We start from the raw sequence: 72,089 nt of genomic DNA on the forward strand, positions 1-72,089 counted from the left end.
CCACATCCTCTCCAGCAAAGGCTATCATTGGTGTTTTTGATTTTAGCCATTCTGACAGGTGTAAGATGGTATCTTAATGTTGTTTTGATTTGCATTTCCCTGATTGCTAAGGAGGTTGAGCATGCCCTTAAGTGTCTTTTGGCCATTCGAACTTCTTGGTAACCCAGGCCCAAAAAGATGAACATGGGATGTACTCACTCATAATTGGGTTCTAGCCATAAATAAAGGACATCGAGCCTATAATTCGTAAAAATCCTAGAGAAGCTATATAAGAAGGTGAACCCAAAAAAAAACATATAGTTATCCTCCTGGATACTGGAAGTAGACAAGATTGCCGGACAAAAAATGGGAACATAGGGGTGGGGTGGGATGGGGGGAGGGGGGATGGGGCGAGAAAAGTGTGAAGTGGAGGATGGGAAGAGCTTGGGGGAATAGGATGGTTGGGATATAGGTAAATAAAAAAGAGTAAAAAAGTAATAAAATTAAAAAAAAAGAATGATATAAGGAAAGACGCTTCTCCTGGATAATAGGCAGAAGCATGCTCAAACACCTGTATAATAGGCAGAAGCGTGCTCAACACCTCAACAGCATGACAGAGCAAAAAGGTGGGGATGGAAAAGGAGGAAAGGAAGAAAATGTCAGCTTACCTGTCACTCTTCTGCCTCTTCAAACATGTTGGCACCTTAGCAGGCCCTGTTCCAAGTTACCCAAGCACCTTGAGAGATAAGGTGAGTCAGAACACAGGGCACTGCAGGGTCATTGGCCTGATTTGAAGCAAAATAACATCTGGGAAGTAAATTTCCCCAGATCCATCCCAATCTCATACATCCCCTTCTGCTCTTATGACTTCTCCTCCAACTGAAGTGAGGTCAAGGATGGCGAAGGCCATAATTCTCATGGATCAAGAGGAAGCCTTGACCGCTAGTACTGATACAGAGCAGGCGAGAAATATTGGAAGCTAGGTTTCATAATTAGACAAATGATCACTTTTCTTTAAATAATCCAATATGACTTGGACAGGAAATTTTTTTTTTAATCTGTCAGCTATCTCCACAAAGCCTGATAAAAGGGCATGAAGGGTATGGTCAAAAGTGGTGGGGGCACAAGGAGATGATGCTGATGAGTAGGAGTCCAGCTTGACTGGCTGGATGTGGGCAGTTTATAGGAGGGGGGATATCCTAGATGCTATGAATTCAAGCTTCTGTGTGTGTGTGCACAGGTATGCATGTGTTTGTGAGTGTGCATGCATGTGCTTGTGTGGGCCATGCATGTGTTTGTGGGTGTGTGTGTATGCATGTGTGCATGAATGTATGTGTGTGTTATAACTGAAAATGAAACTCACTCTTTCATTCACTTGAATTATTTTAGTTTTCTGAGTTATTTTACCAAATGTGAGTTTAGTCCTGAGATTTGTGAGTTTTTACATTTTCACTACATTTATAGAATTCTGGGAAGAGCAACTTCCTACCCAGATACTCAGAGTATAAAAACCTTACTAATATTATAACCTATTCACTGGAACATTTTTATCACATAAATTTGTATCTAAAGTCTGTGTCTTCAGTTCTTTAGTTTTGGTCAGCATTGACCTGAGTAAGCTATGTTGCTCTGTATCCTTGAAGAGATCCTGCCCAAAACTTCAAAGCCCCGGATCAAATTCAGCATCAGTGATGAAAAACTTCCTTTATACACCAGTCATGCAACAAATATTTTTTCAGTAATTACTATATAAATCAAACAACACAAGCTATTGACAGTTTCAAATTTCATAAATTCTATATCCTATTATCAAAATGATACTGTCATTATATATGTTGCCTAAGTAGACAGCAGTAAAGACCTAAAGTCCTAGTGGTCATCTTTAGGTCCAGGTAATTTGTAACACATTCTTTATGGGAGATGTGAGAAGTACTGGAATTTTTATGAGATTTTATTAATTCATTTCCATTTCTGCGCCAAAATACCAGAAACTAGCCACTGTGTGGATGTGAAAGGTTTATTTAACCCATGATTGCATGTAGTAGCTTCCACATGACTGGGTCAATGGTCTCATAGCTGCTGGAATTTCAATGGTATAATTCTTTCTAGAATAGTTCATGTGCTAAGAAACAAAATCAGAGTGATTCAGGAAGCCAGCTTCTTTGTAGCAACCCAAGTATGTGGGAACGAACTCATATCTCTGTAGCTGCATTCATGGTTTTAAGATAGATCTGTGCCGTGATCCAAAAACCTTCCCCTGGATCTTTTTCCTAAAAGGGGCAATCATCCCTCACTAGGCCACAAAGGTTCTCACCAGCAGCAATGAACCCCTAGGGAATGCCCTACATCCAAACCATGTATTAGATGCAAAATGACTTTTTGTTCTAAACTTATCTCCATTGATTATTTTTTGAACATTAAATTTATTCCCCTCAGGTATCCATATAAGAATCATAGATTGTAAGGATTTCTGGTCTGTTTCTATTTGCTATTTAAATTTGGTGCCTTTCAAAATAAATTTGATCCTTTCTGTTGAATAGGCTTTTGTTGTTGGTTTTTTCTTTTTCTTTTAATCATTTGGACCGTGAAATACAGAAGTCGGAGCAGCACTGATTTACAGGTTAAGGTCAGACTGAAGACTGACATCACTTCTGGGAAGTTGACAAAGTATCATTCAGTGTTCCGGAGCCTTGGCCACTGTGCTTAGCCGAGGAGGACCTAGAGCTGCCGGTTCTTCTTGGGTTTCTGGAATAAGCTAACGTTTGCATCTTTCTAACCCATGTCTAGTGGCTTTATGTTTAATTTCTGCAGGCCATGATTCTGACTATACTCATCAACATCTCATCCCCCAAAGTGGTCCATGTGACTTACCACAAGGAAATGTCTAACAAGGATAGAATTAGCAAACTAAATGTAAAAATAGATCATATTGAATCTCCTACAATACAAGAGCTGAGCTGCTGAAACTGAGAGCTTGTATTCTACTAATAAAGATTTTGAAATAATTTGCTTCAGTTTGGGATCCGGTTGCAAAATAAATAAATAAATAAAACAGCCCTTGTTACTATGGCTACTTTTCCTCTCCTATCTAAATATGTATGTAAAGCCCTTGTAAGCGATTTTCTCAAATGACCCTCCTCGCTGCCTTGTCCTTTCTCAGTAGTGCCCTCACCCCTGCATTGGGCACTGTCCTGTCTGCCATTGTTGCCATGTGCCGTGCAGATTTTATCACAGCAACTGTAAGCACACCAATTGTTGTACACATGTTTATAACTTTCTGTAGGTGCCTCGGGGGCATTCAGTATCACCATCCCAATCATTTGAAGCCATCCTTTATCTAACCTTGCATTTCACATCAATGTGTGCTCAGCTGTTTCAGTTTGAGACCTCTGTTCTGGGGAGGGGCCCCCGCTGACCAAACCTTCAGTGGCTGAAAGTTCACACCTCTGTGGGAAAGCCCAAAAGCAGGCATTCACTCAACCTTCGGGCCTCAAGTGAGGCAGCCAGAATCCAGTGAAACAGCGGTCCTCCCTAATGTCCCACAGCAAGACTGAAAGAAGAGAGAAAAGTTGACAAATAATTAGTGAGACTTATTAAAGTGTCTTAGCTCAAATTCTGCCTGGCTTAAAGGATAGAAATTTATTTCTCATTGTTCTGGAGTGGACAGATGTGAAGTCAGTGAGAGCTGGCTCCCTGGTGTGCAAATGGCTGGCTTTGTGCTCTATCATTACAGGGTCTAAAGAAAAGTCACTTGCTTCCTTTTAGAAGGTGCCATTGTCATCCATTCATGAGGGCTCTACCTTGCTGAGCTAAGCCTCTCCCAAAGTCCTCACTGCCGAATACTAATGCAAGGGGTGTTCGACATATGAATTTTGTGAAGACATAAACATTCAGGATGTAATTACACTAATTATTTTATTCCCCGTCCTACCTCTGTTCTCCACTAGACTCCTATCAGGTGGCGTTAAGACTGTTCTTCACTTATGAGAACCTGGGGCTTAGTGATTCCAAGAGATTAGTAGAAGTTGAGGGAAGTAGAGAACATTAGAGCTCAGGTCAGAACCATCTGTTCTTCAAGTCTATGTTCTTTCTATTGTCTGCTTTTTTTTATTTCAATTTGTGGACAAAATTTTAATTTCAGATTAAAATAATCATCAGCATCGACTGATGGCAGAGACCACTCGGAAAGACTGACAAAATCATGCAGTCTGACATAGTTTGCTAATCTCTGCCACCAAGGGGACAATGGCTTGGAAATTCCAACTCCTAGCAGAGGGACTTTTCCCAGGATGCAGAAAAGTTTCCCTCTGGTCAGAGCTGTTTCTATTGCTCAGCTGTTTCGGTTTGAGACCTCCTTGCTGGGGAGAGGCCCTCTGACCAAACCTTCAGTGGCTGAAAGTTCACACCTCAGTGGGAAAGCCCAAAAGCAGGCATTCACTCAACCTTCGGGCCTCAAGTGAGGCAGCCAGAATCCAGTGAAACAGTGGTCCTCCCTAATGTCCCACAGCAAGAAGGCGGGGGGCATCAGTCCAAGGCATCAACAGCATCCATGTATTTGTCAATGTGATGTGTTTCTGAAACAGACAGTAAGACAAATAATGCTGAGCTGTCATGTATTTCCGACCACTGAAATTTATGTTTTCATTTCTCACATACTTGAAAATTTTAATATTAAAGTAATGAACGCACTGTGCTAACAAAGACACAAGTCTTCTACTGAAAACTTTAAATATGTTTGGAAAACTGAGGTTGCTTTCTGAACAGGATCCTTGGGAAGTTCAGTCCTGTCCAGGGAAAGAACAAGAAACAGATCTGCGATTCTACGATTCTACGTACTGGAAGCTGTGTCCTCTTTTATTGCTGAGACCTAAGGTACTTCTGAATTCTCTGCACAGACCCACGTTCCACTGGTGGGTGAACTGAACTGACTTAAAGTGGGAAATCTGCTTTCAATCTTGAACTACTGAGTGACAAAGGAGCCCCAAAGACACCAGTGTGTGTGTTGTGTGGAGAGTCCAAACCAACAGAAGTAAGGCTACAGGACCCTCGAGGACCCTTCATTTGCAATGGGGTATAAAGTAAGCAGCCTTCATTAACAGCATAATAGGAAATTAGCACAAAGGAGGCTCTGAGAAAAGGCTTCATTGACTTTATTCTTTGATGTCTTCCACAAATTTCAAGTCCTCACTCTCAAAACATGGTACTTGAATTCTTCCAAACATGGTATTTGAATGCTCGTATTCCTGGCTCTTTACCCATTCTTCTTCAGTGAATATTTGGTTTTATTTTTTTCTCATCACTTCTCAAATGGGAATTATGTAAACAATTACAGAATGATCCAGGACTGGCTTTGACTGACTTTCTCTCTGTAATGCCCAACGTTACACGTGTGTGTTCTTCAATAGCACCTACACACACCTGGCCACCAGAACAAAAGGGAAAGTAATTTTTTAAAGAGTATTTCCTCATTTTCAGCAGCTTCAAACCCCTATGCATTATTAGAGACTCCCGAAACCCCAATAATGTCCAAATTGAAGAACTCTGGGAAATGTGAAAAGCTTGACTAGTTTTAAATTATCCTGCACATGACTTGGGGTTTATGTGCCTCATAAGCCAGAATCTCATAATGTCGAAGTATTCTGTGATTTTAGATTTACATGTTCCCACCTGTTACCTCACATAGGGCAATTGAAAATAAAGACATCATCGTTCTAAGACATGTTAGTAACTGAGTTATATTTTCAAGGGCATCTTTAGTGGGTTTTGTTCTTCTGTGTGTGATTACATTAACGTAGGGAAAGTATCACAGCTTGAAGAAGGATGGTTGCCCACAAGCAACTTAACCTTGACCCCGGTCCCAACAGTTTAATGTGAAAATGTCAATACAACAATGTTCCTTGCACTTTAAACAAAAGAAAGTCGTATTATCATTAAGGCTAGCATTTGAGACTGTGAGATCCTACAGGGGTTTTAGTTTCAGGTGTACAAACGATTAACTCTCCAGTAAAAAGATACCTCTGAGAGCCCCCAGAAAATGTGTGGGGGTTCCACTGCAGCTACACCAGGGAGAGGACAAAGGCTAATGCCTTGTAAAGAGGGGTGCTCACCCTCCACTTCCACAAAAGTAGAGACGTTAAAAGGAAAAACAAAGGGGTGCCATCGAAGCTTGCAGAGCTCAGTGGGAATTCCCATGATCTACAGGATATGTGGCCCTCACAGCCATAAATTCTGTTTACTGTAACAACCACACAAACAGAGCAAAGGAGCCCCACAGAGGAGGGCTCCAAAGCAAGACTAAAGCTAAGGGTATTGATAATTTGCCTCAGAAATGAGCACACAACCATAGCATGATTAATGGTAGCATTAGGAGAGGGGCTCACTCCACCTCCAAAATTTCCAACAGAAAATTGACATGGTTTTAAGTGTTCTACAGCGGTCATTTAAAAAAAAATCCATCAGCCACATAGTTTGTCTCTTGTGACTGAAGAAGCAGAATCCTGTATGATTTTCAATTAAATAAAGAGATTTATTTAAAATATGTGTTTGCATTTTATGTGCAGTAAAAGGGAAGCCCTCACATCACCTAATTATGTAGCATGAGTTATTTTTCTCTTACATGAAACTCAGTATGGTTCATACTAAATAAACTGAAGGAAATCGAGCCTGGGCTCCCTTCTTCCAACTGAGAAGATTGGAAAGCAGCCTTTCCCACCCTGAGGTCTCAGATGAATGAATAGCAATGGCTTCTTCTAAGCAGCTGGGACGGGGAGGGGGGGAGCTACATAGAAAATATACCTCTGTTTTTAAATAAAATGAAGACTTGATTTTAAGTAGAGGTTGGGGTCAGGCCAGGTCAGACATTTGATTCCCAGGGTCAGGCCTCTCCAGTTTGTGACCTATCAGGAGAAACAACACATTCCAAGCCCTCATGGATAAACGCTGCAAAAACAAAACATTTGAATACAATCTGGACTAATTAGGCTTCCAAGCTAGAATAAAAGGATGCATTTTTTCTTATTTTCCAAAAAGACATAGGCCTTTCTTATTTTATGCCAATTAAAATGTTGACTGTTTTAAAAAAAAATATGGTATATGTGTAAAGAGGCATGAAGCAAATTATCCACTTTCCAAATTTAAGGAAAATCATTTTTCTCAAACTAATAGGATTATCCATCACAAAGAATGTTTGAAACTGCTATTTTATATGCCAGCATATCCAAGCATGAAAAAAAGAGAGCGAAGTGAACAGCCTCAAGAAAAACAGCACAATGGGAAAGCTCATGGGGAGGGGGTGTGGCCCATTATTTACAAGTGAAAACTCCCTTTGTTACTTGTGGTCCCCAGACTCCAGGGAAATCTGACAGAGGAACCTCTGGCCAGACCAAACCTGAAGGAAGGGATGGCCTAAGCCTACACGTTGGAGATCTTGGTCTCAAGCAGGGAACAAAACCTTTTGTGCACTTTCCGAAAAGGAATTATGAATAATCGATTATATACTGAAATCTCTGGCATATGATGCACAAGCCCCCATTTAGAAACTTGAGAATTCTGTGCTGTGGAATTTCTGCTGTGCCTGGGAGGCACACTCAAATCATGTGACTTCAGAAATATTTTGTTTTTTTACTGCGAAATTCTTATTAATCTCAACGCTTTCATTTTTAGAAGAAGAAACTAATCACATCATTGGCCAGAAAAAGAACTTTGAAAAGTTACACAGTTTTTGAAATAATCAAAAAGTCTTGAAGCAGTCACGTTTGTCCTAACTTGATGCAGTCACATAGATGCTACCAAAATATTTCAGAAAATTCTAAAAAGAAACTAAAAGGCTTCTTTTAGAGGTACAACTATATGTTTTCCTACTCAAAATCTGGGCATGATTCCAGAAAGAAGAAAGTAAAATAGTATGTAAGATGGCTCAGCAGGGAAGGGTGCTTGCTGCTGAGTCCTGCACTCTGACTTCAGTTCCTGGAACCCATACGATGGAAGAAGAGAGAGAACCAAGAGCTGTCCTTTGAGTTCTGCATGTGTACCATGGTTCATGAATGCATGGTCGCATGAGAGTGCACACACACAACACACACACATACACAAAGCACACAAGGAAATAAAAAAAGACTAAAATAATATTAAAAAGAGTTGAGTAGTCTGAGCGTGAACAGCATAAAGCAACATGCTGCGAAGGCTTGCTTTTTAATTTTTGAAGAGGCCAATGAACTAAAAACAGGGCCAAGGGAGGTCCACCAAATCTGTGGAACTTTTCCTTAGAGGACACACAAGGAGACTGGTTAAGACAGGAATCTAAGGAGAGACTTCCAAGGTTGATTTCTGTTTCTTTTTCCTTTTAGCTGCAGGGCATAGAGCTCTACAAAAAAAAAAAATTAGAAAGCTGTGGCATCCTTGTTCAGACCCTCCCATTGACGCTGTGGGCATCTTCTTTAGTGACTATGCGACGCTGGACTCAGCAAACCCATCATTGTCAGCACGGCGCTCATCAGTTGCCTGACGCCTTGTCCTTGGGCAGTCACTTATGCATTAGACTCTAGCTACATCAGAAGGGACCGCTTCATTAACAGTTTGGTGACATATTTTAAAGTCGGATGGAATACAGCCACAGGGATGATTACAGATAACATTATGTGAATTTATTAGATGCGTGTCAAGTGCATCAGCATCCCATCAAAATCCTGAAGCTTCAGTGAATGAGTTGACGTTCACAATCAGCTGTGTCAGCCCAGTCATTCTTGACTGATTGCATTGAAGTCAGCTTATGTACATTAATATCCCTGACCTAATTAAACTTTAAAGATTATGTTTGAATGCCCTTATACAGAAACCGGCGGCATGGCGATACTATCTCCAAATAATTACACTGACCCTCACATAAATAATTTGATATTCTGTGCAAACCTTAGGATCATTTACAGCCTTCCATTCTGAAGAGCCAACAGCAAGCTGAGATGCCAGAGAGTTTCTCAATTTTATCTACACGAGAAACATGGACCAGAGGCAGAGACCACAGAAGTGTGTTGTTTCCAGAAATGAACATCTTGCAGTATTCCATACCTCCCTTGTCAATGTTCAAAAATATTTCAAAATCTGCACCCAGTCTAAAAATTCAGATGTTAGTCAACCTATTTAGATTGCCAATTTACATTATTCTAAAATATACTTCAGTCTCTGGAAGAAGAGAAACAGATTAAAATGCTAGCGGCTACAAACCCTTGGGGCCGGAGGAGTTCATTTTGTTACGTAGGTGGCTATCTTTTAAATTCTTGAAATATCTATTTTTGAGAACGTAAGAAGGTCTAGGAGTGATTTGGGAAATGAATTGTATAATGGGTCAAGCTTTCATGTGACAATGAAAGTTCTCTCTTAGTAGAGAAAGGTTCAAAATGAAGAGTGGTTTCATGGTTGCCCAGTGTTTGTGAGTCCTCGAATCAGTCTGGAGCAAACATGCTAGTCAAGGCATCTTCTGGAAGGGCATAAAAATACAGGATTGAAACGTTAGTGTTTGTTTTAATAAAATAAAAAGTTTTGCTTATTTCATTATCAACGTTGATGTTTACTTATTTGGTTTTTGAGGCAGAGTCTTCCTACATAGATGCCCCTTGTTATCACGGAACGCACTATGTTGATCGAACTGGTAGAAATATCAAACTCACAGAAATCCACATTTGCCAACCAAGAGCTGGAATTAAAGGTGTGTGCCACTGTACCCAGCTGATATAGGCTTAATTTTTATTTCAGTTTGTGTGCATGTGAATGTGTGTGTGTGTATGTGTGTGTGTGTGTGTGAGGATGTTTACATGTGCACATATGGAAGTCAAAGGACAGATTGAGGGAATCACTCTCTCTTAATTCTCTAGGGTCCAGACAGCAGCTTCGGGTCATGTTATTGGTAAGCACCTTTTACCAGCTGAGCCATCACCCTGGAAAAAAAAAATTCCTCATTTCATGAGAATTTACTTTATGTCAAGATATAAGGTTTCATGCATCACGCATAGCCCTTCCTTCAGTTCCTTTGAAGCTTTCCATTCTTCATCTTGGAAACAGAGACAAAGAACTGACAGGCTAAATTTTACGGCAGTTTCAATCCATGACCAAAGAAGACCAATTAGTTGTCTATAGTTGTCTATAACAAATGAAATGCGGTGCTGGGAAAAGCTAGAAACCAACGACTCTGTGACTTTTTTTTGTTCTTGTTGTTTTGTTTTGTTTTTTTATGAATTATTTTTTCATTTACTTTATTTCATAAAAATAGAAAACAAACTATCTTTTTTTCATTTGACATATCAATCCCAGTTCCCACTCCCATTCTCTCCACTTTTCTCCCCACCCCACCCCCATCCAGTCCTCAGAGAGGGTAAGGCACATTGCTTTAGGGAAGGTCCAAGGCCCTCCTTACTATATCTAGGCTGAGCAAGGTATCCATACAAAGAGAATGGGTTCCAAAAAGCCAGTACAAGCAGTAGTGATAAATCCTGGTGCCACCGCCAATGCCCGTAGTCTGCCCGAGTCATACTACTGTTACCTACATTCAGAGGGTCTAGTTTAGTTGTATGCTGCTTCCTTCCCTGTTGGTGAGCTTCAATTAGCTCAGGTAAATGTTTCAGTGGGTATCCCCAACATGGTTTTGACCTCTTAGCTCATATACTCATTCCTCCCATTCTTCAACTGAACTTTGAGAGCTCAGCCCAGTGCTCCGCTGTGGATCTCTTGTCTCTGTTTCCATCAGTTGCTGGATGAAAGTTCTATGATGACATTTAAGATAGTCATCAATCTGACTACAGGGCAAGGCCAGTTTGGGCACCCTCCCCACTACTGATTAGGGTCTTAGCTTGGGTCATCCTTGTGAATTCCTGGGAATTTCTCAACTGCCAGGTTTGTTGCTAGCCCCATAATGGTTTCCTCAATGAAAATATCTCTTTCCTTCCCCCATCTTGACTATTCCATTACCATATCTAATAATCTATGTAGCACCACAAGGGGTGGCTTACCTGGACTATTCTAGCCTGCATCCATCTCGGAGAGGAGAGTCATGGTGACTGTCCCACTGAGGAGAGGCATGGCATCTTACTAACCTCTCTTCCCAGCATTCTGTTCTGTCTACTCCACATATCTAATTTCTGCCCTATCAAAAAGGCAAGGCAGTTTCTTTATTAACCAATGAAATCAACACAAAACAGAAGACCCACCTACATCAGAATGTGCTCCCTGGCAACTCAATGTCAATTAAAAATGAAAACATGGAATCAGGTAAAACTAGAAAATTTCAACAGAGAAAAACTAAGTCACATGCTTCTAAATAATGACAAATAGAGAGGAAGCCAAATTGTTTTTTCTTCATTTTTCTCATTTAAATGTATTTAGCCTGCTTACTACAGAAAGCACACAGGTCAAAATGTGTAGAATGCAGTTTATGTAACCCTTTAGATGTAAAGAGTAGTAAAAGAGAAAAGAAAAACTGAGCGGCAAACTGCATTGCCTGAAGTTTTTAAGCAAAAAAAAATAGTTATTTTAAAAAATGAAGGAATAATGGAGCATCTTTCAGTGAGCATTCATTTAAAGAAGCTAGAAAGCCAACAGGGAGTGGAAGGAAAGAGCTAAAACCAACAGCCAGGGATATGGGATTTAACAGCTCTCTGTCTCTATGGAAAACATTGACATTGATGGGAGACACATAAGAGGGCAAAACAGATAAGCCCTAAGTCACTGTAAAGTGGCAAGTTTTCCTGAATTTACCTATAGATGAAAACAAGCTCAATTAAAATTCTGCTTTCATCTTTATGGTTGCTGTGACTAATTACCCTGAAGTGAGCAGCCAAAACAGACTATTTTCTGTGAGTTCCCTGGTTTTCTCATGAGTGCACTCTTTCTGGGGACTGCAGCAGAAATGTGTCTCTAGCCTCTTCTGTCTTCTGACCATCAGAAATCTTTTGCTTGTGGTCACCTCTCTCCTCTAGTAATTTCTCCCGTCATTATGTGTGGATACTCTTCCTCTGTTTCTCTCTTATAAGGCTCTTCATGGTTTGATTTAGGGAAACTCAGGATGATCTCCTTCCTCTTAAGCTGCTGAACTTAGTCACATCTGAGAAAAAGAAGACAACACTTGCCAATTCTAAGTATTTGGAGGTGGACACAACTCTGATGTCACCACTTGCTTGATACCGCCAAGTTTGGCAGGATTTTGTCTTGCAAATGCCTAGGTTGACTGTAAAATGGCTTGGAGGAGTCATGACAGTCTTGAGGAAGGTAAACAAGTAAAGAGAGCTACAACCACCTGCCATCAGGATCTACTGTAAGATACCGTCAATAAGGCCATGCATGGCAGTGCTGAGGGACCTGTGATGCAGAGTCGAGCACCAGCCCACATCTTGCACATTATGAAAAGCTATCACAATAATTTAGCAGGAAGAGGACAGTCTTTGAACTAAATTGTGCTGGGGCAGTTGGCTCTCCAGGCACAAGCAGGAAGACATTCCTCAACTCCCACCTGGCACTGTAGGGAAATCCATCAACTGAGACTCAACAACATGGTTTTCTCAGGATAAACAAAAAACCAGAAGCTAAGTACAATGGGGTGAGAAAACCTGAGCAAAGTGGGGATTTTTACAGAACCCGCAGGAGATGAGTAGGTAGTAAACATTTCATCAACTGACTGCCTTTCCCTGCATGAAGACACTGAACAGCTTGTACACATAGGTATGTGGTCTTAGGCTGGTTCCGTGGCTCCAGGGAGTAGTATCTATCCCCAAATGAGTCTTTGAGACATTAGCAACAGACACAGCAGCCAGAGATGGATGGATGCTCACACCTGAAACACAATATGTGGTCAGGACATTACACTATTTATTGCAAGATAGACCACAAAAGGAAGAACAATAGAAATAAAACAGGAAAATTGGTGAGTTATGCTTAATTAAAATCAAGAACTTCTATAACATAAGGGGAAAAAGTCATTAAGGAGAAAATGGAAAGCTGCAGCAATTTCTGTATTTAAAAATTTACTCACCTCCATGAGGTTGTGTAGCAGTTTTCTCCAAACTTCTGTGTTGTACAAAATCTTCTGTGTTGTAGGGAAGCTTGTTCAGACAAAGGATATCAAAGAAAAGTGAAGCAATAGGGTATTTTAAGACAGCATGTTCACAGGGAGGCGAAGCAACAGATTGCTATATGGGAAGGTGAGAAGCCTTCCACCCTGCAAGGAAGATCCTTAAGACATGAAGCCAACAACTAGCTTCAGAGAGTCCTCAAAACTCTCAAGATTCACTAGCCCGCCCCCACATCTGAAGAATGTCTGATCGGTAAGACTGCTGAGAGTCATTCTCAGACAAGCCCAGCCCCCTGGAAAAAGTAGAGACCAAACTAGCAGCCTAAAAGAAAGAGACCAGCCAAACAGCCAAGAAGAAAAACCAGCCAAGCTACCAGATCAGTAGGCCACCTGGGAAGGACACTCTCCAACTTGTTGAACTGCCTGCAGGCTGTGCAATGAGTTCCAAGTCTCCAGCCTTAGTAAAGTGTCAGCTGATATAGAGTAGGTTTTGATGATATAACTGCTCTTGAGTCATTTCTGTTCCTGTAACTTCTCGCCCACATTCCTCTAATCAACCCCAATAAAACTCATTGATTCACCAAGTTGAAATTTGACTTTATATTAGTCAAGAGTTTTTTAGAGTAAAGGAATGAATTACAGAATGAATATTTCTTTCTCTCTACATATGTGTGTGCTTGTGTATGTGTTTTTATACACATATATGCACATGCATTATGCATATATATGATATATGCACGTATATACATACACACACAGGCACACACCTACACACACACACACACACACACACACACACACACACACACACATATATATATATATATATATATATAGAGAGAGAGAGAGAGAGAGAGAGAGAGAGATAGAAAGAGAGAGAGAGAGTAAGAGAAGGAAAGATCTAAGAATCCAGTAGCTGGTCAGTACACAAGGCTAGATATCTCAGCTGCTTTTCAGTGTATTGCAGAATCCCAAAAATGTAGGCTCTAATGCCAGTGAACAAATGGACTTACTAGCTAGTCAAGAGCAAACAGGCAAAGAGTAAGGCTTCCTTCTTCTATGTATTCATATGGGCTTCTAGCAGATGGTGTGGCTTAGAGTAGAGGTGTATCTCCCAACCTCAAAGATCTGGATTAAAGGTGTTTCTTCTCATCTCAACAACCCAGATTTGAAGTAGTTCTTCCCACTCAATCATTCAATTAAGAAAAAAATTTCCTTACAGGTCTACCCAGCCATTTGGGGATGTTTAAATTAATTCCAGATGTAGCAACCTAGACAACAATGAATAGCTATCACAAGTCCACCCCTTGTCAACTGACACACAATCATATCTTCTCAATAAAAACAATAACCATGTCATAATTACACCTAACATAATATAACTATGCCTCATACAACCACAAACACATTATAAATTTAGAGTAAGTGGCAATGCCCCTTGAGAAACATTCTTTTAGTATCCTAAACTTAAATATGAAAACTATTCTCCTAACTGGTGTTACATCACATGATAAAGAAATTGAGAGAAAAATACAAATATCTGTAAAATCACATTCTTAACAAAATGTGACAGAAACATGCATGTCAATTATAATCCTTATTTCTGCAACTGGTCATGTGGCCTTAGCTGGTTTTATAACTACCTTCCTCTACTACCTTTTCTGTGTTTCCTTCACCCTCAGCAAGCACCTCACCAGCTCTTGACTCTTTTCCTGGAGGAGTGACCAAATCTTCATCACCTTTTGATGAGCATTTACATGGGGCACAGGTATCTTTACATCCTCCATCCATTTGGCGAGATCTAGCCACATAGTTCTTCTCATTGTGAAGCTTTCCTTTCACTGATGTCTTTCAGGGTTGTATGAGAAAGGGGCTATAAGGCTATAGCTGCCATCTTCTGGGTGTTGCCTACATAACATGCAGAACCATCAGTAAATCAGGGCCTAGTTTTCATGTGATCATAGCCACACCCCATGAAGCTATAGATACATTCTTGGCATTGCAATGGGAGCAGAAACATAGGCATTTGGACAACTTCTTCATGTAACTCAATTGTCTTTTTAGGACTTGATGGAGCCTGATCACATATATACCACTTCTCTTTGCTGCTGTCCTGCTTCATAACTTCATGGGTCAGATGACACCTACATCATGATAGGCAGGCAGCTCAGGTAATATGGTAACTCGGCTCATTGTAAATGTTCAGTTTCCAGTAAGGCAAATAGCAGGCCAAGAGCTGTCTTTCAAAGGGAGAATAGATGATGGTAGAGCCTTGCTCTAAAATCCCAAAGGTATCTTCTATGATTCATCTATAGAGGCCTGGCTAAGGCTCCAAAGGCATCCCTGTATGCCACTGACAACTTAAGTACCATTGCATCTGCTGGATCATATGGTTCAAGTGGTAGAGCAGCCCAGACTTACTTACTGAAGAGCCCTCTGGTTTTCCAGGTCTCACACTAGGTTACCAGTTTTCTGAGATACTTGGTATATGGGCCAAAGAAACACACCTAAGTGAGGAATGCGCTTTCTCCAGAATCTAAATAGGCAGACTAAACATTGTGTTTCTTTCTCAGTGGTGGAGGGAAGTCATATGCAATAACTTATCCTTCACCCTAAAAGGAATATCTCTGTGTTCTCCACACCACTGGTGTATGTGTATACACACACACGCACATACATATCCTTGAGCTAAAACCATAAAGATATACTGCTGCCCTTACCTACTAAAAGTAGATTGCTTATGGTGGTCTTTATGGGCCAATACCAAGAAAAGGGCAATTTGCTAGTTCAATATTTACATACAGTGTACCAGAGATGTGTTAATCTGATCAAGAATGAACTCTGCACCTGTTTGGTCCAGTAGCAGCAATAAGATCACACTTGATGGGGTTTTTAATATAGGCAATTATTATTCTCTACAATCCATCTGTCCTCTGCACTGGTCAGACAGAAGTTAAAGGGGATGTGGTGGAAACCACAACACCTATATCTTTCAAGTCCTTGATGGTGGCACTAATTTCCACAGTTCTTCCAGGGCTGTGATACTGTTTCTGTTTCTCTATTTTCCTTGGCAGAGGCAACTCTACAAGCTTCCATTTGTCCTTTTCAACCATAATAGCCCTCACTCTGTAGGTCAAGGAATCAATGTGAGAATCATGTCAGCTTCTTAGTTTATCTATTCCAATTATACATCCTGGGACTGGGGAAATAACTACAGAATGAGTTCTGGGACTCACTGGACCTACTTTGAGTTGGATTCAGCCAAATTTCCATTAATCACCTGACTTCCATAAGCCCCTACTTGAACTGGAAGGCTACAGTGTATGTTGGCGTGTTCCAGAATCAGTGTCAGTTCAAAACGAGTATCTAGTGACTCCAGAAAAGTCAGATTGTTACCTTTCTCCAAGTGTACAGTTAACCCTTGTTAAAGACTGTAGGTTCCTCTGGAGAATGACTGGAAAAGCTAACAATAAAACTTTCAGGTATTTTCTCAAGATCCTTCCTCAAAGGCCATCCCTTAATTCGAGGGATTCTGGGCTGAAATCTGGATCATCTGGAAATTGACTCATGGGCCAAGGTTTCCTTTTGCCGCAATCCAATAGAGTCTTTCTTTAACTTGTTTGAGAAATTTTCCTCTTACACAGATCAAACTGAAATGCAGTAGGCTTCTTATCTGTTTCATGACTGGAACCAACGATTGATTAGCCAGTATCAATGGTCCATAGGATTCATGCCACCATCAAATTCATTTTGCCTGTGCTGACTATATTGGTCAGGCCATTATGAGCATCGTTTTGTTCATAATTATTACAATAACTAAGATCTCTTTTCCTTTGGCAATTGCGTGCTGCCTCCTGGCCTCTGCTACCTGAGAGCCCCATCAAAGCTTTGCACTTCATTCATCCAATCAAGCAATAGCATCTCCAACTCCAAGGTCTGGCATAAGGATAAGGGCCCCAACAAAGCTCTTCAAATGTGCTAGTACCCCCTCACCATTTTGTGTCATATAATTAGTGAAAGGTATGTCTTCCGGGCCTTTGCATTGTGGGGGATTAGGTTTCCACAGAATATCAACTCTAGTATTGCGATTGCCCTGAGCCTTAAACTCATTGACATTAAACCAACTTAGTTTTCAGACATCACCAACTTCTTATCAGTTAGGCCATTTTTTTGACAAATGCTTCAGCTAACCTTGCAAACTTTTAACCCCCTTTTTGACTGTACAAGCTTTTATATTAAACCTAGAATCTCCACTCAATGTGCCCACATCAATAAACTCAGCCCGATCTAGTTTTGTGTTCCTTCCACCATTATCACCACCCTTACAGTCCATTACCACGGATATTCTCAAGACTTCCATTTCAATGAATTAGCAAACTCATTAAGCTCCTTAGTAATGTAGCACACCTCCTCATGGACTCCACTTTCTACCACCCTTCTTGAGTTAGCTATTGATGGACCCTAAGGGACATCAGTATTGCCTTGCCTGGCACCTTCTTCAGAGAAAATCACTGCTCGTTTAGCAGACTATGAAGGATAATTTTCTTAGTCAAAGAAAAGTTAAAAAGATAATATTTCAGGTGGTGGGAATATGAGTACATCTTCTCCTGGGGTGGAGAAGCTATTTCCTCAGGTGAGAGAAACCCCTGAGAACCTAAGGATTCGAAGTTCCCAGCTTCAATAGGGTCCTCCCACACATCCCCATCCTTTAAAAACTAAGACCCTTACTTTAATGGCCGACAATCTCTGAGGCCAGGAGTTGAATATTTTTGTAATTCTTTCACCCTTATAATGAGGATTTCAGTTTGACTTTTCCAAAATTTGAGCGCTGTGTCTATATATGTACATTTGGAGCCTGCTGATTTAATCCCTAAGTTCATTGCTGTCCTTCTGAGATGTATTCTGGGATATTAGAAGCTGATTAGTTTTATCTTGGAGCTCAATCATTTCCTTTGTCAATTTATCTATAAAGATGATATGAGTAACAAACCAACATCATAATTTTCCTCATTTATTCACAAATTATCAAAGGTTTTATATATTGAATCACCAAATCTGTTGTTTTCACAGTTGGCGAATCAAGATAACCAAATACATTTGTCTCATTAAATTTCTACAGTACTCTTTGACCTCCAGAGGATGCTTCAGTTACTAGAGATACTTAAAATATTCATCCTTATACTTCTACTGCTCTGGAAACAATCCGGGCACTATAATTTGTATTAGTCAGAGTTCTCTATAGTAACAGAATTTATAAAATTACTCATATATATATGAGAATATATATCTATATATAATAAGATTTTCTAGAATGACTTATCCCCTGTGGTCCAGCTAATCCAACAATGGCTGTCCACAAGGCTGGAAGTCTCAGCTACTCTTGAGTATATTCCCAAATCCCAAAAAGTAGACTCAAGTGCCAGTAAAAGAATGGACTTGCCAGTGAAGTGAGAGCAAGCAGGCAAAGAGTGAAGCTTCCTTCTTCCATGTCTTTATGTAATCTTCTAACAGAAGGTGTGACGCAAATTAGAAGTGTATCTTCCCACTTCAAGTGATTTAATTAAGCAAAAGTCCCTCACAGGTGTGCCCAGCCATTTTTGGGTTTTAGTTAATTACAGATTTAGTCAAGTTGACAACCAAAAATAGCCATCACAGGTGCTATGGTCTTTTGGGGGCTCCTTATCTGTGGTCAGTAGTTGTGTGTGTGTTATACATCTCTCCAGAAAAAGTCTCTCACATAATACATAGTTTCTACACATATGCAAGTAAGTGGGCACACACACATAATGATAATTATAACAATAACAGTATCAATAATAAATTAAAAAATTGAAATGACGCTGGCATGTTGTTAGAAGAGTTGTTCAACTGAATTGCTCAAAACTTTGGCAAAAATTTAAAGCAAGCCTACATGTTTTAATTATCCGCTCATTAGGTAACACCTTCATCAAGAGTGCACATTATATATATTTATATACATATATAAGCACAAATATATACATATATATACACAGATATGTGTATACATGTTTATATACAGGATCATATATGTGTATATGATTAAATTTTGTTAAGTGTTACAAATAAAGAGTGTCAACAAGTCTAATAATCACATGTACAGAAAACTAACTCTAGAAAACTTTAACACAAATATAATAAACCAGTAGAAAAGACACAAGGTTGATAACAGTGGATAGTAAGATCAAAATAACTTAGATATTTATAATTCAAATTGGCTAATATAATTACACTAAAAGAGGCTGATGAAGCCTAGAAATGCATGACTGTGCACAGAGGCCTGGGATGGTCTCATTAGAAGAATACTTGCACACTTGAGGCTCTGGGTTTGGGTCCCAGGACCATGAAAAAATTAAAAATATACAGAGCATCAAAATAAAAGACAGGGAACCATTACTGTTCTCCAAAGCATGGAGAGGAGCCACTGAAGAGAACATGTAGGCCTGGAGAGACAGCTCAGCCATTAAAGGCTAGGCTCACAACCAAAAATATGAGACTATGTGACATAATTTAATATAAAATTGTATATATGGGTCTATATACTTCGGGTTATCTTTAAAATGCTTATAATATATCAATGAATGGCATCTCTGGGTAATGAAATTTTCAATATTTTTAGCATATTCTACATTCATTTAATCAAATATGTTCACATATCATAAATCTTACAATAAGGATGAATATGCTATATTTTTGTTATATTTTCCACAGCAAAAAAAAAAAAAAAAACGCAATTTAAAAAAATTGTCAGCCCTGACGTCAAGAACTCACACCAGAGAGATAGCTGTGCCTCTAAAGCATTTGGAGAAAGTTTTCTTTTGCAGAAAGCAGTTGAGAGCCCACCTACACATCCTTATTTGAAAACAGATCATAGTATATGAACTATCCTTCAAATGCTCTGGAAGACAGTGTCCACTTGGCAACTAACCAAATGTATTTTCCTGAAGCCAGTAAAACATGTTTAGGAAAAATAGCATCCTTTAAAATCTGGTTAGCAAGGGGAATTGGAGTCAATAAAGAAATATGAAATATAATACAAAATATAAAGATTAGTGGCCATAATGTAAAGCCAAGGACAACCCCACCAGTGACCAGAGCATCAGTAAAGATGTGCAGAGAGGATGCAAGCATCCTTGTGTCTTCTTGGGGAACCAGAAGAGCATAGCATCCTGTGAGGGCATCAGAAGGCTTCATGCTGGCAGGCAGTTCTGCATCCCAGTGGAGTTTCTTTTATGAGATCCGACAACCTATATAGTTCAGTTAACAATTTTCCTTTGTGTTCTATTATTACTAATGCTGAAGAGGACGCCTCAGGCACGCTTCCTTTCAGGCCACTCTGACTACAGCCTTCCAGAAGGCTCAGTCTATGGAGGGCACTGGAAGCAGGGAAGGAAAAGGCAACAGAAAGGACATGCCCCTTTTACGCACCACTGTACTCCCTGTTCTGGCTCTACCATGCTCGCAGGTGCTGCGCGCTTCCTGAATCTCAGAGTAGTACCTGCCTTGTTGTTTGGCACCAGATTTTCTGTACTTCCTGTTCCTTTCAGTCTCCAGTACAATCCCCTCTTCTCCTGTTTCCTCAGAGACCATAACAAACTTTTGTTGTTGCTGGTCTCTGGGTGTCTCCCTCTCTCTTCCTGGTTCCCTCAGCCAGCCCAGGGCTCTGGAAACAGACTTACGGAAGACTTTCCATGTGCACTGTCTATGGGAAAATACATTTCCTATTGGAAGCCTCATTAATGTAAGAACATAAAAGTCAGATTTCTGTGAGTCTCTTATAAGGAAATTTATCTAACGTGCTGCCTACAGGGCTGAGCAAAGAACACTTAACGAACCTTATTTTAGACCAAGGCTTCATTCTGAAAGTTTACAAACATAGCAATTTGAGACCGCCAAGCTCGTTGCTATTAGGAAACTGCATTACACATGATATCAATGGCATTGTATCCTCTACTTCCTCAAATCACAATATGGCCTTCTGATTTTCATTGTTTCTAATTTTAATTAGGAAAACAGATATTTGATGAGTAGCCCATTCCCTGTGATTATTTCTCACTTCAGATTAACAAGCTTACTTTGATTTTAACATGACTCTTCAGCTCAACTGATAAACGGAAACGAAAATATTGACCTGGTTGTCTCAAATAAGTCTGTCCTCTTCAGTAATTATAATCCCCATGGTAAGTAATAAATTGTTTTTCTGCGTTTATAAGCAAATCTGATGAGTGTGGATATTTCCACCCAAGAAATCAATAGCATTTATTTTCTTCTCTATGCCTGTATGGTACTGGGGCCGGGCACGTATCAGCATTAGAAAAGGCCATTCCTTATACTTGTGGATCCTCCACTCTTAGCAGGGATTAGCAGTAAATGTACATCTGGAAGGAAAGTGTATCTGATAGTGATGGGAATGGCCGTAAGATGGTGGTTCCGTAGCTAGTCTAAACTGCTTGTAAGAGTCTAGAAATCCTATCCCAGAGATCAACAACATTTGGAGAAAGAACAACGCAAGCAGGAAGAGATAAATGCAAAAGTCATATGTTGTAAGGTGGTGGAAGGACTGTAAGTTCGAAGAAAGATTGCTGCAAAGTTTAATACTTCAACCAAATCATGTTTCTCCATGTTCTCACTCTGAGTGGCTTTCCTTAGATATGTGGTGTGGAATTTCTGCGGAATTTCTATCCCATGCTTCCATTTGTTGGACAACTGACATTGATTTTCCCTAATTTTGTAGTCTGTATATTACCCTGTGGTTGGTCTTGGTTGTCAGCTTGATCAGATCTGGAATCACCTGAGACAGTATTCTGGATGAGTCTGTGCAGGCATTTCTTAGAACACTGAGTGAGCAGCACCTCTTGGCTGTGCTGAGATGTGAAAAGACATGAGGGAAAAGGGCTGCCAGTCTACTGTGTTCCTGTAGAAAGAACCCCAACATTGCTGCTGCTGCTGCTGCTGCTGCTACTGCTTCTGTCCTGCACTAACTCTGGAGCCCAGCTTCCTTGGCTTCCCAACACAACTGAAGACCCACAACTCTGAGCAATTCCCCCAGGCCTTCAGAGCCATATTGGGACTGCCGAGGCCTCCAGCCTTTTAGACTGGGCAGCTCCAGCGCTCTCTGTCTCTCTATTGTGAATGCAGACTTTGTTGGCCTACCTGAACCATAACATGCTAGCCACGCTAATAAATCTTCTTTTAATATATAATCATTCTTCTATAGAAAACATTGACACGATGGAGCTAAGCACATTTCACAGTGCTGTGTGTATATTACCACTCTACGTTTCCAGAAAGCTTTCAATCATATTAAATAGAAATTCTGTACAGTCCAACATTAATTCTCCACTACCTCCACCTTTACCCTGAAGGCTACTACCCTGCTCTCTCTGAGAGTGGCAGATTTCCAGTGTATCTTGTGAGTTATTTATTTATCCTTTCTTTTTGAACTCTACATTTTCCTCTGCTCCCCTTCCTTCTTCTCCCCTCCCCTTCAGCCCTCTCCCATGGTCCCCATGCTCCCAATTTACTAAGGAGATCTTGTCTTTTTCTACTTCCCATTTAGATTAGATCCATGCATGTCACTTATAGGGTCCTCATTGTTGTCTAGGTTCTCTGGGATTGTGAATTGTAGGCTGGTTTTCTTTGCTTTATGTCTAAATGCCACTAATGAGTGAGTACATATGATATTTATCTTTCTGGGTCTGGGTTACCTCACTCAATATGATATTTATCCTTTTGTGTCTGTCTTCCTTCATCTGGATAATTCCTTCAAAGTTCAAACAAGCAGTTTGTATTAGAATATCAATTGTTGATACCAGGGAGATGGCTCAGCGGGGAACAGTGTTGTTACACTGGCATAGGTACCTGAGTTTGTGTGCCTTGTACTCACGTGAAAAAGCCAGGCATAGACACCTGAGACTGGAACCCCAGTGCTGCCTGGGAATTAGAGACAGGAGGATCACTGACACTTGATAGTCAATCTAGCTAGAAAAACAGTGGACTCTGCATTCAGGGTCTCAAGGGAATAGAAATAGAGAGGATAGAGCAAGAAACCCATCCTTCTCTGGCCTCTTTGACATATTCATGGGCAAGTGCACCCTCCTCCCACAAACATGCAATGCACACACATGCATATACCACACATATTCACACATGAACACCAACACACGTGCATATGCACACACACATATACACATGCACTATACATATACATAATATCTACACATCCACTCCTGCACACAGGTATATATCACATATATACACACATGCACTCCTACACATATGCACACATGTGCATATGACATATATATAGACATGCATCACATATACACATGAACACACATGCATATACCATGCACACACACACACATATACATTTGCCCTCCTACACACATGCACACACATAGGTATACCAGCCATATATACAAGGCACCCCACACACATTCAAATACACATAGATTTCCACCCTTTTCTAAGGCCAAACAATAAACCTCTGTGTACACAGCACTTGGTAGGTGCCATTCATCTGTTGACAGACATTGAGCTGTTCTCCCACTGTCTGTTGCTGGTAATACTCCTGCAGGTAAAATGGGACACTGTTTGAGTCTTTTCTTTCAGTTCTTCTAGGCATTTACCCAGGAGGGAAATGGATGAATCACATATTAGCTCTATTTTTAACATTTTGAGAAACTGCCAAGCTGCTTCCCTCAACAGCTGCATGCTCCCACATTCCAGCAGCGACGCAGAGAGTACCAGTTCTCCACATCTTTGTCAGCAGCCCTGAGTTTCTAACTTTGGGTGCTAGCCTCTGAGTGGGTGTGGAGTGCTATGTCACTGTGAAGTTCATTTGCGTTTTCACGAGGATGAATGAAGCTGGAGTCTTTCCTGTGACTCGCAGCTCACGCCTAAGGCTTCTTGGTGAAGATGTTTGCTTCAATCTTTTGTACACGCTTGAATTAGGGTTATTGTTGTTGTTGTTGGTGGTGGTGGTGGTGTTGGTGTTGGTGTTGTTGGTGGTGGTGTGTGTATGTGTTCTGGATATCTTTTGCTGTTGATATGATCTCTACATTTCTTGCCATTTTTGTAGGTTATCTTTTACTTTCTTGATAGCACTCTTTGCTACATCAAATTCTTTTGACCAACTCTATTACACCTGTTTTTCTTTGATTGTCTCTGTTTCCATTGTCCCTCCAGGCCATCACCTTATAAAAACATTGCCACGTGTTCTCTGAAGAGTTTTATTGTTCCCACTTCTCGGTTTAGCTTGTTTACTACTTGAGTATTTTCCTATGGTGGCTCCTTTTGTTTTCATGGTAGGGGGGATTAAAAGTGAAAAACGTGGCTGTTATATCTCGGATAGTCCTAAACTGTAATTTTAAAATATATACTACCTTAAGGAATTATAATTTGGCAATATGCAATGTATTTTGGTCGTATCCATCCACTGCTTCTCCCTCTAATTCCTCTAAGATAGCCTCCCACCTCCCTAGACCCTCAGTTCTACACCTTCTTTTCTCTTCCTGAACTCACCAGTATTGTTTGTGTTACTCAGATACTCCTGAGTATGGGGACATTCACTGGAGCATGATGGATATCAGGGCGATGCCCTTAGTGAAAACTGACCATTCCTCCCCCGGAAGCTATTAAGTGTCTTCAGCTCCTTGTTTATGGCAGGAAATTATGAGGCCACCCTCTTTCCTTGCTAGAATATTGACTGGCTTGGTCTTGCGCAGGTCTTGTGAAGACAACCACAGCTGCTGGTGAGCCCCTTTATGTCGTGAACTTGTCATGTCCCGAAGACCCCATTTCATACCAGTCCTCCCAACTTCACCCTCTTATACCCTTTCCAGCTCCTCTCCCACGATGATCTCTGAGTGCTGGGACGTGGGGATGTAGACTTCTCAATTGTGGCAGAGCACTCTCCCGATACTCATTTTCTAAACTTTAACTAGACGTGACTTTTGGCATTGACCCTGCACAAAACATGTTCCTCTGACCAAGTCTGAGAGCTGCATCAGTCTGTGAACTGGAAGCTATGGATTTAGAAGGCAGTTTGATGCCACATTAATTAACTGTAACAGTAGTAGGGTCTACCCCTGAGGCTTATGAACTCCTGAGCCATGGGCTATTGGCCGGGTTTATCATACCAGAAGTGAGTTTCCTTCTGAAGACTAGGTTTCCTTTCAAATCAGAAAGTGGTCTGCTACCCTCATCATGTTTAGGCCATGATTGCACCCACAAGCATATTTTGCTGTTCTTTTTCCTACTGTAGTTAGTTGCATTTACAGCTGCATAAGGCTAATGGTCGCTTTTCCTCCTAGCAATCTGCACAGCACCTTCCAGTAATATTAAGGTTAGTCAGCAAGGAGAAAGCTTCCTGGTCAGTGCCAACTCAATTGTTCCATGTTCCGAAGTCAGCGTGCGAGGTATCAGCAATAGGTTCTTTTTTTTCTCTCTGTAGTTTTGGAGCTTGTCCTGGAACTAGCCCTTGTAGACCAGTCTGGTCTCGAACTCACAAAGATCTGCCTGCCTCTGCCTCCCGAGTGCTGGGATTAAAGGCATGCGCCGCCACCACCACCACCGGACAAGCAATAGGTTCTTATCATCAAGGTCTGTAGGGCACCCAAGAACAGCAGCAGTAAGTTGGATGGCTTTAAGGGTCTCTGGAATACCTCTGCACAACAGCTGAGGGAAGTTTTTCTTCAGCTAACTATGGGTTCTGGGAGGACCATAATCCCTTGTGGGGGATAATTCTAATTAAATTCTTTCATATATGTTTGTGTGTTACATATGTCCGTGTGTGTTTCACATACATATTTGATATGTGTATATATGAAACTGATGAAGTTCTTTGCTTCCATAGGATTTCTGCTACCTCTGGAATTAGTGACTGCTTATGCAACAGACTAAGTTTTATTTATAACAATACAGCTTGACAAGCCCATTTGTGTGAGACAATGGAAATATGATACAGGACTTGATATTTTGACTTGAATCAACAAGAAAAAAACCTGCAGAACTCACCTGAATTCTCAGCTTTCTTGAATACTGAATGCAAGTATGGTTTTCAAACTCTGACCAGTGCTTTGCCGCCGGAGTGAAGCAGGAACTTTTCACCTGCTCCACTGTAACGGCCGATTTGTATCCCAGTTTCTCCTCTAGACTGCTTTAGACATTGATGTTTAAACTGACAGTGACCAAAAAAAAATGGCAATTTCCTGATATCATTGTAAAAGATTTATGTCAGAACTATAATTTCAACCCAGACCCAAAAAGATGAACATGGGATGTACTCACTCATAATCAGTTTCTAGCCATAATTAAAGGACATCGAGCCTATAATTCAAGACATATATATATATATATATATATATATATATATATATATATATATATATATATATATATATGAAGGTGAACCCAAAGAAAAACATATAGTTATCCTCCTGGATATTGGAAGTAGACAAGATTGCCGAGCAAAAATTGGGAACTTGGGGGTGGGCTGAGATGGGGGCAAGGGGAGATGGGGAGAGAAAAGCATGAAGGGGAGGATGGGGAGAGCTTGGGGAAATAGGATGCTTGGGATATAGGAAGGGTGGATATGGGAGCAGGGAAGCATATATCTTAATTAAGGGAACCATCTTAGGGTTGTCAAGAGACTTGGCTCTAAAGGGGTTCCCAGGTATCCAGGGAGATGCCCCCAGCTAGTTCCTTGGGCAGCTGAGGAGAAGGAGCCGGAAAAGGCCAGATCCTATAGCCATACTGATGAATTTCTTGCATATCACCATAGAACCTCCACCTGGCGATGGATGGAGATAGAGACAGAGCCCCACATTGGAGCACCGGACTGTGCTCCCAAGGTCTTGATGAGCAGCAGAAGGAGGGAGAACATGAGAAAGAAAGTCAGGACCATGAGGGGTACGTTCACCCACTGAGACGGTGGGACAGAACTAATGGGAGATCACCAAGTCCAGTTGGAATGGGACTGATGGAACATGCAACCAAACCAGACTCTCTGAATGTGGCTGAGGGTGGAGGATGACTGAGAAACCAAGGACAATGGCTATGGGCTTGGACTCTATGGCATGGACGGGCTCTGTGTGAGCCTTGTCAGTTTAGTTGCTCACCTTCCTGGACCTGAGGAGAGTCGGGACAACCTGGGACTTAACATAGTGAAGGGAACCCTGATGGCTCTTTGACCTGGAGAGGGAGGGAGGGAGTAGGGGTATGGGTGGAAGGGAGGGGAGGGAAGAGGGAGGAGGAGGGGAGGAGATGGAAATTTCTAATAAAAAATGAGGAAAAAATTAATCTTCAATGCAGATCCATAAAATACTCTTATTTCTTAAGTCCATACTCGAAACAGACAAAGGAAAAAAGTGTGGCGGCATGCGCAAGGACGGCATGCCCCACCTGGAATTGTCAAAGGTATTGTGTTATTATGCTCTATGGGATGCAACAGGCCAACACTGTGGAGAGCACAGAGTCATGGGATGGATGTTTTCCACTGCCGTCAGCTGTGCTACTGCAAGCTACTCACTAAGACTACTCTATGACTTCTTAAATTCTTAGAAAATGTGCTTTCCTCAGCCGGCACACACTACGTCCTACATTGTGGCAGATACTTTCTATGGCACTGAGAGTCTCCATACATTTTTAAATTGGGCCCTGTTTGCCATTATGAAAGCAAAACGCAAAAAGATAATTCCATGTATCAGTTAAAACAAATGTGTGTAGATTAGGTTTTTTCTATGAAGAGCAAACCTTTGCCTGATTTATGGGACAGTAGTGGGATCAGGACTAGAGGGCATAAAAGCACATTTGCATTATTAAAATTTTGCTTGTTGAGATCATTTGCTTCTTTTTTCTATTATTATTGTTGTTGTTGTTATTATTAATCACTATCATTATCATTTATCTGTACACATTGCTTTCATCTTGATTTTCTCCACCATTTCCCAAGAGAGATATCATTTCTCTCCATCTGCAAGTATGACATAAAAGGCACAACTGTAGTGATATTTCATTTAACTTTTAATAAATAAAGGTTGCCTGAAGATCAGAGAGTAAAACAGCCCCACTGGTCAGTGTAATACGCCAGGCAGTAGTGACACACATCTTTAATTCCAGTAGCCAATAGTTTGCCATAGAAACTGGGCGGTAGTGGTGCACACCTTTAATCCCAGCACTAGAGGGGAATATAAAACGGGAGGAGACAGTTCTCAGACACAGTCTCATGCTGAGATTCCTGGAGGCAGGATTGCCATTTCGGACTGAGGTAGAGATAACAGCCAGTGGTTGGATGTTTTTCTTTTCTGACCTTCAGGTTGAACCCAATTTCTGTCTCTGGGTTTTTATTGATCATGCTACACACAATATTTGCAGCATTCAGTATCTCCTCAGCACTAATGATGGTTTCTTTAGTTCTTTGTTTTTGTTGTTGGTTTCTTATAGGATCTCCCTATGTAGCCCATGCTGTTCTGGAACTAATTATGCAGGCTTGGCTAACCTCAATTTTTTTCGTCATTCTGCCTTAACCTTCAGAGTTCTGACATTATATTCAATGCCACCATGCCTTTACACAACCTATTACAAACAGGGTTTGAATGGTTGAATACTTAGGACTGCTTATAATTGCTTGCTTTCCATATTATTAAGTAACTAATTTTCAAATAATCAAAATAAACTGAGTAACTGTAGAATTTATACACAAAATATCTGTAGTTCTGTAAATTTCAAAGAAAACTTAGAAGCAATGAGTCCACTCAAAGATAAAATTCTTACTTCCCAATCTAATGACCTTCAAAAATGAATTATTATTTATAAACCAAAGTTTTGCTTACCTTCTAAAAAGTAAGTACTGTTAATTTTAATATTTAACATCCTAATATGTGTTTTAAATATTAAACAATGAAAATTTAAATTTAGTAAAGTATAGGATATAGAAAATTACTAAAAATAATTACAACAGAAATGATCTCCTAGCATAATTATGACTTGATTTTCTGTTTTATTATGCCAAAAATGTACTCATAGAGCATAACTTTGAAATGTCTTTGTAGCTCATTATTCCCTGATGAACATCCTGTATTAGTTCATTTCCTTGTTGCAAAAAACAAACAAACAAACAACAAACAAAAAACCTAAATGTGCTCATTAGATTTTTTTGCCAACTTGAAACAAATATAGTTATCTAGGAAGAGGAAACCTCGGCTGAGAAAATGCCTCTACCAGATGGGCCAGTGAACATATTTTTTAAAATTACTGATTATTTTGAGAAAAACCAGCCCACTGTAGGTGGTGATGCCCTTGATTGCCAATAGCATCACTCCCCGATGGTCTGCGTCATTTGCTGCCGCCAGGTTCATTCCTTGAACTCTTCCTATGGGTTCCTCGTATAGAGGACTCTAAGCTTTAGAATGAAATAAGCCTTTTCCTCCTCAATTGTTCCTTCTCACAGTGTTTTCTCACACTAAGAAGGAGCTCCCCAAAACAGCTCAAATTAACAAACACCTTTCAGTAGAATTTTAGGAAAGTATGTAATTCAGCTATTTTTTCTCTAGGGGAAATTCTGGCTTTCATTAAATGAAGAAAGAAAGGTATGGTACAATATCTTTCAAATGGTTAGATTGAGGTCTTACAAAAAAAAGAGAGACACAAAACATAGGAAGAAGAAATAGAGAGAGACAGCACAACTGTTATTTCTAGTACTAACCCCAGGATAGCAGACATCATGGGGATTCAGCCTGATGGCCTCAAATCTCTAGGGAAATCAGACCAGATACCAGGCTGCCAGCTGTGCTGATGACTCAGTCACAACATGCAGATATTCAGATTAGACTGAAGATCCCTGCAACAAAGCTGATGCCTCATGGAAATCAGTCACACCATTTATTGGTTTTCCTGGTCAACATACAAGTTGTATTAATAGAATACTGTAGTCAGTTCCTGGCCCTGCCACAGAAGAAGTACTGAATAAGGTACTGAGCTATGTGGCTAACATAGACAAGAATGATGGACTAATATAAATTATAAGAGTTAATAAGAAGCCTGAGCTAATGGGCCAACCAGTTTATAGTTAATGTAGACCTCTGCATGATTTCTTTGGGACTTAACAACTATAGTAACCAGGCAGGATAGAAACACAAACAACAAAGGACAGAAAACTGACACAACAAAATGGCAACCACAAAGGGACAATTGCATCCAATAAGCCCGAGAAAGCTTGGGAAGTAATTCTAGACTTAAAATAATAGAGTTAAGTGTGGGGGACAATTCTATATCCTGTCAATTATATTTTAAATAAATGCTGATTGGCCAGTAGCCAGGCAGGAAGTATAGGCGGGAAAACCAGACAGGAAGTAGAGGTGGGGCAATGAGAACAGGAGTATTCTGGGAAGAAGGAAGCTCTTCCCCAGTCTTGCTCAGACCACAGAAGCAACAGAATGTAACCTACCTCGCTGAAAAAGGTACCAAGCCATGTGGCTAACATAGATAAGAATAATGGGCTATATAAGTTAGAAGAAGCTATGAAGCATGAACAAGCAGGCCCTCATATTACAATTAAGAACGGCTTATTGATAGCAACATTTTCTCAGGTGAGCTCTGTTTAATAGAGGCAAATGTGTCTCATTTAAGAGAGTCTTCCTGACTCAGCTTTAGCTGTAAAACTTTGCAGCTCTTTTAAGAAGCCCTGCCACAAAACACTTATATGGTGTTGATGAAAAGCTGACTGCATGCTTTTTAGTTTTCAGCCATAGCAGGAAAAAAGCCATACCATTTTAAAATGCTGGCTTTCTGGACCATCCTCCCAGCTCAAACTCTGACTCTTTCAGGCAGGAGGTCAGTGGTTTGTGAGCAGACTGCTACAGCTTGCTTGCTGGTAGAGACCTTGAAATGTCATAGACTTGTGCAATATACATGGCTACAGCCAGTACCTTTACCATGAGGTTGGAATCTCAGAATGCTAAGGAATGGGCTGGATCTAGCCATCAAAGCCACAGCTTTAATCCTCTCCATAATGCTTAGCAAATTAAAGACGCACATGGTCAGAAAAAGAGAGATATACAGTAAATAGAGATTCAAAGGTGAATAAAACCTCTAAATGGTTTACTGTGTTTAAAAATATATGTAGGCTTGGGAGCAAAAAGAAAAAAGGGTAGTTGGGTGTGATGGTGCATACCTTTGGTCCCAGCACTTGGGAGGCAGAGGTAGATGGACCTCTGTGAGTTCAAGGAATGGTGGCACATGCCTTTAATCCCAACACTTGGGAGACAAAGGCAGGCAGACCTCTGTGAATTCAAGGTGTGGTGGACCACACCTTTAATTCCAGCACTTGGGAGACAGCGGCAGATGGATCTCTGTGAGTTCAAGGACAGCCTAGTCTACAGAGAAAGTTCCAGGACAGCCAAAAATACCCAGAGAACCTGTCTCAAAAAGACAAATCTTAAAGGTAAAAATGAAAGAAATAGAGGTTGAAGTAAAGCCACATAAAGATGAAAAATAGACAGAAAGTCTGGATACTGTATGTTGTTATGCTCTCTCTGAATTGTTTGAATGCTGAGGAAAGAGCAATAGCTGCTAAAAGATATTTGCTTATAAATGCTGCTTAACTAATCCAAGATAGGTATTTTGAAAATTCTCAGACTTCAAAATTAAATTCAAAGTGTATGTTACTTTGGAGAAGACGTTTTTCTTTTGTTTCCACAGGAAATGAGAGGCTGTGGATTTATTCTGAGTTTAAAAAAATCAGGTTTGATCAAGGAAGACCACCTTAGAAATCTCTGATAGGAACAGATGACCCAGATGTCTGAGTTCTAATCCAGAAAAGATTAGACTGCTGCCTGAGATGATCAAGACTCACAGGATATTCCAGTCACGACTTGATCATAATTTTAAATTTTCTCTAGGTACCCATAAGATTACCAGTGCCCCCAAACAGCAGGTAATAGCCTGGAGAAACTACACCCACATTCTTAAAAAAATGGACTACGGATTCTTTTTTTTTTTTGTTCAGAATGTTGGTTACAAGTTGTTATGGATAATGATCAGAAGAAAAGCTAAACAAAGGATATTAGATTCAGAGTTCTTTTTATTTAAAAAAAAGGGAAGTGGTGTGGAACAATTGTCTGTATTTTGTCAATTATATTAGAAATAAATGCTGATTGGTCAGTAGCTAGGCAGGAAGTATGAGGTGGGACAACCAGACAGGAAGTAGAGGCAGATCAATGAGAACAGGATAATTCTGGGAAAAGGAAAGCTTGGTCCACAGTACTGGCCCCACCACAGAAGAAGCAAGATGTGACTGCTCTGCTGAAAAAGGTACTGAGACACGTGGCTAACATAGACAAGAATGATGGGCTAATATAAGTTATAAGAGTTAATAAGAAGCCTGAGCTTATGGGCCAATTAGTTTATAGTTTAAAAAAAGAATACTGTAGTCTAGGAGGTAGGTAATACCATTGTATTGAATATATACACATATGTATTCAATTATATATATATACATATATACATACATATATATATTCCAACAGTCCATAAACAACCACTGATACACCTTTAGTGTATATAGCTAATATATATTAGCAAACCTTTATATAGATACATGGTAATACACAGATTAATAGAAATGGATTAATTTAAGATATAAGAGTTTGACAGAAATACACTTAAGTTATTTGGCCAAACAGTATTCCAAATAATATAGTTTCTGTGTGATTATTTCAACTCAGGGCAGTTGAGAAATGAACTAGCAGCCTCTCCCAACAAGAGAGAGAGAGAGAGAGAGAGAGAGAGAGAGAGAGTATCATCATCCCATGGTATAGTTGGAGAAATTAGCTCATGAAGCCCTTTATACCTACTTGTCTGTTATACAAACTACATAGTATTTAATACAGCCTATACATGACTCTTATATACCCCGAGTCATCTCCAAGTTACTTAAAATACCAAATTTAATATGACAAGAATGATGGGCTAATATAAGTTATAAGAGTTAATAAGAAGCCTGAGCTTATGGGCCAATCAGTTTATAGTTTAAAAAAAGAATACTGTAGTCTAGGAGGTAGGTAATACCATTGTATTGAATATATACACATATGTATTCAATTATATATATATATACATATATATACATATATATATATATATTCCAACAGTCAAATTAATATGCATATGGATCACTGTCATTCTGTGTTGCTTAGAAAAAATGTTTGCACTTATTAAGCTACATAGTACATTTCAAATATTTTATCTATGTCAATTTGAATTTATGACTGGAGAACCCATGAGCACAGGGGAGGTCACCTACGATTGAGCACAACTGAAGGCAAATGAGTGAATACAATAAAGGAAGTAGACATTTTTACAACACTTATAAATCCTTATGTTAATGGAATTTTGAAGTGAAGGAAATCCTTAATACTTTTACTCAGAAAAAAACTGCACGTAGAAAAAAATGGAGCTGAAAACATGCTATTATTGCTAATAAGATAGAAATACAGTAATGTGCTAGCTTCACCTTCATAGTGAAAATAAGTAACAAAGAAGGGAACATAGTGTGACATTTTTTCTTCTGGCTTAATTTCATCTAATGACTTGCTTAGATGGGGAGCTTTTGAAAGCCCTCTTCCTCGTGTCTTATTCAGCATACATTCTTAAGACAGCTGGAGAGGTCTGTAACAAACTACATTAATAAATGAGGATGAGCAATGATGGGCATTCTTAAAGGTAGCAGGGAAGGGAATTGGAGAAAATGCAGACGTCTGTGTATGGCCGGGAATGAATTAGCAATGCAGGTGGTGCTTCTAGGATCACAGATGAAGGCTCCATGGGAAGTGTGACTTTGAGCACACAGCAAAATCTGATGGAATCGAAGGCCACATCGTTGAAACCACAAGCACGGCCATCCAGTTGCTATACCTGAAGGAAAACGGGAGGGAAGGCTCTACTTTGGAGAGTTTATTTATTGTGACTTTTTCTTCCCCCTTGGGAGAATTTTAGTCAGTGAGAGGTCTGTTTTTACTTGTGAATATCAAGCAATCTGGAAGATGCCAGAACTTCTTTATTGAAGAGGACATGCTTTAAAAGAAAAGAATCTTGAATGGAAAACAAATTGAAATTTTTATGAAAATCGGAGTGTGGGAAGGAATATGACTCAAATTTTCCAATGTAGCCAATATCCAGTAAGAAAATTATAATCACTTACTAAGTGATTTATTTTTTTAAAAAATTATAAAGTTTTAAGAAACAAACTTTGGTTAAACCATGCTACTCTCTGGGTATTAACCATTCTGCTGTTGAGTGTGCATATTCATATGTGAGAATGAGAATGCACACAGATGTGGCTCCTCAGAAGCCATCCATTTTTTTGAGACAAGGTCTCTCACTGGGTCATGAGATTCACGATTAAAGCTACCTGGCTAGTCACTGAGCCCCAGTGATCTGTCCGTCTCCACCTAAATAAGATTATAAGATATGTCACCACTCAATCATTTTTATATAAATTCTAGAGATTAAATTTGAGATTAAATTAAATTAAAATTGTATGCATGCTTATACAGTCAAGCACCTTACTAACTGAAGTATCCCCCGGCCCCTGAAGTTAGACTCCCCATCAAGAGAGAACCTTGCTGCTAGATCAGCTCAGGCTTACCTGTTAGGTATTTCTTAAGATCAACCTCTTCACTGATGCAAATAATTCCAGTCAGACCAAATTAAACCAAATCAAAAGACACCCATGTTAAATGCAATGCTCCCAGGTAGCCCTGGGAAAGCATGGAGAGCGAAAGAAAGCAAGGAGAGACCACGCAAAACCCAGAGACCATGTGTTCATTTTCTGGGGGGAAGTTTAAGTAGCCTGTGGGAGTGGTCTTGACCCTCCATGGGGAGGAGTCACCATTTGGAGGTCTTTCTCAGAGGTGGAGTTTGGACTAAGGCAACTCCCAGGGGAGGGGCTTGAAATGGAGTTTTTTGCCCAGTATTCCAAAGATGGGTGCTAGGGGGCTGGGATGAGGCCCCCAACTATAATAAATAATACCTACAGTATACCTTTAATTGTTTTTCAGTGAAGGTAGAAAGAGGATAGTATGCAGAGGATATCTGTGCTGCAATATTCAAGAAACAAGCATCTAATCTCATCATGTAATGTACAGGCTCCTACCTGAATTAATCACTAATTATAGCCACCACGATTCAAAAGGATGTATTTGCAGTGAAAAACACTGGCTAATAATCATTTGTTTGTGCTTATTAAGAGAAAATAATGCTGGGACCAAATGAAGCAATAATTCAAGAGGAAACAAATAAGAAAAGTGTTATTAGCGTCTAAGGAATACATAAAAGAACGTGACTCTGTGGAGAATAAAAAGGGTACTGAGATGTTGGAATGGACCTGAGAATCCTATAGACAATTTCGGCTTTCAGAAAGGACTCCTCCACCACTCAGAGGTAGTTAGCTCTTGAGCAGTTGTAGCATGCTCCACACAATGGCCAAGAGACTCTCTTCAGCACAACTTGACTTAAGCAAAAATGGTATGTGATGCTCCCTTATCACCCAGCGTCCTACAATTTCATTTCTTTTTCAGTCCTGTCAGTCACATTGGGGTGTTATGACATTCCTATTGAACTCTAATCTCTCCAAATAATGCACAAGTCATAAACTCTAGCAACAAGAGGGAAGAATTTTGCTATTTATCACAAAGAAAGTAGGTCTGGTTGTTACGCAGCCATGACTAGACGAGTATTCTTCCTCAAAAGAGCAGCAGCTGTCTTGCTGAGATGTTTCCAGCACAATGGCCATTCCTCTTTGACTGTTCCATATGGAGACTGACTGACAGCAGCTCTGAAATGCACAGTCTAAAATACACACTTATTTACAATTTTGATTGAAAACTAAGGTGAGTGGTCACCAAATAAGTATGGCAGAACTATACAAAAATTTTTAAATAAGTTATAATGCAGTCTAAGTGTGGGTTTTGGGGAAGTCGCTGTGAGAAAGACTCAAAGTCCACAAAGTTCTTTCACACACTGGTTTGATCAAGATGTATTTGAAAAGAATGGGTATGTGAGCAGGAAAGAACCAGAAAAGTGAAAGTATAGACAACAGCCGGAGGTTTAGAAGGACATCATTTCATGAAGGAGAGTCTTAGAAACTTCTCACAAAAGTCAAGATGATAAAAGTAGGGGAGTTTTATTACAGGTATGTAGATACATTGAGGCCAGATGAAAACAGACATAGCATAGAAAAGGACATGGGCAGCGTTGAAAGCCATTGCAGGGGTGTAACAGAGAATAGGGTATGATTAAGCAGTTTTAGCTAAAAGACCATGATTCTCATTGCCATGAATAAGTGTACACACATGTAGAGAATGTTAGCAGAATTACTGTGTCTCTAAAATCAAATTTATCATCTCTCTCAAGAACTTTTTCTCCTACTGTATTAGTGAATGACTGTTCCACCAACTCATTCAGCTGCATAAACTAGAACTTATAAGCAATCCTCAATAGCATATAGGAACTATGAAAGCTAATGTTCAATCTGCTACATGACTCTATCACTATCATCCCTTAAATATGTTCTAAATCTCTCCCAAGTCTCTCTGTAGCCACTATTGCTTCTGCAGATAATACTTCTATGGTTTAAAGTCTTTGAGGAAAATGTCACTAAATTCTGGGCAGTAGAGTTAAACAATATATTCAAAATATAGGATATGGGGAGAAGAATATATGAGAATCCGTAATTCATTAGAATAGCCAAGACTCACTCCTGTGCTTCAAAGTCCTCATAGTTTTCCAGTTTCCTTGATAGAACTGCAAGCGGGAATATCATCAGAACAAAAGCTAGAAAGTAGGAGGTATAGGTAAAGTTAAAATACATCAATATGTCTTCCTAGTTTAAAAAGCATGTTCCATTGACAGTCCAAATGGTAAATGTATCTTAAACATAAATAGGGAAAATAAATATGTGGTCAATGGTCTCCTTGATTAACAGGCAAATCTTAGTTCCAAAATCAGCAACAAAATTAGCATTCTCTTTCTTTGTGTTTTGCCCTTTTTAAGACTAGGCTTCTTAAACATTTTCTGCTCACATTGTTTGTCATAGCTGAAACCTGGAAACAAACTAAATGCCCCTCAGCCAAAGAATGGATAAGGAAAATGTGATGTATTTACACAATGGAGTACTACACAGCAGAAAAAAAAATCTTGAAAAGTGCAGGCAAATGGATGGAGCTAGAAAAAATCATATTGAGTGAGGTAAAACCAGATCCAGAAAGACAATTATCATATGTACTCACTCATAAGTAGCTTTTAAACATAAAGCAAATAAAACCAGTCTACAAATCACAATCCCAGAGAACCTAGACAACAATGAGGACCCTAAGAGAGACATACATGATTTAAACTACATGGGAAGTAGAAAAAGAAAAGATCTCCTGAGTAAATTAGGAGCATGGGGACCATGAGACAGGGATGAAGGGGAGGAAAAAGGAATAGAGAAAAATGTAGAGCTCAATAAAAACAATGAAAAAAAAAAACTTTCTTCTCCTGGCATTTTTTAGTTCAGAAAATTTTACATTATATAGGTATATAAATCAGAAATATAAATCAATCATTTACTGATAATACATCATAATATTATCTATTTGAAAACAATTGGAAACTCTTTTACACTTATCATTTTACTATTTATTAATAGTGAGAAGAAATTATATACTAATGAAGTGGATATGATTTTTTTTATTTTTAAATAAAGAATTAAGCCGGGCAGTGGTGGCACACGCCTTTAATCCTAGCACTCAGGAGGCAGAGGCAGGCTGATTGCTGTGAGTTCAAGGCCAGCTTGGTCTCTAAGAGCTAGTTCCAGTTTAGGCTCCAAAGCTACAGAGAAACCCTGTCTTGGAAAAAAAAAGAATTAAATCTTAGCCAAATAGTTGGTACCTTAGATAGTGTATCTTCAATGTATTTCAGAGTTTGTAGATAGTCTAATTTTATATTCATCAATGCTGAGAATGCTACTTTACATATATATGTAATACAAAATGGCAGAAGAATGTTTAGGGACATTTCAGAAATGGTTGGACTTTCTATCCTAATCCCAAGACAAAATTTATTTAATGATTTCCTGTGAAACCCACATCAACAATTCCTATGACAACCTTGAAGAAATCAAACATTCCAACACAATTCAAAGATAAAGTAATCTAACACGCACTGGAAAGTGAGAGTAGGAAAACATACACAACCTCTGCTTGTCGTAATTTGAATGTTTCTATAAGAGCAGAAAACACTGTTTCTGGTTAAAACTTATTCTGAATTGGGGTGTTTCTGGCTGGATCCATTAGCACCGAGTGATGCAACACTCCCACATGGCAAGGTGAGCGTGTTGAGTGTCCAGAATCAAGTTCAGTGAAGTTCGCTGAGACAATAGGCACGGTGGCTGGAAATACTTGGAATTCATTATGAGTTGGATTTTGGAGTAACTTTTGTTTATTGTGCATTCAGAAAACTCTCCCATTTCACTGAATCTCCCTAGTCTGTGGAGTTTCTAATCCCACTCAACGCTTGGGGAAAAATTCTAAGCACTCATATTGGTTCGGAGCCCAGCATGGTAGGTATTCACTGACTTGAAGAGGTGAAATAGTACAACCTGTAGTATTATGTGATTGTTTAAAACCGGGAAAAAGAAAGTACCTTGGAACTACGCTGTTACTTGTGAAGTGTGTGTGGCATCTATTTGACATGCTTTCGGAACATAAACATTGCTGTTCACTTCACTTTTTCTTCTGTAATGAAAACAACTCCCGTTTTCCCATTTGGGATGCTGGGGCAAGTAACAAGTCACAGGCTCTCCACACTAAGAAGAGAGACCCCGGTGAGAAAGGGGAACAGTCTAGGATCTGTGGGTCACATAGATCTTCATCTGGCTCCGCAAGTATTATATCATTAAGAAATGAGTACTTGGCTGCATAGACCAAAAGGAGAACAATGTTTTGTTTTTCTCTCTAGATCTCTAGACAGGGATTCGAAATAATTTTCTCCAGTCTAGATCTCCATGCAACCCCTGTACCCTTTGCCACAGGCAACCAAGTCAGCCACAACCCATTTTAAGAAGTTTACTAAAGTTCTCTCCATGGGTATATCTGTGTGTCTCCCTCTGAGTTGTTTGTAGAACATTGAAGAAATCCTGTATAAAAGAAATCTTTATGGCTAGTATTTTCAATTCTGTATTTTTTGTTTGTTTGTTTGTTTTCTTTTTTCTCTTCCCCTCTCCTCCTCCCTTTTCTCTATTTTGGATAGCAGCTCGCTCTGCAAGCAAGGCTATTCCACAACACAAACTCAGTCATTCACCCACTACGGCTGTCGCTCTGGCTTTGAAATTGCAATTCTTTCGCCTCAGCCTCCAGAGTGATGCCATTTCAGATATATAGCATCATGCTCAGGTTAAGGTTTTTAGTTTTCAATATTCATCACTAAAAAATGATCTGAACAAAAACAGATATGCCAAAAGGAAGGAAGGAAGGAAGGAAGGAAGGAAGGAAGGAAGGAAGGAAGGAAGGAAGGAAGGAAATAGAGAGAGAGAGAGAGAGAGAGAGAGAGAGAGAGAGAGAGAGAGAGAGAAAGGAAGGACAATTCAGGATTATAGAAAAGTCAAGCATAGTTAAAACTGAATTATGGTCCTAAAACATGAAATAAAATAGTCATTAAAACTCGGGATGTGAAATTTCAGTGTGTCTGCCATCAGCGGCATCAGGGAAGGCAGGCCAATGCTGAAACTCTTGTTTGAAAAGCCTGACAGAGATGTGGTGTCTTGAGGACAAAATGAGAGCTCCAAGGGGAGTCTTGCAGGACAGGCTGCCTGTCTGCTGAGGCTACTGGCTATCATTCAGACAGGGACTTGGTAAAGGGCAGACTCCAGTGTCCAGTCCTTGTTTGGGGAATCACTCTGTCCTATGCCCCCAACTTCCTTCTCCCCTCCTTCATTCACCTAACTTACTGGGGCCCATTTCATTCCTAATGACACCTAATAAAATGTTTTGAAAAACAGTACTACGGTCTGTGTTCTTGGCCGCTCCTCTGGGCATGCCTGCACAGGCTCATTTCTAGACTATTCCAAGTTTTCTGAAAGAAAAGTTTAATATCAGCAAACAGGCTCTCCTTGGTATTTTATTGTTTTCAGATTTGGCTACAAAGAAAAGGTTCTGATCCAAACTCTCAAGTGGAGCCTTTGGAAGTCAGGTTCTGAGCTCGCAAGCATCATCGCTAATTGCTTTACCGTATTCGAATATCTGACCCAAGTTCACATGACTGTGATTGCCAAGCATTTTTTTAATGTTGTCAACACAACATTGGGACATGAACAGTGTTATTTCTTCCGCTGTTTTATACTTTCAAGGTCTGTCTCTTCAACACTGTCATCAATGTCAGGGATTGCAGGAGATGTAACTGTACCACACTCCTACAATGTTAAGGACATAGTAAGCCTTCTGTGGATACATTCCTCCATCCAATTACTCCTCTAATATTTTAGTTCTGCCTACCAGCCCCATTTACCGGCTGCTGCTTTTAATTATATAATTATATCCATACTTACATTGGAGAGCCTTTGAAAATGGTGACGTATCCTGTCCGTGAACAAAGTTGTCACTTCACTGATAGATTTTAAAGTGGGCCCATGAAGCATGTAGAAGCTCCTAATCCAGACCTGCTTCTCCCAGAGTGCTAACACCATCACTCAAAAATCCCCAGGCACTGATGACTAATAAGGAAGGCATTTCCTAGCAACTAGTGATGGACAGAGGAGAGCTAGCTCTTGACGCAAAGCCAGCAGCCCTCAACCCAGCTGGCGACTGCGTAAACCGGACATGCCAGGCCTCCCTCTGAGGTTACTGTGTATTTATTTATAAACTGTTCGTATAGGAACAAGGGTGGAAAATCAAGAAATGTTTAGGTACTGTTGAGTTGAAAGTACCTGTGGGCGTATTATGACATTTAAGCCATTATTTTACTATAGTGATTACATGTCAAAGATTGTTCTGTTATTATATGGTACCTAAGTATATGCATATATATATGTATATATATATTTAATATTTAGAGTGCTGTATATTGAATAAAGCTTGTTTGGTGAGCACGCACAAGGTATAAAAGAAATAAAAATGACAACAGACGTGATGATAGCTTTGCATAAGGAGCATTTATTTGGTGGTGAGTTCTATGAGAAGCACTTTTCATGTACTAGTTAATTTAATCCAAATAGGAGATTTGCCAGGTAGGCACTATGACTACATAGGAAGAAACTGGGGCAGAGAGAAGGGAAAGTAACTTTCCTCGAGACCATAGCCAAAGGTAACAGAGCTTGGACATAAGGCACGCAGCACATCTCTAAGAACAAAATGCTAACTGCTGAACTGCTACATTACAAACTCAACAGCAGCAAAAGAAAATGAAATCACTTAAACCATTGCTGCAAACCTTCCAGAAATGTGATTCAAGTCTAGTTTTCCCCTTTGTAACGTAGCCAGCCTATAACAGTAACACAGAATGGACTAACACAACAGCCAACATGTGACAGAAAACACTTTTATAATTCATAAAGCAATTTATGGGTGAGCCTGTACCCAAGGTCCATTAAAACTCTGAAATTTGCTTTTTTCCATTACAATAATAGTGTTGATAAGAAGACTTAAATTTTTAGAATATGAATAAAGAGAAGTGAGACGTGACAAAACAGCAAGGAAGTTTTGTTTCCCGTGCTCTCTTACTGTCTAAAAAATTATCTACTAACTGCCAATTTCCTCAAGCTTACAAATCTCCATTATTGAAATGAAAGTGACCTTGGAGAGTCAAGGTGGCCCCTCATTAGTCAGTCACACTGAAGTACAAATTATTACAAACAATAATACTAAAACTTGCATGAAGCCACAGTGACTCCTGAATCAGCAAAACAGTGTGGACCCAAAGAAAGCTGAAGGCTGTGTTTGTAAAGACCAGATTAAAGGGCTATAAAAAATGAAGACACCATGTAACTGGTACAAAGCCAGGCAAGTGGATTGACGGAACAGAATGAAGGACCCAGAATGAACCCGTATTATAATTCTCAGTGGATAATTTAACAAGGTTACCAGAATCCTTAGTGGAAAGAAGAAAGTACTGTTGGAAGACTGGATAGATACAGATAGAAATGAAACTGGACACCTATCTCACACCTGGCAAAATCAACTCTAAATGGATCAAAGATTTAGCCCATGAAACTCAAATAGTACAACAACTAGAAGAAATATAGAGGAACCCCTCCCTGGTGTTGATCGCCAATGTGGATTTCTGATGTACACGCTGAACACAATACCACAAGCGCAGTAAACAAAAGCAAATTAACTGGTTTGGAGATGGCTTGGCTGGTAAAGCACTTACTTTGCAAACTCAAAGATCCGTGTTTGATCTCCATAATCTGTAAAAAAGGACCAGGCATGGTGATGTACACTTGCAGTCTCAGCACTAGGGAAGCAGAGACAGGCCAGTTCCCGCAGGCTCTCTGGGCAGCCAGCGTTGCTGGCGAATTCCAGGCCAGTGAGAGACCCTTTTCAAAGTAGATACTGCCTGAAGAATAATACCCAGTGTTGCCTTCTGTCTTCTGTATGTGTGCACGGTACCACACCTACTCTCTCTCTCTTTCTCTCTCTCCCCACCCATCTCTGAACACACAAAAGCAAAAGTGAGGGATGATACCTAATAGTAAATGTGTTAATACATAGATTATGGTATGTGACAGTGATGTACTAGCCTTCATGATCCATTAGATCCATAGTCACTGAGTATATAAAGACTAAGAATCCAGGAATAAGAGCCCTGTAGCCTGGACATTAATGTCAAGGGACTGGTTTTCTTTATGATTAAACCAAACTGAGGGTTCCAAATGTATGTGACTCAGATTTTGTTTCCCATAAGTTTAAAAACAGCATCCAGTGCCACAGCCGTAGACTGCTCCAAACCAGTAAGAAGACCAGGATGATTTATGACATAGTAAAGAAACATAGTACTGCACTGAAAAATAGCAACACCTTCCTTAGGTGCTGGACGCAGCTGCCAAGCACTCTGGACCTTGAAAACACTGAGCTGAAAACAGCTGATGGCCTGCAGAAGCTGGCAGGTGGCAAAGGGCAGCAACCGTGGAGGGTCCTGGAGAGAACATGGTTCTAGACTTTGGCTGAGCTCCTGCGAGGCTAGGTCAAGTGCCAGCGGACCTTGCCAGGCTATCACTGGCTCCCAGCGTTTAGTGCTGCGGACAGTGATAATCTGAAAACACGATATTTGCATATGCAAATCTGATATCATCCTCCCAACCTCCATTTGTTATCTCCCGCTTCTTTTCTACTTCTTCCTTGAGGACTTTCAGTGGCATGGTCTCAAGACAGCAAACATGGCCCAGGTTTACTGCACACATAGCTCAACAGGTCACGCTCCATGCTAGCAGCCTCCTATAAGCTGAACTATTCAGAACTGGACAGTTAGCTTGGTATGAGAGAAAGCTCAATCAAATAATAATCAGTGTTGGTAAGGAAAGGATCTTGGACCCTTCTACAACACTATGGGGAATGGATTGATCAGTGTGTGTGTGTGTGTGTGTGTGTGTGTGTGTGTGTGTATATACATATATATAGTAGTATAAAATCACACAATCTTACTTCTAGATGTTTATAAATACCTGTGCTTCCACAATTACTTCAGAATTAGCTAAGATACTGAAATGCCTATATGTTCAAGTGTTGAATAAAGGAAGATATGCTATATCATATATATATACATGGGCATGTGTGTGTGTGTTCATATAGAATTCTATATTCACAAAAAAGAAATTTCTGCCATTGGGAAGAATATGAACAAAGACAGAGAATACTACCCTAAACTGGATAAACGACACCTAGAAATACTCTGTGTTCTAATTTAAGCCTGGTATCTAAAAATAGTCAAACTTAAAGAAGCACAATAGAATGATCGCTGGCAGGTACTGGGGAAGGAGCATGGGATGATTTTTCTCAATGAGTTCATTTAAGATAAACCAACTCTGCATACCTAGTGCACAATGAGGATGCTTTATTGTAAGTAGTACAGTATATGTCCTATCAATTTCCTGAGGACAGACTGTAAGTTAGTCACACACAGTGACTGTGCAAATATTGAATATATCAGTTACCTCAAATTTAGTGATTATTTCGCAGCGTATATATGCATTAGATGTTGATTGCAATTTTACATGTAAATGGTATTGAAAGAAAGTTGATTTTAAAAATAAACAAACCAGCTCGATCTGGTGGTACAAGCCTCTAATCCCGGCAGCATGAGGTAGAGACAGGCAGGTCTCTGTGAATTCAAGGGCAGCTTGGTCCGCATAGTGAGTTCCAGGCAAGCCAAGCTACAGAGCGAGACAATGTCCAGAATTCAAACAAACCAACCTGAGGCTAGAAAGCTGGGTCAGTAGTTAAGCTAACTTGCTGTTCTTGCAGAAGACTCAAGCTTGGCTCCTAACATGCACATGGCAATCTACAACTCTCTGTAACTCTAGTTCTACAGAACTAACTCCTCCTCCTCCTCCGTGGACTATACTGCACGTGTGTGGCACACGCACGCACACACACACATACACACACACACTAAAATAAACAAATATTTTTTAACTTATTTTAAAAAAAGAAAAAACAAAGCAAGGGAGCATGTTGTTGGCATGGGTGTCCGGATGCTGACAGAACATTCTGCTCTAGCTGATCAGAATGGCTCTGGCTGGAGGCAGCTCCTTGGAAACCCTATTGCAACATCATTCTTTTCTTTTATGAAAAAAATTGCTGCCCATGAGTAACTTATCGAATAAACTCCAAGTCCACTATAACTTTGTGGGTATTTGTACCCATGGTTATTTCTGAAGCAACTATTATTACTATTCTATTGCTCGCCATTTGAAATCACTGTACTATCAATTGGAAAAACTGTCATCAAATCTGATGTGGATTACTTCTGTACTGCAAAAATAACTAAATTAATCAAGAATTAATATTTAGTGATTATTTCACAATATAGGCATATTTCAAAACTTTGCCATTTTATATGTTAATGATATCTCAAAAAGGATTTGTCTAAAGGAAAAAAAAAGAGAAAGGGGAGACACACAGAGAGAAAGACAGACACACAGAGAGACAGAGAGACAGAGACGCACCCAGAGAGGGACCAAATATTTACATTAGAAGTAAATCAACTTTGCTATGGGCTCCATCCTCAAGCTATATATAAAAATCTATTGTCTAGTGCATCAGAACATAACTGTGTTTGGAAACAAGGCCAAAAGTTGTAGCTAAGGTGATATGAGGTCATATGGGTAGACTCCAATCCACTGTGATGAGAAACCAGAGAGAGAGACAGAGAGAGAGAGAGAGAGAGAGAGAGAGAGAGAGAGAGAGAAAGAGAGAGAGAGACTTAGCATGTGCCCAGGAAGGAGCACATGGGCATGCTGGGACAAACCAAGTTCAAGTCCAAAAACCAGCAATGCCAATACCTTGGTCTCAATCAGAGCTGCGAGGAAAATAGATGCCTACTGTGCTCCCAGACCAGGGGACCATCCTAGTCACGGCTGTCCTGAAAACGGACATAACCATTGGATCCAAATGACAAATTGGCCCTTTGTGTACTTTGGCAAGGTTGCCTTAATGATTTAGTTAAATGATTTTTTTTCTCTCTCTCGGTCTAAATGATCTCTTCTGTAAAATTGACGAGGTTTGGTCTCTGAGCTGCTTAAACCAAAACAACTTCATTTTTGTTAATATCCTATGTGACATTTTTACATTAAGATTCCACTTGAAAAAGGTAACTTCAGTTGCTGGAGATGATTTTTTAAAACCATTGAACTAAGAATCCTTAAAACTGTAGCCAAATTCTACGATTCTACTTGCCAACCATCTGTTCAGGCTCTCTCGTCAGTGGATAACTGTCCGTCATCTTTGAAGCAGGCAATGCAGACTGTGTGCATACAGGACACCCTAGTTTAAAGTTGCCTTGCCTACTTGAGTCTTGTACCCGCTTATCACTTAATTTTCAGTCTGTATGGGCAAATGAATGGATGCTGGGTTTCATAGAAGTCCTCCTTATCCTCATGACTACTTCAAGATGAATCCATATGTGACTCTCCTGGGTGTACTTTTCACACTCAAAATATAAAATAGATAAGGCAAACTGAACAGAAAGCTGTATGTTTGTGAATATGTGTTTAGGTTTTGTGTGTTCTGATAGTCATCCTCCCCCACCCCATAATCTCTCTGAAGTCTTAGGCTGTGAAAAAAGATTAAACAATGTTGCTTTGAATCTTTGAATCTTCTGAGTCAGTAAGTTGGCGTGTGGGTTTTGTAACTGTTAACTGTTTTTAATGCATTTGCCAAGTGGTTCTCATGGACTAGGTTGTGGGGATGAGCTCTGATGACTGTGCAAAGCCAGCAGGGAAATAGGAGTGGATTAGCTCTGCAGAGAAGATGAACGAATGAGCAGGAAAGTACCTATGGGTGGTAGGAACAATGGGCTGTGGAGAGGATATAATGGGGAGGAAAATTAAACTGACTTTTGGGTAACTGATTTTGGCATGGCAATACAACATTCGCAACTACAAAGTCCACACTCAAGAGCTGTTTGATCTTCTTATCAAAATAAAAAATAAATTAAGTCAAAGAGACGGTTCAGCAAGACTTTCCACACAGCCTGGTTTCTATCCCTGCGACCCACATGGTGGAAGGAGGGAGCAGCTGGCTCCTGCACGTTGTCTTCCAACCTCCATATATGTCCCAGGAGAGTTGCTGTCCAAAAGCAGGGACCCTTTTAACCACCGTGCATTCAGGCTCTTTCATTCCAAATAAGTTTGCGTTTTCAGGAGGTGAGGGCTGCGATGGGCAGGGTCTTTCACCCGGAACACGTTTGCCGTGTCCCAGCGCAGATCAGGATTTTTCTCTTTAGCCTTTACATTTCACATCTTGGTTGCAAATTTTATATACCCTGCTTGTGCTCTCTTCCTTGGCCAAACTCTCATTTTAATATTGTTGTGCTTCATGTTGTGTATTTTCTCACCTGGATGGGAATAAGCAGAAGCCGGGCCACAGCCTGGATGTTCCCCTGCCTGGAAATTTCCTCTGCCAAAGAAACTGGACCGTCACTCAAGTTCTCAGGACAAGAGCAGAGTATGTCCTGATCTTTGCCAAGACATACAGCAAATGGACCCTAATCTAGTTCCGGATAGAGTCCTTATTGCCCTGTGAACTCTCGTAAGCTGAGCCTCCACTGTCCACATTTCTTTTGGCTTTCTTATCTCCCACACCTCCAGCGGAATGGCCACTGAGAGCTGCTTTTGGCATTCAAGAGCTTTTCAAGCCCAGAGTGCCAAACTTTCACATTGCTTTCATAAACCAGTTTGAAAGGTCTACACCAACATGGTCAAGTCAGGTTTACCACAGAAATGTCCCCACTCCTCATGACAACTATTGGTCCTTAGTTGCTTTCACTGCGGTCATGATAAAATGCCCCAAGAAAAGAAACTGAAAGGAGGAAGGAAATGGCACTGCCCGCTTTTAAGATGCTCCTTCCTGATGGAAATAATCTCTTTCAGGCATCCCCCAAGGTTTGCCTACTAAGTGATTCCAGATTCTATCAAGCTGATAATCAGTATTAACAGCCGCCTATGCCCATATAAAACTTCCCCAAGAACAATTAATACCTCGTTTCAAGTGGAAGTTCACAGACAAAAGCTACTTTGCAAAATCTTCCTTGGTATACACACCCCCTCACAGAAAAGAATGACTCTGAGCAATTTAAAGAAGCAGGGTGAGCTGTCCAAAACAGCTAAGACCCAGAAATTTCTAAAAATCACTCAAGAGATATTTCTGAAGCACGATTAGTAAAATCTCAGAGACTTGGGGTTCAAGCTAAAGGCCAGAAAAGCAATACAGCCAGCCCCTGGCTCTTACCTTAACCTCAGTCCAAAAACGGTGATCCTGCTTCCAGGAATCTCTGAATGAGACTGTGTCTGAGAGCTGTCTCCTACCATTTTATAATCTATAATCTATGGCAAACTAGTATGGCTAGTGGGATTAAAGGTATGTCTCATTGCTGCCTTGTCTGTAAGGCTGGCCAGTGTGGCTGTTTTACTTCCTGATCCCCAGGCAAGCTTTATTTATTAAAATACAAATGAAATGCCACTACATCTTTCCTTTATATTTCTATTTGTCCCCTGATCTTTCAAAATGCTAGAGAACGGGCAATCTCAATATGAATCAAAACTTCTTTCAGTAGGAGGCAGCAGTTAGTGATAGAGTTTGTGTCAATAAACAAAACAAAACAAAAACGTATCCCCTTTCCAACAAACAGTCATACAGACCGTTGCGTGTGAAACCCTGAGTCCTATGACACTTCCTGGGTAGCACTGCAAACATTCCTCTGGTGACCAGAGTTTATCCCCATCATTATATGGGATACAAAGTACACGAGAAAAACAAGACATGAAGATTTTTTTCTCCTCTTCACTAAAAATTCAAGTCTCATCATTATCAGTAGCAAACATTTCCATTTTCTCTCAGTTGTGTTCGTTTAGATTTTCTCATCTATAAGCATAGTCTTCGACTGCTTTGGCTAGGAAGCTAAGCCAATAAATAAAGCTACTTCTGTGGGGTTTTGTGGTTTAGAATAAACTTTGGGGTTATCCTAAAAGTTGCACCATGTATCCCATCGATGTTCTTCACAACCAACTTTTGTGACTATGAATGTTGGAAGTGGTTCTCACAGATACCACCATGTCCGTGATCTGGTCTCGAAGCCAGTTTCTGAGTTAATAGAAAATGATAAGTCTCTGGAGAGAGAGATTAGTTCCCAACAAGTAGTCACAGTGAAAGGGAATTCTAATACTTCTTTCCCATAGTACAAGAGTAATCTTTATGAGAGATACTCTTCTGTAATCGGTTTTAAACTCCAAGTCAGGGTTCTGATGGTTAGCAGACTAACATCTGCGTCATCTATACACCGTGACATCTGTACTTATGTAAACCATTACTTATGTCCCAATCCTTATATGAATGGGCCGAAATGTGATATTGCTGCCAGACTCTGAGAGAGCTGTGACTGCCTCACACTAGAACCAGCGGAAGTATGAATGGGCTGCCAATCCTTGATTTCTCGTCATTGGCTTCTTTCTCTTGGGCCAAGCTCTAAGGCTCTGTGTGTTCAGTTGCCTTTAACCTAGTGTTCTTTTGAATCTTTACTATTGCCAGATAGAAGAGCAGGCCATACTGCTCTGTCAGACCATGTTTGGAAGTAAGAGACCATCAACGCCGAGATTATGCCTTTAACACTGCACTTTAGGATAACCTTTTAATTATTCAATTCCCTCTTCAGAACAGTGAGCTCGACTTCGAAGTCTTCTCAATGAACACATTAAGTAGTTCAATCCGAATGTGGGTCAGTGATTGCTTTGTATCCATAGCCTCCGGGTTTTGGAAAATTATTTTTATTTGTGTGTGTGTGTGTGTGTGTGTGTGTGTGTGTGTGTGTGTGTGTGTGTGTGTGTGTATTTATGTGTGTGCATGTCCCAGGAGGCCAGAAGAGAGTCTCAGATCTTCACAACTTCTGGAATTGGAATTTCAGGTGCTTGTGAGCATCTGATGTGGGTTTTGGACACTGAGCCCAGGTCTTCTGGAAGACCAGCAAGCTCTCTTAACTGCCAGTCTTCCCCTGTACTCCATATTTTAATCTATAATTCAGACTGACTCCTCTAATTTTTAGCTATTTTCAAGTATTACAAATAAATTAAACAAAAGTAGAAGAAGATATTTGGAGATGAATTACAGGCTCTATGTAGATTTCATTTTACTTGTATCCAACTACCCATGATCCCATTTAATGTCAAACATATTCAATACAATTATCAATGTCATAGTTTTTTTATATATTAGGAGAGTCATCAGTAGCTCAGAATATTGAACATTAAATTGAGCATAAGTTATCTGAGTAAATGAAATCTTTAAACATTTTTGATATTGAATTGTAAAGACAGTAGATAGTTCAATATTTGCAGTCTCATAGTCAACACTTATTTAACCGTTCCCTGAGTGTTTTTCCATGATTTTGGCTAGGCCTTGGGAGTGTCAAGAAAATTGTATTTTGAGCTATGCTAGTAACATATGCCTGGAACACCAGTATTTTGGAGATAGAGGCAAGAAGATCAGGAATTTGAGGCCAGTCTCAGCTCTAAAGGGAACTCATGCTGAGATACACTCTCAGACCCTGTCTCAAAAAGAAAATAGTATTTTAAATAGCAGGTATCTGTGAAGCAAATGTGTCAACAACTTATTATTGTTGTTTAAAGTTAAGTTTTAGAAATAGTGAAATATATTTCATTAAATGTATTCATTAATCTGTGCTTGTCCTTACAGACTATTGTCAGCATTCTAAATCAGCTTGATTTGATCATAGTTACAAATCAAGAATTCACATAGTAGGCTTGGAGCCAGAGAATACTGTTCTGAAGCTAACCTTTCAAAAATAGCACATAGATTCTGAGCTGCAAAGTTCTTTTGTACATTTGTTCATTTATACACCTACCAAGTATTTAATATTTCCATTGTGTGTACATTATGCTAATTTCTGGAAGTCTGCACAGTAAAACAATGCATAGATATCTCAATAAATTATAATCATAATTTAGTGGGTTAAAAACACTCTTCTTTTATTTAAAAAATTTTTAATTTTACATACTAGCCTCGGTAGTTCCCCTTCTCCTGCTCCCTCACCTCCCCCAATCCCATCCCCATCCACTCAGAGGAGGAGGTAAGACCTCTCTTGAGGAGTCAGCTAAGTCTGGCATACCAAGTTGAAGCAGGACCAAGACCCTCTTCACTATATCAAGGCTGAGCAAGGTATCCCATTATAGGGAATGGGCTCCAAAAAGCCAGTTCATTCTCTCAGGATAAGTCCTGGTCCAACTTCCAGGGTCCTCCCCCCAACATATTAAGCCACATAACTGTCACCCACATTCAGGGAACTTAGTTCAGTCCCATGCAGGATCCCTAGCTGTCAGTTCAGAGTCAATGAACTACCACTAGCTTGGGACAGCTGTCTCTGTGGTTTTCCCAGTCATGATCTTGACCCCTTTTGCTCATATGATCCCTTCTTCTTCTTCTCTTCAACTATGCTCCAGGAGCTCAGCCCAGTGCTTGGCTGTAGGTCACTGCATCTTCTTCCATCAGTTACTGGAAGTAGGTAATCTATGACAATTAGTTTAGCCACTAATCTGATTATAGGGGAAGTCCAGTTCACCACCCTTCTCCACTATTGCCAGGAGTCTTAGCTGGGGTCATCCTTGTGGATTCCTGGGAATTTCCCTAACACCTGGTTTCTCCATAAGCCTATAATGGTTCCCTCTATCAAGATATCTCTTTCATTGCTCTCCCTCTCTGCCACTCTCCCAACTGGACTATCTTGAGCCCTCATGTTGCCATCCCCCATTCCCACCCCACCCCCGTCTACTCCCCTTCTCATTTTACTCAGGAGACCTTAACTATTTCCTTTCCTGAGGCCCTCCATGTGTGTCCCTCTTAGGGTTCTTCATTCATCTAGCTTCTCTGGGATTGAGGATTGTAGCCTGGTTATCCTTTGCTTTACATCTAATAGCCACTTATGAATGAGTACATATCATGTTTGTCTTTCTGGGTCCGGGTTACCTCACCCAGGATGACTTTTTTCTAGTTCCATTCATTTGCCTGCAGATTTCAAGATGCCATTTTTTCTTACCACTGAATAATGCCCCATTGTGTAAATGTACCAGATTTTCTTTATCCATTCTTCATTGTGGGGCATCTAGGTTGCTTCCAGATTCTGACTATTACAAATAATGTTGCTGTGAACATAACTGAGAAACTGTCTTTGTGGTATGATTGTGCATCCTTTGGGTATATGTACAGGAGTGGTATTGTTGGGTTTTGAGGTAGTTCATTTCCCAGTTTTCTGAGAAACCCTCATACTGATTTCCAAAATGGCTGTACAATTTTGCACTCCCACCAGCAGGGGAAGAGTGTTCCCTTACTCCACATCTTCAGCATAAGCTGTCATCAGTGTTTTTGATTTTAGTCATTCTGACAGGTGTAAGATGCTACCTCATTTTTGTTTTGATTTGCATTTTCCTGATGACTAAGGACATTGATCAATTCCTTAAATGTCTTTCAGCCATTTGAGATTCTTCTACTGAGAATTCTCTGTTTAGGATTTGTACCCCATTTTTAAGTTGGATTATTTTGTGTTTTGATGTATAGTTTCCTGAGGTCTTTATGTATTTTGAAGATCTGCCCTCTGTCAGATGTGGGTCTGGTGAAGATCTTTTCCCATTGTGTAGGCTGCCGTTTTGTCTTATTGACAGTGTCCTTTGCTTTATAGAAACATTGCCTTACAGAAGTTTTAGGAGGTACCATTTATTAATTGCTGCTGCCAATGTCTGTGCTACTGGTGTTATATTTAGGAAGTGGTCTCCTGTGCCCACAAATCCAAGGCTACTTCCCACTTTCTCTTCTATCAGGTCCAGTGTAAACTGAATTTATGTTGAGGTCTTTGATCCATTTGGACTTGAATTTGTGCATGGTGATAGATATGAATTTATTTGTATTCTTCTACATGTTGACATCCAGTTATGCCAGCACTATTTGTTGAAGATGGTTTTTTCCCTGTTGTACAATTTTGGCTTCTTTGTCAAAAATCAGATGTTCATACATGGAGACACTTTCTTAAGATATTACACTAGTCAGTCAGTCTTTGTATGAACTTGGATGAGCTCTTCGGATAGGCTGTGAGAAGAACATGAAGACAGGCTTGTGTCTGAAGTGGAACCTCCAATCCACACAAGACGATGCGGAGACAAAAAAAAAATCTAAACAGTCATCAACAAACTGAGAGAGGAAAACCTCCATGGCAAAAAATAAAGAGCAAATGATTCAACCAGTTCACAAGGAGAGGTGTGGGGAATGCATAAAGGAGGTTAGGGAAAGGGGGTACAGGGTGTAACATGCCAATCCAAGGTATTTGGCTATTCTGACTCGCAGCCAATCAGACACAAACTCCATCCTTGCCTCCAGAAGTGTAGCCTTGCACACCAAAAGTGCTTATGCTTTATTAATGACTATAGTTTTGCTCTGGATCATAATCCCCTGCCACACTCTTCTGTCCCATTTCCTCTTAGCCATAGACTACTTGCTCACTTTCTCCACAGCTAACTCCAACTTTGCTACTGCTTACACAGAACACCCCTCTTATTCCTGCTCCCCACTTTAGTTGTTCACGTGTTTGTTCGTTCGCCTTAGGGTGGTTTGATTGAGAATGATCCCCATAAATCCTGGCATGTCCGTGCTTGGTTCCCATGAGGGGTGCTGGTTGAGGAGGTTCAGTGGGTATGGCCTTACTGGAGGAAGTACGACACTGAGGGCTGACTTTGAGAGTTTGAGGATTCTAGACATATGTTCTCCTTGCTTCCTGTTAGTAGTTCCAGATGTAAGTACTTCACTCTCAACTTCCAGTTCTAGTAGTGGTGCCTGACTATTGTCATCCTTGTCCCTCATGACACGACAGAGACTTACCTCTCTGGACTCCAACGTCCTAAATAAATTCTTCCTTCTACAAATTGCTTTGGTCATAGTGTTTTATCATAGCAATAGAAAAGTAACAACCCTCTGTAGTTAACGCCTAGTCTCTCTAGTCTCTCTAGGCATTGCCTCCTTAAAAGTCTCCCTGAAATATACTCCAATATGGTCCAGTAATTAAAATACTGTTGCATTTTTCAAATATTGCAGACTTTTAAAATACAAAATGGAAGGAGGTTTTTACCACCGTTTTGCCGAATTTTAATACAATTTCACCCCCCATGATCAGTGGAACACCTGGATGTGTGAAAATTATGCAACTATGGCTGGGTTTAGATGATCATGACACGGAGGGGCAGCCTGAGACAGAGCGTAAAGGACTCACTAAGCGTTCGGGGACAATTCTCCAGCTCTGTTTAAACAAATGCAAGTCTGTGCCACAGAAACCTTAGAGTTTGGAGAATTGTTCCAAACAATTATGTGGTTCCTCCTTCCAGGAACAACAAAAGTTATCAATAAAAAAAAATTAAACAAAATAATCAGGTCCAAGTAGAGATCTAGACAACTTAGTATCCAACTTTGAGTGCCTCAGAGCCCAAGAGGCCTGAGTGAACAGGGACTTGAATGCTCTGTGAACTCCCTTCACCATGCTATTCTTCATTGCCTGTGCCAGGAAACTGGGAAAGTGATTAACTTACAAGTGATTGATCCAGAAGCGCAGCAGTGGGCCGGCTCTCCAAAATCACCAGGTGAAATAGCAGCCTTCCAGACACACACAGCTGGACGTGTTTCACGTCTGGATCATCCAAGTCTACTGCACGCCATTCCAGCGGCTAAGGGTGGACTGGAGATAATCCAGTAGGAAGAAGAGCCGAACTGTGCCGACTGTTGACTGTGGAACGTGCTTCCTTGGCCGCCCAGTCCACCTCCTTCTCAGACCTTTGTGGTTTGTTTGCCTTTTCAGCTGTATTAGTGGTTAATATGCTGATGGGAAAATAATCTGTCCAACATGAGCAAATCTTTCAGACTTGTAAGTCTACTGAGGGCTAATCTGCCGGTGCCCAAATATTAGCTGCTTGAATCTCTATCATGCCATCACTGCATAGACTAGGATTTGCAACCGTGGGAGCTATCTGCGAGGTCTTCCTTCTCTTTTTAAGCCCTTTCTACCTACTCAGAAAGGCTAAATTTAGAAGTGTTCTATGGTCTACTTCACTTATTTAAATAACTACAGCTACGGGGTGACCCATAAGATAAAGACTTATAAAAGTATGCTTCTTTACAGCAAACTAACTTAAAGATATGTCAGAAATGCAAGCATCATAAGTGTTCCAAGTGAGATGGCATCAAGGCTATAATTGAAAGAAATCTGTTCTCTCTGCAACTGGCCAGGACTGGGGTTATGAAAAGGAATCTAGTTGCTTCAGTTCCTCCCTTACAATATCAATCCATCTTACTAAATATTTTATTGCTTTTTATAGTTTAACTATCTAATCATTTTTGTCCTCATACTTGCTCGCCCAGGATGTAGAAAGCTTCCCTATGAGAGCTTGGTTCTAATTTTGAAGCTGCAGCTCAAGTGGCTGCTCTGCTGCTGTGGACAGAACAGTTATAGAAACCAAGCAGGGGTCGTTCAGTTTGTACGGTGACCTTGCTGCATGCTGGGAGCCAACTACAAAGCCTTTCAGGATTGTTTCTTTCATTTGCATAGGGTTAAAATGATCTGAAATCTAACAGTTCTCCATCTCCAGAGATCCGGAGTTCATTTTCATGTTGGAAGCTTTCTATGTATGTATTTTCTAATTTTGTATACATATAAATATATATAACATAAACTTTGTATATGTAAAATAAACTGTGTGTATGTATATAAAGTTAGAAAATTATATCTAATTGGTACACAAATAAATAAAAAGCAAACATAAAAAACATAAAATTTGCAGACTTTAGCAATAATACCATAAGTCTAAAAATGTACGTTACTTATGAGTATGAGATCTGAGTCAATGGCTGCTCCCTCATGCCTCAGTTTGGGTTTTGCTTTCCATTGATCCGTTTGTCTTTTTCTGGATCCTTCTGTTCTTTTTTTTTTTTTTTTTTAAACTCAACTGCCTATCTGAAATGCTAATTCTACCCTTTCAAAATGTATTTGCTAGTTCATTGAGAATTTCATACTCAATCACAACTCCCCACCCTTAATTTTATCAAGATATACCCCTACCTCTGGAAATCTACTTATCATGTTTTTAACATATCTTTAAGTATCACGAGATGCGATCTAGTAAAGGCTTTTTTCTGTTAAAGACCCAAGATACTGCTGGCCATCACAAGTATGATGTGATATAAATACTTCTGTTCTTATATTGACCCATGCTAAATCGTGATGATTTATATTCTTAGAGACTATAAAATCCTTAAGGAGAAGAACTCTGCTGTTCAGCGTCTCTCACTTTATACTCTTATTGTTTCATACACCCACCGAAGTATATTTAATGACGCCAGAAATTTTTAAACATTCTAATAATGCATTGCACAACACACCTTTAAGACAAAGAAGCTTAGAACTTCTATAGGGTAGAAAATATAGAATAATTAAATGAACGTTTGATTTCTGTTTGTCCATCAATCAAACCCCCAGATCATCCATAGGTTTTAATAGCTGTGGTTCTCACCTTAAATACTATGTACAAAATTAAATATCATCACCATTTCAATGCTTTATTATCATTCTACTTACATCTCTTTTGGGAAAGAATAAAAGCTTTGTAGTCTGATTTCATGTATTACACACCCCATATAGTTATATATTTTACTTTCTTATCATTGCAGAGCTGGGGACTGTGTACGTTGAGCAAGCATTAGTCTATTGAACTGCATTTCCTGTTCCCTCTGCCATTGGTTTCTCTTTGTATTTTACACAGAGTCTTATTATGTAGCTCCGCTGTCCTTGAACTTATCTTCCTGAGTCTCCTGCTCCACTACACACATACTTTTGATTAGCTTTTGTGTCTTCTCTTCCATAATAAAATGTCTTTAGTGAACTAAGGAGAATAGCAAATGCGTTTGAATAACTATTTAGAATTTCACTAGCCAAATTGTTTATATTTTGTCCCATTTAAATGCATATTATTCTTGTTATAAACATTCATGAAAATGATTTGGTGACTAAGAAGGAAATGAATATGAAATAAATACATTAGGATAAAACAGATGATTCTTTATAAATTAAATTTTCTAATGAAAATAATTTTGTTGACCGTCTGTTTTCCCTAAATCTGACTCAAGGAGAGTAATTTTTAGAAATCCTATATTACAGTAAGGTCATACACACTGGAAGGAGAGTTTTTTCCTGAAAATCAGAAATGCATTCCGGGCAAAAGTAAATGAAAAATGACTGTGTGGATCCTTAGTGCTTCCCAAGGGAATTCATATTTCATAGGCTCAGTGCTTTAAGTTAAACTTAAGAATCAAGGACAAAGGAGGAGAACTTAAGGGTTAATGTGCCCAAAAGAAAGTGTGTGTGTGTGTGTGTGTGTGTGTGTGTGTGTGTGTGTGTGTGTGTAAGGGGTGTCGTTCTTAGTGCCCTAAACTCATCCAATTAGTTTCTTGTTGCCCATGCGTAATGATGGATTTGTTGGACTACTCCATCCTGACAAAGGAAAATCAAAATTTTGAAAGCCCCTAGAGTAAATCCCACACATCTTTTAAATCCACCAATGTTAACTGGACACATCGCAAACACTCAATTAAGCTATAGGATTACTTAATTATCTCTGCCTGTTGAGACAATGCTGGGGAGAGAAAAGGTTATGTTTTTCTGCCGCAAAAGATTTTCCTCAGAATTTAGAGCTCCATTTTTATTCTTTTACCGAAAGAAAAAAAAAAAAATCAAAGGCTAGAGATGAAGGAGCCAGCCGCAAGAATTCTTAAGGTTTCTTTGAACTGTTTTTATCAGTTCAGCAGTAAATTGGAGTAGCCCCCCCACTGTGATCTATCCATAACCTCAGCATTGACTCATCTTGGGACCCTCACAGCTCTGCTAACTTGCAGTGTCAGAGAACCCAGATCAAGGACGTTTAAAAGCCTCTCCATCAAATGTGAAGAGGGTAACTACCTTAGAGACTCTGGCTTTGATTTTGACAGTGAAGAAATTATTTTTGGCTTCAGTTTCAAGGAAAACTAAAAAGTTAAAAGTGACAGAGAGGGTGATAGGATATAAACATTTAAAAACATTTAGAAGTTACAAAATTGCCGCTTGGCAGGGCTGTCTTCCCTTTTACAATAGTGGGAGACATTCTGTAGGATGCCAAGTGGGCTCTGAAACAATGTATTCTTACTATTAACGTGTCATCCTGGAATGTCGGCTCTGATGCGCCCCACATTGATTCTTCTTGTTGACCCAGGCTTCCATGCCTGCAAAGCAATCTAACATGCACAGCAAGGCAAGCATGGGGAACAAGATTTTCAGATATTCTATCCAAGATGGAAAAAAAAATCTCCCAAGACATGAGTGAAAAACAGCAGCAGCCTGGCGCTTCTCTACTGCAACTCCCTCAAACAGCAGAAGGGAGGCCATCCGGGAGCAACAGGAGCCAAGAGGGCGCAAAGGACTTGAGAGACTGAGGCAAATGCCAGGAAAAATAGAAGCTCAGGATACTGCTTTGTGTTTTATAGGGTCATAAAAAGCTTTATACTGGAAAGTTCAAAGCCTTTAACAGACATTTCATTAGTCCTCCCTTGGTCCCCTGAGGTAGGCAGGTGGCAAGTATAATTATTGTCATTTTTATGAATGGGGAAAAAATGAGACATGTCAGATTAAGCAACACATTCAAAAGTCTATGTAATCACATGCACCAAAGATGCTGCTCGGCCCCTTCCCTGTGGCTTCCTTAGATGCTTTATGACCTCTTGTTGATCTTCTACCACGCTTTTCTTCAAAACAACAGCCTCCAAGGATCTTGTTCATGCTTAGGATATGATGTTTCTGAGACATCACTAAAGATCAGACAGGAGCTAAGAAACAAAACAAAACAAGGTCCTGGCTTGGGGTCCACACACCCAAATCATTCCTTTAACGCTACCTACATAAACCTGTATCAAATTCGTTCTATTTTTCGAAAATTACTCAGTTGGCTTTCTTAGTGGCATACTTCCTCTAAAGGTCTTCTTGAGTTCACATCGTGCGGGCACCCATAATCTATAGGTTGAAGCCGGTTCCCCACAACACTGCTAAATGTCTCCAGAAAGATGAGTCACATGACTCTGTGCAGTGCCAGAAAAGGTCTGACGTCCCCTTCCCCTGACAGCTGGCAGGCCACCACCAAGCAGGGATGCTGGAACTGCTTGCTGGCACAGCACCTCTCTGTCCTGAAAAGACATCTCTGCTTGGCATCTCTTCCAGTTGAAACATTAAAAAAATATATAAAAACAAAAAGCCAAATGGTAATAGCAAGCAAATGGGAAAAATGCTGAAAATTACTAGAGAAGGGGAAAGTTTTCAACTTCTAAGAAGATATTAGAAAGTGGAAACATCACAAAATCTGGTTTTTGCCCATGGTGTTGTCCAAAAAGCAACTGAATTTCTTATAGAAATAATAATCAGCTAATCTCTGCATGAGTCAATGATGACATAAGACTATGGACCAAAAGTAAGCATTGCTAAGGGTTCTTGACTATTTTTTACTTTATGTTAGGCTTTCCACTACATGGCCTTGTGTAATTCCATGCTCACTGGGTATATTCATTTGTGAGTCTTATAGGATATGATTTGTTTTTGTGAGACTAAAATGAAACATACCACTTTTCTATGCCTCTTCCTTGCATAAGCATAAATGAATAGTCAATTTGAATATAAGAAGACTGTTGAGAATTAAAAAAAAAACTGTAGTGAGGGGCTATGGGCTGCTTTCCTGCAGCCCTGCTCCTGATCGCCGGCTAGCTTGTGCCCCGAAATAACAACACACAAATTGTATTCTTTTAAACACTGCCTGGCCTATTACTCACATCTTGACTAACCCATATGTAATAATCTGTGTTGCACCACAAAGTGGTGTCTTACCGGGGAAGGATTCTAGTGTACGTCCATCTTGGGCTGGAGCTTCGTCGCATCTCTCTCCCTGAGGAGAGGCATGGCAGCCTGACTAACTTAGGAGAGGCGTGGCATCTGACTGAGCCATCTACCTCACTTCCTTCTTCCTGTTCTGTCTACTCCACCCACCTAAGGGCCGGTCTATCAGATGGGCCAGGCAGTTTCTTTATTAATTATCCAATGAAATCATCAGATAGATAGAAGACACACCTACATCAAAAAACCTTTTGAGAAGTTTGTGATCTACCACATGAAGTATATTAGGGGAACAATATCATGTAGCCAAATGCCTACCTCTCCATACGTGCTAAAATTTCAGAGCTGAAACCCAAATGCTTGGTTCCATCATGAGTATAACTCAGCAGAGTTTTATTACCCAGGAATATGGAGTTCATTTCCTTATCTGGCAATGCAAATGCACAGAATGAAAGACATTACACAGAGGCTTGCTTTCAGTTTCATCCCATATGCTATTAGTTGCTCTCATATCAACATATTACCATAGTTTTGTGCGTAAAAGACAGATTCTTCCTTTGTCTTTTTATATGGCAAAATAAATGCAGATTTCTAAACACTCGGACTTGAATGCTGGTTTTTGTCTGTTAGAATGGCTGTAGAATATATGATATTGATTTATTAATAATTTCCACATGGTAAAAAAATCCTTCACATTTTTTAACTGTTACAACTAATTGTTGGATTGAAATACATTTTGACCATTGATGCCTAATTTCTCTGAATAAGAACATGCTCACATTTTATGGCTTGAGAATTCACGGTGCTTTGGAGTTCCCGTTTTCTTCAAGAAAATGTATTTCCCCTGTGGGAGAGAAATTCAGTACTTATACACAAAGCAGCAATGAAATAAATGGAAAATTCTACTGTAAAAATATGTATTAAAATCAAGTTTCCTGGTCTGATAGTGAATAGCACCCGCTTCTCTGCTTCATAATCTCCCCTAGTACTTTCTTTTTTCTAACCAACTGCCTGTCAATGTTCTTACGCATTATGAAACAGCATATTATCAGTGTTAACACACAATTCATAGCATAACGTGTGTTAGATTTGTACCACCCCTTCTATTATTTATGATAAATGAGGTTTACTTCATGAATGACTTAACCGAGAAACATCACAGAGGGATGACAGAGACGTTTCATTTTTAAGTCAAGCAAATATTGTGAAGGCAGCATTTTTATTTTCTTTTTGTGCTTTCCTTTCTTTCTGACCTTGCAAACCACACAGCCTTGGAAGTCATTACTGACTCCCCACGGGATCTTTCTTTATAAGAAAGGCTACTTTTTGTAATTTTATCCACCATGGAACTCGTCGTCAACGCCAGCATGCTCAGTTGTTTAGCGTGCTTCTCCTGAGTCCTACCCTGCTTTCACCACAGGTTTGCTTTGCCCTTTAATTCCTATGCTAACTTTGAGCCAAAACCAAAAATGACCCAAACAGAATGGGAAATATGTTATTTTTATATGTTATTGGCAAAATAATTCCTATAAAACTTTTTTGGGGAAATCATGAAGTATTTAAATGTCTGTGGAAAATAAGCCAAAGGTTGAAGGAAGAGACAGCTATTCAATGTCTTTGTCTACATCAGGGCTTCTCAACCTGTGGGTTTTATCCTCTTAGGGGGTTAAAGGACCCTTTTACAGGTCTAAGACCGTCAGAAAACACAGATATTTATATTACAATTCATAACAGTAGCAAAATTACAGTTAAGAAGTAGCAACAAAAATAATTTTATGGTTGAGATCACCACAGCCCGAGGAACTACCTTAAAGGGTCACAGCATTATGAAGGTTGACAACCGCTGACCTAAATGTATCTCCACTTCTTGCTTCAGAAGTGACATTCAGAAATGTCAGTATCACATGTGCATTCCTAGGTTTCAAAGTCCATGCTGGTATGGCTTGGATCCATTGTTTCTCATGGGCTGATGGGGGAGCTCGAGTAGATAAAGGTACTTGCTGTTAATCCCAAAGATCTGAGTTCTATCTTGGAAGAAAGAGAGAATCAACTCTCAAAAGTTGTGCCTTAACTTCCATAAATGTTCCATGGTATAGGAGGGCCACATCCCCATAATCAATAAGGAAATATAATATTTCCTTATTATAAAGTGATCTCAAACACCAGCGGAAGGTGAACATGCCACCATATGCTGAACCGCAACAGAATTCGACTTTTCCAGATCAAGCTAGCTTGCACCAGCATATCTGCTGAGTCAGAATCTTTGTCTCTATTCGGTAACTTTTAGCAATAGATGACTTCTAAGGAAATATAAGGGTCGCTACTCAATATGAAAAATTTTTAGGATAAAATTTCAGTTCCGCTTCTGTACATTTCCAGCCCATATTTTAGGCTTCATGACAGGCATGAAATACCAGCAAATGCATGTCATAAGCAGCTCTTCTAGGCCACCAAATGTTTACATTGGTGGGCCCTGCTTTCATTTGTACCTTGTGTGGGGGTGATAAATATTAATTATGTAATGCCATGGGGTCCCAGCACTGAAAGGAGAAAGTAAACACCGAGACTCACCCTTAGCCAAGATGCTATTTGCAATTCATTCCTCTTGGCAAAGGGAAATTGTTGTTTTCCAAAAGAGTGGGACTGGGCATATCAGTTACACTCCAGTGCAGGCCCTACGCCTGGGAGTAGTCAGTCAACACAAAACAAACTCAGTGGTTTGCTGTGGCTTTGTTGGGTTCGGTGCCTGTTTGCTTTGATTTCCATTTTTGTGTTTTGTTTTGTTTTAAGAGAGAAAGATCACTCAGAGTTGGGTGGGTAGGGAGGTAAGGAAGGTTGTGGGAGAAGTTGGAATACAGGAAAACACAATCAAAATATATTGTATGGAAAAATGAAATAAAAAATATTAAAATCATATTTAATAATGTCATTTCTGTCAGGCTCAAAGGAAATTCCATTGACCCCAAATTCTGCCAATTAGACTAAAGCCAGCATTCCTCAAGAAGTTGTGAAGCGAGTTAGTTCTCCTCTACCAAAGGAGCCTATTCCCCCTTATCATTGAGAGAAGGGATAAATGGCTCCCTGTGGTGCCTATTAGCACACCACAACCCATGTTGGCCTCCAGGTTCCTTCAGCAGCACAAGCGCGTTCCTAGGTTTCAGAGTCCATGCTGGTGTGGCTCTTCTCAATCTGCCTTTACCCTAAACATCTCCAGCTCAAGGGCTTCCCTCTGTCCAGCTAATAATCTCTTCTCCAAACCTTTGTCTCATAGCTAAGCTCCCTCTCTTTTGTCTTCCTCTCTTAGTCCTCTCTCTTGCCCTCTCTTGGTTTCCTTTGCTTGGATTCCCTTTGTCTTCATTTCTTGCTCTGCCTCTCTCTCTTCTCTCATGGCCAAGCTCAGTCTGCTGGCCATGTTCTGTCTACTAGTACTACTACTACCTCTCTCTCTCTCTCTCTCTCTCTCTCTCTCTCTCTCTCTCTCTCTCTCTCTTTCTCTCTCTCTCTGTCTCTGTCTCTCTGTTTCTGTCTCTCTGTCTCTCTCTCTGTCTCTCTGTCTCTCTGTCTCTCTCTCGGTCTCTGTCTCTCTCTCTGTCTCTGTCTCTCTTTCTGTCTCTCTCTCTGTCTCTCTGTCTCTCTCTCTCCTGCTGCTGCTGCTCTGGACTCTTTCAGATGCTTCTGGCAGTTTTTGCCCTCATACTTTCCCCTCAACCATTCCTGGAGTGGTCACGCCATCAGTTTAGACAATCTCAACATTTTTTTAAGAGAGGAGGAAATTTCAGAATAACACCCACTGATTTCTATGATGAAACTCTTTGAAAAATAAGTTCCCCACTACTTTAAAACTTTTAAAGGGTATAGTCTTTTTTTTTTATCAAGTGACAGTTTTATATGCTCTGCTTGCAGGGGAGAAGAACTTCATTTTTGATTTGATATTAAGAAGTGCATATGTCAGCTGAGTGGGATTTTTTTTTACCTTTTGACTGTATTACTGAAGGGTGCTGAGAGGGGCTTTCAAGTGGGTCCTGTGTGCTTGATGTAGAACAGATTTTGATATAAAAGCAGGATTGGGTATCTGGATATCTTTGATCTAAGATTATCCCAAGGAATAATAATTGTGCTCATAAACAAGTGGCAGCTGAAGATGAGCAAACCGATAGAAAAAATAGTTCCTGCCGTCAAGTATCCAAGTCAGTTCCTAAAGAGAAATACATTATTTAAGTGTGAAAATATTCCACTTTTTCTCTTGTGCCAGTGTTTTTCTCACATCTGTCAGCACTAAAATCTTTAGCATACTAGAAAATTCTATTCTGTCAGTCCAAAATCCCACAGGAAAGAATGCAGAGGACCTAATGAGCACTAAACCTATAACAGTAGATGTGTGGATTTTGATAGGATTTCAAACATTGTGTTGATTGACCACATCAACTCAGAGCTGTGAGTTTGGCCAATTGCAATTGAGTTCAAACAACATGCATGAGATCATTGTATGCAAATCTCAGGGGAGAGGGGGGTTAGGGCTTAACCCTAGAGGTAAAGCCCTTCTTGGCTGGGTCTCTGGTTAGTTTTCTGTAATTATAGACAGGCTCTGGGATTCTGTCCAGCAGCCCTCCAAAAAGAGAATCAGATGCATTTTGCTTTGCAGCCAGCACTGCAGTTACCTTGGATCTGAAGTCAGTAGGTTTATGTTTATATAAAGCACTTGGAAACTCTGAACCGCTTATTGCTTCTTCCTCCACCATTAAGTGTTGGTCCTGAGGTTGCACAGTAAAGGGCTGGTGAGGGTATGGACCCTCAGAGGAACTTCCCCTTGGAACTGCCTTTACAGGCATGGGAGCTAAGCATGCCTGAAGGGTAGAAATGCCTCAATCAGCTGCGAACAATTAGGAGTCTTGGACCTGAAGGTTGTAGACGTTCTATAATTCCAGGCTTCAGGGAGCTTGTAAAACTGTACTTCTAAGTGCTGCAAGCTCACACCTTCATCACCAATCAGTTAGCAATCTTCAGAGGAAAACTTACGGGATCCTCGGTACAAAGTTCTGATTTGTACGTGCAATGTTTCTTGGGTAAAACCCAAAGATGCTTGCTCTAGCTTTTAATCCTAATGCAAGCCCATAAAGGTGAGCTGGTTACGAATGTAGGGTGACCTGGCTCTCCTTTTATGCAGAGATCTCTGTGTAAGATAGGGAGCAGGCTTCTTGTGGTCATGTGCTCACTCTGTGTTGGAACTAATGACCAACACACAAGCACAGTTGTTCATCAGGAACCATTGCAGCAGATTCTGTGATAACTTTGTATAACACTGAATTTTGCCTGCCTAAAATCAAAGAAGAAATTGGTACAGAAGAATTAATGAATGTAGTAAATCTCAGTGATGGTTTGTATTAACCTACAGTGTTCTTGAAGAATTAGTTCTTAATGAAGTAGAGATCAAGAATCTAGGTGATGCAGATGAAAGGCTAAAGAAAGCAAGAATCACAGTCATTAACCCAACACTTTTCAAAATGCCAAGATGACTCCAAAGAAAGCAGGACCCACTGGCAGTGCCCTTCATTTCTCAGGGTTTAAAAGTAATTACATGGACTTCAGCTAAAGAGTGTCCCATCCTTTGGAAGCAGTCTGCCTGCAAGAACATGAAAATCCCCCTCCCCCAGATATCTGGAAAGGCATAAATGTTTTGGGAACATTCTCATCAGAAATAAATCCCTGACTATCATAAAAATATCATGAGCTCAGTCAAGCCAGGATCAATAGAGGCTGCCTAGGGCCAAATAGGTTAATCAAAACCACAGAGCCTTCCTCTTCCATTTCTGGATGGATCCACTTCCATTTCTGTAGAATTTAAACAATTAGCCTGAACTGTGAGAACATCTACATGGTAGGTTTTTTTTTTAATTCTGAAAAATATTCTTTTTTGTGCATCCTTTCAAGAGATGGCCCACTTGTTTTGGCTTGTTTTTGCCCACGTGCTTACGGTTATTTTAATCCATGTTATTACCTCTCTCTGCCGTTCTTCAACTAAATTATTTAGTGGATGCACCAATCTGAGCCTTTGTTTGCTCTCTAATGCTTTTCTGATGGGTTTTCTCTCCACAGACGACTTTCTAAAAGCCGTATTTTTTTGTGCGCCTCTTTTAGATAGATCCCGATACAAGCAGGTGCAGGTACAGCTGGAGTCAGCTGGAGACATTCCCTGTTCACCTGCAGAAGAACCAACCTCAGTATTAACTCTGCACTTCCCAGTGTACATACCCATGTTTCAGTGACAGCGGTATTGACAGCAATGGTGTCTGTGATTCTTCTCCCCCGTCCCTTCTGTTTAATTAACTTTATAGAAAGTTGCCCAGTGGGAGGCAAATCCCATAGTGGGCCAGGAGATGCGGGAGACATCTTTGTGTGGCTCTTCTGTGTTCTCAGATGCTCCTCTGCTGAGGACCACTACGGGCTTGCAGCCATTGCTTGGGTGCGGATAACAATTCTCAGACCATTAATAGTGATTAGGAAAGAGGGCACCACCACTAGGGGAGCGCTCCTATTCCTGGAGCTTGGTAGTTCCGGGAATCTGATCTTCGCCACACCCGTACTGAACAATTGTAAAAACACTTTTAAAATTGATTTTACCACTCCACCCTAAAACTGTATCCTAGGATCCCATCTAATCAAAGATCCATAGATCTGGAAGCCACAAGCCGTGCTCTCCTTGAACTGTCTACCTGACACCCTGCTCTGTACTGTGTAAAGCTGAATGATAGCTTGCTGTCTGTCTCAAATGTGTGCTGTCCTTTCGATGGGTCACTCCACTCTTCTCCAAAGGGCAGAGCTAAACTTCTAGCTGTACCTGCCTAGGATTCCGGGAACTCTGGTGCTCTCTTGATGTCTCAGATGTGGCTCCTTTAATCTACGTGGTCAGATCATGAGATTGCTTTTTTTTTTTTCTTCAGGCTTACAGCCATTAGTTAAATTTTGGGGTGGATAATCTTGATCTTGTCTTGTCATTGGCTGTGGAATATAAATGCTGAGAATGTACTCAGGAAACTGTTCACAGAGTGGTGTTCTCGGCCGAGTCAAGTCTCTGGCTTCCTTGCGGGGAGTTGGTGTTTATTACAGAACCAGGTAATGCTATTCCCTGCCCTTCTGTTTGTTGCTCTCTGGGCTGTAGTTTTCCGATTATCTGTGCTCCGTTACTTCCTGATTTTACAATGTAACTGTAGCCATTTTTATTTAAGACACCTGGCATAAATTTAGGTCACCTTTAAAATTACGGCCGTTGTAGCAGAAAGGGAGAGGGTAAACAATCTACGGTGGGTTTCATGTGCCTTCCTTGTCTCCTCCACGGCCACTTGATGGTTTTCTAATCCTCAGAACTTCACATAACGTATTTTTGAATACTTACAGGAATGCGAAAGAGAGAGAGTCTAAGATTTATGGCAAGCACATTCTTCTGGATGTCTGTGTTAGCCTGGTCAGGAGTCTCCAAAACAATTGAGAAAATAAGTAAGTATGTGATATTCATAGAACCATTATCCACCAGTCAAATAACATACTGGTTGAGATCTTCTGATAAGTCAAACCTATACTGGGTGCTGAGGAGACTACAGACCTGGGCTGGTACGGGTAGACTCATCTGCCTGAAGGGTGGAAGGTTCCCTGGAATAAGACAAACCAGTTGAGTCAGAGAAATAGAAGGTGTGAGGGGGAGGGAGCTATGGAGAAAGGAAGAAAGTCTAGTTAGAGGCGGAAATGGAGAATCTCAGTGAGATGAATGAGCACAGCATGCCTCGGAACGAGCAAACTACAATGGAAATTCTATTTATCGATGGCTTATTATGGTCCAGGCCCTTCTGTAATCACATTGACATTGATATCCAATCACTTAAAATTCATAATGCTGGTAACAGATGATACACATAGAGAGAGATGCTGATAGACAATTCATATACTTCATGCAATGCTCTTACAATTATCTCATTTCACGAGTAATAAGGATAGGAACTAAAGATCCTAAGATTGCTGCCTAGACCTACCTCACAGTCCGTGTGCATTTTTCTTTTAACCTGAATCATATTCCTAACTCATCTGAAGGTAAAGGAACAGAGTTTCTTCAGAGGTAGCCACTCTAACTTAAAATTCCTCACTGTCCTCAGAGACACTAAGATGAAACACGTTCCATAGCAAAAAGAAAAAAGAAAAAAGAAAAAAACTAAAAAATAATAGCTTTTTCATATATAACTTTTAGGTCTGGTTTGAAGCAAGTTAATCCTGAACTGAAGTTGGACTTTCCAAGCACATTTAGCTTTGATCTGCCAAGGGCCTCTTCCACATGCAGCGTGTACACATAAACACCAAGGTCCACAGCTTTTATGGCACGCACTACATGGAGGGAAAAGATAAACATAATTATGTTGACACTAAAGAAATACAGAGGAAAGGTGGTAAGTGAGTTTCCTAGGCTGAATTAGGAAATCGGGAGTTGACGTGATGGAGAATGCCTGAAATTCCAGGCTACAGAGGGAGACCCTGCATCAAAAACAAACAAAAAGTAACAACAAAATTTTGTTTTTCGTGGTGGGTGAATTTAAAGATAGTCTGCCTCTTTTCTAGTTTACTAGGCCTGTTTTATAAGAACAAAATGTATGGACCTTGCTCTAAAACAAATGAAAAACACCTTTACTGCCGAGTTTCTCATTTTTTTATACTTACGTGGGAGTTTCGTTTTAAATATATGTTGTACCATTTGTGTAGAACAAAAGTTCTGAGGCCATCCTTAACTTCCCCTCTTTGTCCTACATCTGTAACAATTATTCTGTGACTAAGTCTGGCTTCTCCACTCTCCATTCCCTCTCTGGGCTGGTACTGCAGTGACTGCCTGATGATTGTTGCAAACCCTCGTTTTGCCGACCTATGTCTGTTGCCTGCCCTCTGCACAGCTCTCAGCATGTAGGCCCACACTGTCCACTGCTCTCAAGCCTTCAGACTAATAAGTTAGTGGATACCATTCCTATATTGTGTCCTAAGTCTCCATCCTGCTTACCTGGTCCCTTCTGTGACACTGACCTCATTACATTCTTCTTTCTCATTGAGGAGAATATGCCATGTGGACTCGCTCATTCGTTCCTCCTAATCTCCGGCATGACCAAACCTCCAGGCTCCTGCGATTCCTCTTCTTGATGCTCAGTGCTTTCTCTAAGAGATCCCATAACTGCTTTTCCATAAATCTCCCCACGTCAGAGATGTCTTCCTGACTCATCTCTCATCTAACGGACTCTTATTTACTGACTTTGTTCTATCACCTTTCCTATTGATTTCTTTCTTTAAAATTCTCATCACTACCATCACCTTATTTCATATTTATTTATGCTTTGCCTCCCCTCAAGGGGATGCTGTCCACGAGGATAGAATTTCAGACCTTTCATTGTTTGATGTTTGCCTTCGATGATGCCCACAATAGGCTGGATATTTAATGTTAGTTGATTATGTAAATTGTAGGTTTAGCTTACAAATGTTTAATCTACAAAAGGGACCAAATGTTTTGTAGTCATTGGAAAATGTGAGCCTAAAGAAAATGTGTATTATGTCTTACATGAACTGATACGAATGTGTAAGATAATACTGAAATATAAAAATGAAAAATGAAAATTGTTTTTTAAGAATGGCATAAGTGATGGGGAAGCTTTGTTAACCAATTATCTTCAAGAGATGGGACCAAGTTAGGGTGTGGCTTTCTGGGACCCGGAGAAAAACCGGCTCACAGCCCAGGTTTTCTCTCTCTCTCTCTCTCTCTCTCTCTCTCTCTCCCCCCTCTCTCTCCTTCCATTGCAGCGTGGCTGAACTTGGACATCTCCTTCCTGTTTCATGATTTTTCCCCTTATAATAAATGCATATGTAATTGTTTATCTTTTAGTTAGCCTGGTTATTTCCTGAATCAAGCTAACTTCTACGGTTGGCACCCAGAATCATGGGGCTCAGGTCTCCAGCGGCTCTAGCCAGCTGCCGTCAGGCTCAATGCCATTCATTTGAGTATAGAATTCCTGCACAAAAGCCCTGAGTAGCCATTAGCAGCAGTCCTTCATGTTTTCTCCTTAAATGTCTCAGAGAGCCTTGGCCACCTGTGACTGCGCAGCTGGCTTCTGGGTCCAGTATGGGACGCAGGCTTTCCCGCATTCATGCTTTCTTTGTGCTCATGTGACTGTGAACCAATCAGGAACTTACACGGAGTACACAGTCTGTGATTTACACTAGATAACTGTTTTTAATCTGAGCATGTCTTTCAGCATTTAATGCTAAAATCAGATTCAAACCGATCACAAAGCTACAAGTGCACCACAACACCTATTGGCAGGTAGCGGTTATTGCACCTACTTCAGTTCAAACTCAACCACAGGTAAGATTTATAATTTAAAGTATAGATTATAAATTTATAATTAATAAGGGCAAGATGATGGACAATTTAAAAATCCAGGAGTTCAATAGCTTTTTTTACTTATACCATGTATGATATTATGCAAGGTTTATATGAATTTTCCTCCTGTATCCCTCTATTTGATTCTGGGGATTAGCTTTGTCCTTCATATTTTCTCCTTCAAAACATGGTTTCATAATAGAGCCAAGAATGAGGGACTTTTAGAAATGATAAAGTCTTTACAGACTGATAATGACCAACTGAAAGGGAAATTCAGCACTCTGGAGAAGGATACAACCAATTTGACAAACAAAACCCAGTCAAACAAGGCACTTTTAGAAATCATACAGTCTTTACAGATTGATAATGATCAACTAAAAGGGAAATTCAGCACCCTGGAGAAGGATACAACCAATCTGCCAAACAAAACCCAGTCAGTGACAGAGGGTACTGAGACATTGTCTGAGAAAATTAGTACTGTTGAATGTATTAATAGGACTCTGTCGAAAGGTTATGATAGAGTGACTGGAATGTCTCTCCAGAAAGTTAATACGCATGCTATAAAAATTATATCCAAGGATGAGACATTATCTTTACTTACTGGACAGACTACACCTTAGAATTCTCAGTGAGGGCATTAGAGCAGAACACTGGACAGGAGATGCAGACTTTACAAAAGGCAGTGGTAAAAAGATTTGAAAAGTTTGAGAAATTTATTGATTTTGATGACCAGGGACAAAAAGTACAAAGACAAACTGTAACTTTATCAGTATGTATCAAACTCCAGAATAACTTACCCATAGTTGTACCTGCCTTTCCGGTGATATCATAAGAAAGAGCATCTGGCACTAAATACCCTAAGGTAGTCAAAGAATATACATGGGATCCCATACATATGGCTGATCTAAAGGAAATTAAACATGTAATTGTATCTTATAAAATACATTCTTTCTTCATTAGGGAAATGGTCAAAACATGGGCTTCAAGCAACAAAGCAATGCCACAAAACTAGAATCAGTTAATCTCAGCAATCCTAAAAAATGGACCTCAGTTGCTTTGGAAGTGTTACTAGAGAGAAGTGAAAATTTCAGAGCAACAGGGAAAAGCAAAAGGACTTGAGATTTCCCAAGATCAAATTCTGGGAGAGAAACTTTACTCTGATCCTCAGGATCAGGCTCTTTATGATGAACACACCTTGTGTCTATGTAGCACAGCAGCTTTAAATGCTTGGGACAGGATTAAGAAATCAGGAAAGAGAACTGAATCATATATTAGGGTTAAACAGGGTCAGAGAGAACAATTTAGTGACTTTTTACAAAGATTAACTAAGGCTGTACAGATAGAAGTAAGAGACCCAGAAGCTAGACGTGTAGTAATTGAATCTTTGGCTTTTGAGAATGCTAACTTAGATTGCAAAAGGATCCTTGGACTTTTAAAGGTCAGATCAGCACTAAATGAATGAATGGCTCTTGCATACAATGCATGTTGAGACAATTGACTATAGTACTAAAACTTGAATAGGAGAAGCAATTTCCAATGATATGAGGAGACATCAAAATACCAAATGTTTTAATTGTGGTAAAATAGGACATCTGAGAAGCAATCATAGACAAGGAATTCCTAGGAATAATGTCTCCTCTGGGAATGGCAGGAATAGGAGGACTCAGTCTTCAGGTATATGTAGGAGGCTTGGCAAAGGCTGACATTGGACCGATGAATGTAGGTCAACAAAAAATAGGCAAGGCAACCCAATACCATTGGGAAAATCCTTGGGGGTGGGCTCTCACAGACCCCCATGACAAACATGGTCCAATCATTCCCAGTTACTGTAGAGAATGTGTCTCACCAGGAAAACTAAAAAAAAAAATCCAGTGCCTACTATAAAATATCATACTGGTCTGGATGTGAAGGATGTGAATAGATGTGAAGGATGGATCAAACAATCCAGTAGGA

Source organism: Arvicola amphibius, chromosome 12, assembly GCF_903992535.2.
Source record: "Arvicola amphibius chromosome 12, mArvAmp1.2, whole genome shotgun sequence".
Taxonomy (NCBI): domain Eukaryota; kingdom Metazoa; phylum Chordata; class Mammalia; order Rodentia; family Cricetidae; genus Arvicola; species Arvicola amphibius.